Source organism: Prunus mume, linkage group LG6 (genome assembly GCF_029339155.1).
Source record: "Prunus mume cultivar Tortuosa linkage group LG6, ASM2933915v1, whole genome shotgun sequence".
NCBI lineage: Eukaryota > Viridiplantae > Streptophyta > Magnoliopsida > Rosales > Rosaceae > Prunus > Prunus mume.
The window spans coordinates 16,174,859-16,246,947 of NC_142703.1; the positions used below are offsets into that span (position 1 = coordinate 16,174,859).

The 72,089-nt window shown below is 37.0% G+C and overlaps 7 pseudogenes; 1 reads left to right on the top strand and 6 right to left on the bottom strand.

The window, feature by feature from the left end:
- Positions 1-19,177: 19,177 nt before the first annotated feature.
- On the bottom strand, positions 19,178-20,438 carry LOC103335400 (uncharacterized; annotated as a pseudogene).
- A 9-nt stretch (positions 20,439-20,447) lies between these two features.
- On the bottom strand, positions 20,448-25,819 carry LOC148916253 (pentatricopeptide repeat-containing protein At5g39710 pseudogene; annotated as a pseudogene).
- Positions 25,820-28,918: 3,099 nt separating this feature from the next.
- On the bottom strand, positions 28,919-29,891 carry LOC148916254 (uncharacterized; annotated as a pseudogene).
- A 6,771-nt stretch (positions 29,892-36,662) lies between these two features.
- LOC103343286 (calcineurin B-like protein 9) lies at positions 36,663-37,836 on the bottom strand (annotated as a pseudogene).
- Positions 37,837-39,263: 1,427 nt separating this feature from the next.
- Positions 39,264-41,514, bottom strand: LOC103343287 (uncharacterized; annotated as a pseudogene).
- A 14,263-nt stretch (positions 41,515-55,777) lies between these two features.
- On the top strand, positions 55,778-56,127 carry LOC103343282 (signaling peptide TAXIMIN 1 pseudogene; annotated as a pseudogene).
- A 4,867-nt stretch (positions 56,128-60,994) lies between these two features.
- On the bottom strand, positions 60,995-63,359 carry LOC103343283 (pentatricopeptide repeat-containing protein At5g39710-like; annotated as a pseudogene).
- Positions 63,360-72,089: the final 8,730 nt, after the last annotated feature.

The window sequence follows — 72,089 nt, forward strand, 5'->3', positions numbered from 1 at the left end:
CGGTATGGTACGGTGCGGTATTGTGGTTTGCCAAAATTGGTACCGTCACCGTACAAATCGGTATTGATACGGTATCGGTACCATTTCGGTACCAAAATGATACAACTAAAAAATGAACTAATTCAATATTCAACACCAAAATAAGTGATGCCTAAGTTACAAATTCAAAGATTCAACATATTCAATATCCATCAACATTTTCAATATTCAATATCCATTAACATATTTAATATTCAAATCCTAATCAACATATTCAATATCTAAATCAATATTTATCCATCAACATATTCATCAAATCCAAATGGTTAAAACTCATGCATTATGGCTTACAAACTAAAAGAGTTAAACTTATGCCTTATGGCTTACAAAAATACAAACACAATCCAAACATAAATGACAAAAGCGTTTGAGAAATTGAAAGGCAAGCGAGAGATAGAGAGCGAGAGAATGAAATATATATATATATTTCAAGTAGAGTATCTATTCGGCGTGCGGTATTGACCGGTATCAAAATCTTGTTACCGCTACCATACCATACTCGATTGGTACGATGCGGTACCCGAATATCTATCGATCCAAATAAAACGGTATGAAATCGTGCGGTACAGTGCGGTTAGGGTACGGTTTCGGTATTTCGGTTTAAGATGCCCACCCCTAATACATATGCTTCCAGCTACTTCATCACTTCCAATGACAGGACAGGTGGGTCCCATGTCACCCCAATACAAGGAGTTATATCCATGATGACATGCATCAAAGGAGTATCCAAATTGGCCGTACAGTAAGGTCCACCTGAAAGAAGTATCCAAATTGTCAAAGGTTCACGTTTGTAAGTAATACATCGAACGAAGTATTAATTGTCCGAATATTTTCATCTACAAGTGTCATTGTATTGATAATTAGAGGATGAGGACGAAAACGAATATTTTCCAAATTACCAGAACATCGATTTTCTATTGCCAAACTTCTGAACCCCACTCCCAAATTATCTTAGATTCGGATGATGTCTATGTTTGCTAGCTCGGGATCCATTCACTATGGTGTGCATATTAATTCACTAGTAAATAGTATATGTTGTAAAATATTAGGCTTATTTTAAACACCTCCTTCAGATCTTATTAATGCTATATTTCTCATGATAATAATATTTCTATATTTAAACTTATATCAAAATAATTAGTACTAGTTAAAATGACAAAAAACAAGGCATGAAAGGAAAGTGGTTTGAACAAAAGTAGAGATGGATTCCGCACTAAACGCCAGGCCGACACTAAAAGTCTATTCTGTAAAGCAAGATTTTGGTTTTCCTACTTTCCATTCATCACCTTCTCTCACTCTCTTGAGTGTATTACCTCTTATATATAGTGCAACGGACCAGAGCAGGGCATATAACGATCAAAGTTGAAAGCTTTTTGGTTATCATTTTGTCACAGAGAGAGAGAGAGAGAGAGAGAGAGAGAGAGAGAGTTCCATGGAGCTTGATCGTTTTGAGAAAGTGTTAAAGGCCTCAGATGTTAAAAGACTTGTAGTGACCAGCGCCATGCTTGCGATGCTACCCCGTGCCAATCCGGATCGCGATGTCCCGATCAGAGTTTTCGACAACCAGAAGCGCAGCGTTTACGAGTTCAAATTATCCAGCAGACACCGGGGCAGATACAAAAAGCCGGTCTTCCAATCTAGAGGATGGAGAGTGTTTGTCAATGACAGAGGGATTACAGCTGGGGACCTGCTCTATTTTTGGGAGGAGGATTACCAGAGTCATGGAACTCGATATCGCATTGCACTTTACAAGCCAGATCTTTTCCCTCATCTTTAATAATTCCAATCAGGTATTTTTCTCGTATGGTCCTGCTGGTATAGAAGGAGAAGCAAAGTTAATGGATTTGCAAGCTAAACTCTCATTTGCCTTATAATTTAAGATTTTTAATTAATGCACGTTTCTTTTCCAAAAGTGTTTATCTTGTATGGTCCCCTTGGAACTCCTCTCATGAGTGTTTTCTCTCTCTCTCTCTCTCTCTCTCTCTCTCTCTCTCTCTCTGCTCATATTATTTTTATGTCTCCGTCACTGCGGTTCCTCTCCTTCATCGAGCTATCTTGCAGCAACCCATGGCGCCTAGAAAACGACAATCAAGCCAAGAATCCCACTATCTCAAGTCAACCTCCCATCACAACGTGATTGGTACAATTTATGTACATATCCCTGTAATCATGTATTTTCCTCTTTTGTTATAGTTGACCACTACTTGTATATATCCTCGAGTCTTTCCCTCTCTTAACGTATAGTATAGGAATGTCTTCTTTGTTTTGAGTGCAAAGTCTACTTTTAGGAGAAGCAAAAGTTCTATTTTTACTGAAATTATCTGTTTGGTGAGTGATTTTTAACTGATACAAGTATATTTTTGGATGAATGGATGCGTGTTGCTTTGTTAAGGCTTTTTGGATGGATGATGCAGATGTATTTTTATCATGGGTTGTAACTTGTAACTAAAATTTTTATCATGGGTTGTAACTTGTAACTAAATTTTTTATCAGGGGTTGTAACCGTCGGCCCAATATGGGTGTTTTGATTAATTTTAAAAAGTCCAAAATGGATCATAACCACAAACATAAACAGATAGAACACGAAGAGTAGATGAAGTTTCATACCTCGATCGACGGAAATGGTAGCCGGAGTCGCCAAAAAATGCTCCGAAGCCCCCCACATTTCCAGTCGTTCCAGCCACCAATCCTTGGGTTTTCGAACTGGGAAATGGCCTGGTTTAGATAAAGGATGTCAATACGAAATTTTTGAGACCAATCTTGCTTGAAACGGTCTGCAGACGGCGAAAAAATCACCGGTCAAAGTTCGGCGTCGCGGAGAGAGAATAGAGAGAAGTCGGGGAGATAGAGAAGTGGCGCGGAAGAGAGAAAATGATGTGTAAAAAATCTGACCATGGATATTTAAATTTTAAATTCTCCAAAATTACTATTGGTCTAGGGCTAAAAGTAAAGCATTAACAACAGACGGTCAAATGAATAAAAAGAAAGGTAGGTGTGGCCTGAATGGAGTTGTTATATATTGGCTGCTCTGCTGATGTAAACTTCGCTTTACCAATCCCACCCCCTATTTGCAAATATCTAAACTCTCAGTTCACTTGAACGAACTGAATCAATGTTAAAAAAACTAAATATTAGCAAAAGTTGGATGCATGTATTTTCAAATATTAGCAAGAAGAAAGGGTGCATATACATTGAATGAAAGCAACTATGGGTGCCAAGAAATGAAGGTGGCTGAGACTTTGGGTTGAACTACATGCAACTTACATAAATAAATTTACGGAACTGGATCAGGAGATGGTGTGCATGCCAATTCAGCTTCCATTGAACTACGTTCCTTTTACAGCTACTTCTAAAGCAAGAAAAATAAACTTAACCGTTTGGCTTGTTCGCTATGTAGACGTGCGACGACATTGAATTGAATGAATAAAATCACTCGTTTTGATAGCTGAACCAGTTTGGAATTTCATGTCCTGGGCATACAATGGTAACTGAAGGTCTTCTAGTATAATAATTCTGTGCAAGGGATGGACGTCGTGATTATTAAACAAATTAACAAACAAAAGTTAACAGATACTCCAAACTTAATTACAGAGCACAGGAAACTAGTTATCAATTGAATAACAGAACTGAGAGAGAGAGAGAGAGAGAGAGACGTACATTTGATGCGACTTCAATTTCTCCTACATCTGATGCTACTTCAATTTCTTCGGAAAATTCTACATCTGATGCGTCTTCAAATTCTGCTTCAAGTTCTACATCTGCTGCTACTTCAATTTCTTTGGAAAGTTCTGCATATGAAGCTACTTCAAATTTGTCAAACTTTGATGAGGCAAATGCCAAACGCATAATTCTAAGTTGCGCATCCGCCATTATGTGGTTCCATGTGTTCTGATCCAATTTTAGGCAATTAGAGAAAATAAGTTCCTGGCTAAGCCCTGGAAACAAATTATATCCATCCAACCCATGTGTGAGTGCAGTCCTTGGGCTTGACACTGTGTTAAGCGATGTGCAGCCATGTGCTTTAAGAGAATATAGCTTTAATGGGAGCTCTGGTAAAGATTGAAGGCTCTTGCAATTGATCAGGGACAGGCAAAATAGCCAAGAAACTTGTTTGATGTTTGCAGGTATGCTCTCAATCATGGTTCCACTTAGCTTTAAATCTCATAATGAGGTTAAGCAAAGGAGGGATCTGTAATGTACTGCAGTAACTGAGGTTTAATACTTCAAAGAGTGCAAACCGACTGAGAAGGGAGGCAATTTCTTAAGTTTCAAACAATCATCAAACCTCAGAGTAATTAGACGGTTTAAATTGTAGATGCTCTTTGGGACAAACTCAAGGTTCTTGCAATGACGAAGATCTAACTTTTTAAGCTATGGCTTTTGGTAGTTTGTTTCATGTGTTCTGCTGGCTCTTTGTGGCTTTTGCCTTCTATCTGTATTTCTATTCCCTGTTTTGGGATCTTTTGGAATACAACATGAAAGAGGGTAGCTCTTTAACAGCTGTTCCTTTTAATGAAAGAAAATTCATATCTTTCATAGGCTCCAAAATTTCTGAGAAGTCTTCAAATTCAGAGCAACCAGTAAGATCAAGTTCTTGATGAGATTTCAACTTACAAATGCTCGTTGGGAAGCTCGCAAGCCTTTTGCAATTTTTCAGTTCAATTTTAATGAGACCGAAGAGACATTCAATTGATGAGAGTAGCTCTTTCACCGCTGTTCCTTTTAATGAAAGAAACTTCATGTCCTTCATAGGCTCCAAAATTTCTGGGACGTCTTCAAATTCAGAGCAACCAGTGAGATCAAGTTCGGGAAGAGATTTCAATTTACAAATGTTGGGAGGGAGATGCGCTAACTTTTTGCAATTTGTCAGTTCAATTGTCACGAGACCAAAAAGGCATTCGATTGATGAGGGTAGCTCTTTAACAGCTGTTCCTTTCAACGACAGAATGTTTAGATGTCCCATAGGCTCCAATATTTCTGGGAAGTCTTCAAAAACAGAGCAACCAGTGAGATCAAGTTCGTGAAGAGATTTTAACTTACAAATGCTCGTTGGGAGACAAACAAACCTCTTGCAATTTGTTTGTTTAATTCTGATGAGACCAAACCGACATTCGATTGGTGGAGGCAGCTCTTTAACAGAGGTTCCTTTTAAACTAAGATAATTCAAATCTTCCTTGGCTCCAAGATTTCTGGGAAGTATTCAAATTCAGAGCAACCCGAGAGATCAAGGTCATAAAGAGATTTCTACTTACAAATGCTCATTGGGGGACACACAAACCGTTTGCAATTGATCAAATGAAGTATGAAGAGATTAAAGAGAAATTCAATTGATGAGCGTAGCTCTTTAACATTTGTTCCTATCAAGGATAGAATATCCGGCACTCCCATAGGCTCCAAGATTTCTGGGAAGTACTTGAATTTTGAGCAACCACCGAGATCAAGATTTATAAGAATTTTAACTTACAAATGGTCGATGGAAGACTCACAAATCTTTTGCAATCAAGTAGTCCAATTGTATTGAGACCAAAGAGATTCTCGATTGATGAGGGCAATACTTCTATTTTTGCCCTTATCATTTCTAACACTGTTAGTTACCTTGGAAGCTCCGAAAACTTGCCAAGACATGAGCAGCCCTTCCCATACTGTGGGGCTCTTTCTTGTAGCAGCTTGTATGAGTTTATTGAGTTTATTTGCTTTGCATGCCCTTCTGTTCTGCCGCATGGCTCTGCTTCTCCTTTTCTTTGAGTTGTAATCTTTTTTGGATTGCTCTCCGGTTAATAAAAGTTCTTATTGACCAAAAAAATAAAATCAAAAGACATGAGCAGCCCTCTAGACTGAAACTGGAGGAGGGTAGTTTCAGCTTACAGCTGCTGCTTGGGAGATTCCTAAGGTCATTACAAAATCGAATATCCAAGTAAGAAATCTTTTCGTGAGACCAAACTGATGAAGGCAATTCCTTTATTGCAGTTCTAGACAAATTTAAGAATTCAATGTTGCTTGGCATCTGCGGAAGATATTTGAGATTCGAGCATTCTCCCAGGTCAAGATGAGTGAGCTTGTCAAGACACCGCTTACTCAAGACACTGAAAATACGAAGATATACAGCCAAAAAGATTTATATGCACCAATTTTCGACTTTGAGGGAGATCTGGGACTTTAATGAGTAGAGAAACTAAGATCCATCACTTTTAAGTTCTCAAGATTCTGTCATAAATAAAGAGAAATGACAGGACTTAATAACTTAGACAGAAGAAATAATCACACTCGAAGCTCAACAAGATTTTCTGGAAAAAAATTTGATGGCATAGATTTCAAAGGATATTCTTGCCAGGAAAGATAACAAAGAGAATTGGGAAGAGAAACTTTTAATTGGCAATAGTTGCCAAAGCTAGAATCGCCGAGATTGAGTAAACATAGATTAGACATCTTTTTGAAGTCTGCACAATCCAAGTGTGGTTCTCCAATCTTAGATCTGTTAAAGAATATGGCTCGAACGGTTTCAGTTCCCTGACCATAAGAGCAAAGTATAAATAATAATGCAATATACTACAAAATTTAATCAAAATTACATGTATGTATCCGAGACGAGTTTGTTCCTAGGTGTCTGTCTTATCATAGAAAATTCACAATTAATTTTCTTTTTAAAGAAGGTGAATGCATTTGGCTCTTACTGTATTATTTCTCAATACTTGACAGATATCCTCAGTAATGAACAACCTACTACGTTTTCTAAGCTCTTAAATACATTGTTCGTAAACTATTGCCCTACCATTTCCTGAACCAAATCTGCATCTCTGGGCTGTTCCATCTTGAAATTGATACGAGAGATTTATCAATGAGAACTTTAATTCCACCCGCAAATAAACCACTTATATCTATCATTTCCTTTGCAAAATCTATTGTCATCCCTTTATAGAAACATGCTATATCAAGAAATATCTCCTTTTCATTTTTGTCTAATCCATCATAAACTTAGTCTCAACATATTCTCAATATCTTGGTTGGGAAATTTTTTCAACTTATTCCATTCATCTTTCCAGTCTTCATTGTTGCGCAGTGAAGGAATATGGAACCCAAAATCTTAAGAGCTAATGGCATGCCTCTGGCATAATCGACCACCATTCTGAATACCTCTGTATAACATGTTTCAGTACAGTTATGTTTCAAAGCATGCAAATGAAAGAGCTCAAGAGCTTCAAAATAATAAAATCTTTCAACCTCTTAAATCTTATCAGCATCAACCAATTTCTAAAGTAGGCTCCTATCTCTTGTTGTTTCCAGGGCCAAACCGGACATAATCAACAACTAGAAGTTCTAATTGTTTTGAATCATTCACATCATCTAGAACAATATTGGTAGGTATCTAAGCAAAGAGCATGTGACAGATATGACAGATCAGTTGGAGTAAATGAGAGAAAGATATGAGGGAAAGATCAGTAGGTATCAACCAATTTCTAAAGTAGGCTCCTATCCACAGATCAGTTGGAGTAAATGAGGGAAAGATATGACAATGACCAACTTGGACCCAACACTAACACAACAGAACATCTTCCATGATTGTCCATGTCCCTCCGGCTTCGATAGAAGATGCAATAAGATGGTGAATAAAAATGAAAATTGAAAGTGAAGAAAATTTTGTGTAGAAAGTAAATAATATTATAAGGAGAAGAAAATGTATGAGGATTTGGTGTTGAAAGTAAACAATATTGGTAGGTATCTAAGCAAAGAGCATGTGACAATGTCAATGTTGATATACCACTAATAGCTAGAATAGAAGGCCGCCTAAACTAGACATATATATTATAAATGACAAGTACAATGCTATTACTGGTTCGAATGAATATATATGTGTGTGTGTTCTTATTAATTAGCCTAATTTAATTGTTATATATCAATGGTCGCGGGAGGCGCATGGTAACAGCTCGTTTCACCTTCGCGCTAGTCAGATTTCGTGGGACCCGCCTCTTACCCAGACAAGCTTAGCCCGCTGGAACGCGCAAAAGGGCCTTGGGCTCCAAGGATCTCATGCACGCGTTTTAGATATAATATAATAATTGAAAACCTGATCTACTTACCAATTCGGTTAAATATTAAATATCTTTAATTCCTCAAGTCATGGAATCCGAACGAAAAAACATTTATTTTAATGTAAAATTCAGCGTGAAATCAGGCTTAAGCAGAATTTTTTCCCATTGTTTATTTATTCAAACATAAATAAATTCTAACTACAAACTTTGAAGATTATAAGAAGATTGGAGTCATGTTATTTAATATGTAAATGTGACAATGAAATCTTCATACTCGAGTATTTTCCAATAAGAACAAAAAACTCACTACCATCGGCAATGTCAATGACAATGTTTATATTTTTTTTGGACCTTGCAAGTGTCCGTATTTATTTTTGTGCGTGCTTGTTTTGTGCTGTGAGGGACAAGACATCGCACACCAAATTTCCAAAGTAAATAAATGCTCGTCTAGTAACGTTTTCTAAAAATGTCTTTGCAACATTTTTAATGAATGAAAACGAGAAGACTACACTAACACCAGTTCTGAGGAAGAGTTGAAACCCTCTGGCTAGACTATCAGTGACATATGAAACACTTAAAGGAAGCAGCAATAATAACTTAGTTTAAAATATCTCCTAATCGCCCTTAATAATAATATGCTCCTAATGGGAAAGGAAAAATGGAAGTTATGACTTTTGACTACTTTTGAGGCTGACAGCTTATTTTCTGACGTAAAAAATATATCACCTTTGGATCATTGAGAGTCATATACCTTTCGAATGCTCTATCTGCAGACAAAAGTTTTTCTAACCCAAATTATTATTGGTGTTGTTTATCAGTACTCTTACTTTGCAAATTTATAGGATAAAATATGGAGAGCTCTTGTCCTGCATGGTTAGAGATGAGCTCTTGTCCTGCATGGTTAGGACAATATTATAGCAGTGGATAATAAGCGGGATCCCTTGGTAGCTGGGAGGGTCCCGCATGCATGTTGGCTTCTGGGAGGAGGAACCCCAATTTATCAAACTCATGGTTTATTACGTAGTTTTCAAAATCAAGGTAAATTATCTCACATGCTTTGCTTTGTCATTTATCACCAAACTAGCAAGTGAGTTTTAAACCAAAGATATATCAATGTCCCGTGACGTAAATGTGATGTTTACCAAAGATAATGAATGTCACTTGGAAATGTTATCGCCAGGCAAGGGCTCCACTGTAGGATCATGTAAACCAACTGGCGGATCTATATGCCAAGGGCTAGCGACCCAAAATTTTCCAAATAAACAAATAGCTACATATGTTAACCTACACTCAGGCACTGCCCACCCAAGTCCCAACTCAACTCGCCACTTCTGCTTTTCTACTTTAGGTTGGGCAGAATTTCTCCTAAGACAATAAAATAGTATAAAAATTGCTTCTTCTTTTTCTTTTTTTTAAATGCTGGGAAAGTTTAAAATCCAACCCTCATTAAATACTATAGTTATCACTCTTCTAGTTGTCATTTTTACCCTTCATCATGTATTGTTTTCCTTTCTTTTTCCCATAAACATGTGATTGTGTCGTCATTATTTTTGTCATTTGAGGTTATGTTCCTTTCCTCATGCTTGAAAAATCTTTATATGAAAACTTAAAAACAAAATACTATTGTTTGTGAAGATAAAATAAAATAGTCTTCTTATAGTTTCCCCTTCAATATGGTTACTCTTTGTGCATTACTATGACTTCTAATTGAATTTTTTTTTCTCTCTTCTTGAGATTTATTTTTTCAATACAAATGATTTGATGGTCATATAATTTTTTGAAAGAACAAATAAATACAAGAAAAAGAATACATAACAGCAAATGAGAACCAAAAGCACAAAAGAGGAAAAAATAAGAAGAAAGGAAAATATGATGTGTAAACGATAGATATGCATATGTCTTGATTAATTTACCATTTATACAACATGAATCTTTGGTATGATTCTCTCATCCATTTTTAGTTCTTCCCTATGTGTATTTTTATGTTTATTAATCAAATTAACTTGTACTGTCAAATTTAGTAAGTAAATTTTTCCTATCCAACTTTCAGATCTTGGAACCGCCAAGGATAAGCAGCAATAGCGAGCTAGTCAGGTTTAAATTCGTCATCAAGGATTCAAGGAAGCAAACAAGATTTGGATAGCGAGCATGACTTTGCCCTATATATAGCCCCTTCCCCACAAGTAGCCATAGCAAACAACAAATCATTTAGAGATGGTTAGGATTGAGAAAGTGTTGACAAAGACCGATGTTACTCAAAGACTTGGAGTGACTAGGGAAATGCTGAATATGATGCCTCTTCACAATCGAGAGCATGATTTGCCTGTCAAAGTTCTAGACGATATAGGTATGATTTACGAGTTCAATTTATCTGTCAGGGCTGAAGGAGCTTTAAAGCCTGTTTTCCAATACCAAGAATGGAGACTCTTCGTCAATCGCAGAAACATTAAAGCTGGGGACGTCATCTATTTCTGGGAGGAGGCAAGTGTGGCTCATCTAATTGAATATCGAATTGCACTGCTTAGAACTTTTGTGTAGAAGGCTAGATGGGAAAGACCTGGCGGTTCCAGGATTTGAAAGCCGACCGGGCAAAACTATGTACTAAACTCGATGGTATGAGTGAATTTTATTAATAAACAAAAAAAGATACACATAGTAAGAGGGGACGTAATGAGCCTTACTCTCAAATGCATCTATATCTACAAATACAAAACTAAAATAAATAAAAAAAGCAAATGCAATGCAATGTAATACAAAAAAACACTATTTAAATATAAAATTTAACCCTACGAGGCTTAGAACTCTTAAATTCCTCAATTATGGATGCATTGTCAATAGTATTGGCAAACTATCTTTCAATGTGAAGGATCATACAATCAGCAAGAAATTCATCACTTATGGTGCTTCAAAGTCGATTTTTAATAATTCTCATATATGAGAAAGCTCGTTCCGTTGTTGCTGTAGAAACATGAAAAGTCAACATCAACCAATCAACATGTCAATCAAATAGTAGTTTTCCCCCAAAGTTGGTCTTAGCAACTGAATACTCAAGCCAACAGAATTGGCCAAACCACTTTTTATTAAATCAACGTAAGATTGTCCCTTCTAAGTGGCTTGGATAATCTTCTAACTCGGGTTGATATGGCCCTAAAAGAATATATTCTCTTCGCACATTATCTTGTCTATTCACCAAAAATTTGCATATTAGACGACGTAATCCTGGATCACGTTCAAGATAATTGATATTAAATTCTTAATCATCATTGGCTCTTTGACTCTCAACTCTTTTAACTTGAGGCTCAACAATGGGAGACTTTGGAAGATTTTGCTCATCACAAATTAAAGTAGACAAAGAAGTGGTAGGCATCGTGTTAGATGATGACCCATAATTCTTTTTCTTAAAAAACGACAACAAGTTCTTTATTTTCTTAGGGTTCTGATTATGAGACAGAAAGAAGTTGAAGTTGTGTTGATATTTTGCAGAGGAGAATATTTCTATTTTGCTGAGCTGAGGCTGCACTGCGCGGGATCCCTTTGATTCTTGGCTGGCTGCATATGTTGTTTAAGTGGAGGTTTGAAATGGGCTAGGCTAGTTGCATTGTAAATTTTTTGCCAAAATTTTGGGCTGGGCATGATTGAGATAAACTAGGCTGGCTATACTATTGTTAATTTTTTTGCCAAAGTTTTAGGCCAGGCATGAGCCCAGCCAGCCCATAGCTAAAAATGCCCCTGGGAAAGACACAATGATTATCCATCACATAAACTGAGAATTCATTCTTTTCTTGTATTGTTTATTATACATTAATACTCCAATTACTGGCGGGACTTGCGAATGGCGTGCCTATCGATCCGGATGGCTGGATGGTCAGGCCGAGCCAACGGTGTAACTAAATCATTCAACCAAACCCACACCCTCCCACCCCGCCGTGATTGGTGAAGTTATATAGAATTCCAACTAGCTACCCATCATCCAAGTGAAATTGCACTTTTTGGTAGCTAGTGCGTTGCCGTGGTATCATGATTCATGAAGTTCTTGGTATATGGTGGGTTTATTGAGTTTATTTGCTTTGCATGCACTTCTGTTCTGTCGATGGCTCTGCACACTTTTGATATAACCCAACCGGCAGCATGCACAACGTAATGACATGCAATTTACATAATCAGCCTCCGGCCTTCAAATACTTCAAAACAAACTACGAGCAAAGTCCTTAAATCAGACTTATGCATTAAACATTGCATAATATAAACTCTAACTTATTTAGGAACGCCTACTGAAATTGACATAAAATAACTTCCCAGATAATCAACATACGAGGCTAAAGTTTAGCCCGCGGCTGCACCTAGGCGCCATCCTAGGTTGCCTACGTACCCTACTAAGGGATCAAGCCACACATAGTTTTTTCACAATGTGGTATAACAACCTTTAACTCATCTATTTAATCACCACATAATCTCCCTATATGCCAGAAATTCCAACGCTACGTATGGGGTCTGTCAACATGCCGGATAACCTACACCACGTGCGACCTCAACATACTATCACAATTTCTTCTCATACGCCGGTACTACCAACGCCACGTATGGGGTCTGTCACCATGCCGGATAACCTACGACACGTGGGACCTTAATATTATATCACGATATCTCCCCATACGCCGGTACTACCAACGCCACATATAGGGTCTGTCCGCACGCGGATAACCTACGACACATGGGACCTCAACATCATATCACAATCTCCCTATACGCTGGAACTACTAACGCCACATATGGGGTCTCAACACGCCGGTTACTCTTATGACACGTGCGACCTCACAAGCATAACACAATATCCTCCATATATGTGACTACCAACGCCACATATGGGGTCTCAACATGCCGAATATTCAAATGCGACACGTGCGACCTCACAAGCATAACACAATATCTCCCTATACGCCGGTACTACCAACGCCACGTGGGGTCTGTCATCACATGCTGGATAACCTACGATACGTGGGACCTCAAATCATATCACAAGATGGTACTTATACCGTGTAATCAAACATCTTTATAATATATATATATACATACAATTTTCACTATTGCATAAACCTCAACCACGATATAGCATCCGATAGTCTCTCACTGTAACACAATAAATTAATATCCTAATCCCACATAACCGACATATAATCAAGACTTGTCACTACGGTCATTTTAATCTTCCTAGAAAGGTAACACTACCTAAGAAGTCTCACGGTCAACCGAGGGTCAAACTACCCATCCTTGGTCAAACGGGCCCAGGGGTTCCACGACCTCCAAATTCCAATATGAAAGTTCCTATAGGTTCTACAAGGTCTAGGACACATGTCCTGAAAGTTTGGTCTAGATCGGACGGTCGGATCGCTCACGATCGCACGATCGGACAGTTACTATAACCCTAACCCTAGGGTTGACATTTTTGGAGAATCCGAGACTCCGTTTTACAATCCGTCGAATCCTACACGATTCTAAGGATGTCCAGGTTAACATATATTAAATGGGAGTCAATCCAATGGTCCGAACATATCGAACCCAGATAACGCATAATAGGTGATATTCGTTCGAGACTCAAACGGTAACCAAATAGAAATCTGAGTACACCTACGCACTTGTGAAAAATAGAAGATCACTTTAGAACCTAAAGCCGGTCCATTTTCCTAGCCCATGGGCCGCCACATGCATCGGCAGTGTGTGGTGCCTTGGGTGATTTCCGGTGGCGGAAAAACTCCAAACTGCAGGCCAAGCTCCCTATCCTAGGTGTAAAACCCATTTGGAGTCACTTTTGTTCTTGGGCCTACCCCGAAAAATAGCTGGAAGTGGCTGGAATCGCTATCTCGAAACCGGCCGAACCCTAAATCGAAAATCAGATAATCTAGGCTCAAAATTTATGAAATTCTACCCAACCATCAGCTAGAGCTCGAGGAATAGATGGATTTCCATGGATTGCCAAAATGGCGGCCGGATGACGGAGAACGAGCGGTGAAATTTCTGTCAAAACCGCGCGATTCCCTTCGTTAAATCACTTGTAACACCCGACTCCGTTTATTTTCCTAATTTAATTTAATTAAGGGAAAATATTAAATTACTCCTGGGTTAAGGGTGATTTTGGTCACTTTCTTATCCGGGAAGATTTTAGGACCGTGAGTGGGGTGGTTGCGTAGGTGGTAATCGAGACGAAACCATAGGCGAGAGGCTCAATCGGAGATTTAACGAAGTTTTGGCGATCAAAACTTGTTCGGTGGCAAACCGTCAGAATATCCCGAAGGGTTTAGTAAAAATCTGATTTTTACTATTTTCACCTCACTCTCTCTCTCTCCCTCCCGCGTATCTCTCTCTCTCCCGTTTCTCTCCCGATTCTCTCTTTCTCTCGAATCTCTGAACGGAAGCAGCACTCCCGCTTCGACTACACCGTGAAGCTCCGATCATAACCCACCCCATTTCCGCCCGAAAACCCGATTCCACGGGTTCATTTTTTTCACCCGATTTTCACCACGACGGCGCAGCGATTCCGGCAGTTTTTCCGTCGAGTGTGGTATGTTTTCTAATCCTTCTGATGCTCTAGCTGATTTTGGGGTAGGTTTGGATCGAATTTGAGTTTGAACCAATTTGAAACCCTAGGTTTTGGCCGGATTTCAATTTGAAATTCGCCACTTCCGTCCGAATTGGGCGCTGCCGTAGTTGAAAAAGTTGCTCCATTCTTCGAGTAGTATCTAGGATTGGAAGGGTGGCGTTGGTTTGGAGATTTTCGGTGCGAAAATCTCTCTACACCCACCGGCGCGTGGCGGCGCGTGGGCAAGGTGGGTGAAGTTGTTTTTCGTCCTGTTGAGATCTTTAGGTTGTCACGAGTGCGTAGGATTGCGGATCTCAATTTGGATATCGCTTGACTATCGAACGGATTTCGCATATTGTGCATTATCCGGTTCTATAAGTTCTGACCGTTGGATCGTTTCCAAATTGAAGTGTGTTGATCTAGGTACTCTTAGAAACCTGTAGGAATTCGCGGATCGTGAATTGGAGCCCCGGATGTTCCGATTCAATAATGTGAAGTTTAGGGAAATCGCGATCACCGTGCGATTGGGAAGCGAATTCCAATCATAACGGACCTTAGGATGTTCCTTTGGACGTGAGCGCACCGAACTTGGGATTTAAGTATTTCCTTCGTGAATTTCCGTTTTGGAAGTACGTGATGTTAATCAAGGATTTGTATCTTGAATAGGTACTTGGTTGATCACTGCGCAGAGGCGGGACCCTCACGGGGCCGGGCAGCTTAGGGATTACTTGTGAGTGGACTTTGTTTTAAGCATATGCATGGTTTTTAATTATGAAAGTTTTGTGCATATACTTTAAATGATGGTGACTTTGATTTAATAAGCCTTTGGTGATGGATTTGAATATGTTTATATCTTGGCTATATATTTTGAGTATGGACATATATATTTGAGTATGATGAATATGTTGATATGGATTTTGGGATGGCTATCTATATTGTCTATGTATAGAGTATGAGAGGTTGTTGTGGTGAGATTGTGGAAAGATAGGAGTTTGATGGATGGTTGTGAGATGTATGAGTATGGTAGGTGAGTACCATTCCCTAGTTACTAGGCTTCCCACACACGTCGTTGGCAGTGCCGTGGGGTGGGAAGGCCATGAGATTACGTCTCACACATGTCGTTGGCTTGATTGTGTGAGACACTTTCCACACGTGTCGTTGGCGTGCCGGCGTATGGGAGAGTATGTATATTGCTTGAGTATCATCACACCGCGTCGTTGGCGCAGTGGGGTGATGATCTTCTACTTGTAGGACTTGATATGAGATTTGTGAGCTACACGTGCGCTGGCGTCGGCGAGCTATGGAGTTCCGTCCCCGGTTGGACTACTCATTCTGGACGCGGTTAGTGTTCGGAAATCTGACTTAACAATCCCTTGGATTGTTTCCCGGTACATTAGTTTGGAGAGGAGTATATTTTATATTAGAGTCCTAGCTATATATATATATATATATATATATTTATATATGGGTATTTACAGGGTTGTTGAGAGTTGCATATATTTTGGGAAATGAGTTGTGGGCTTGAGATGGGAGACGTTTTGGACTTTGGGATTTTGTGTTTGAGTTTTTGGTTTCTGAATTGTGAAACTGCATGCTAGAGCATTATTTTTACATGGTGGGGTTACTATGTTGATTTAAAGTGAAACTTTATTTCATCCACTCACATCTTTCATGCTTGCGCCCATTAGTTGCTCCACGAAGGCATTCGAGCAAGTCACAGCTCCAAGCTTGTCGAGTTGTTAGGGTCTCAGTATAAATTCTTTCTACTCCTGCGTTGTAAACAAATTCAGGCGCTTTGTTACTGCCCATGTTAGGCTATTACTTGAGGCCGAGGCCATTTTGTGTTGGATTGTAGTATGTTAAAAGCTTGGGATTTTTTTGATGTAAATTATGCAGGTTGTTTATTGTTGGGTTTGAGCACTTTATAGGAGACTCACAAAATTTTGGTAGAGTGTCTTGGGTTTTAGTAAGTGGGCCCAGCATCGCAGGTGTGATGTCGGCACTAAGACGGATCCGCCTCGATTTGGGAAATTCGGTCATATGTGGTGGCTGGCGGACAGGGTTGGAAGAGGATGGCGGCTCGGTCATTTTGTATCCGCAGTGGCTTTGGTGGCGGATGACGGCTGTCAAAGCGGGCGGGCTATGGTGTCGCAAGAGAGAGAGAGAGAGAGAGAGAGAGAGAGAGAGAGAGAGAGAGAGAATCAGATTTTTATCAAACCCTTGCGTCAAAATTACGATTATGCCACTGAGGTTTTTTTTATCGTATCTCTCTCGTTATAGTTCCGATTCAAGCCCACTACGTGTCTATGGGACTCATCTTGCTCGCTCGCAGTTAGTTGTAAGAATTCCTAATTCCTTCCCGGTCAAAAAGTCAACTTTAAACCTAATAAAATATTTTAGGGGCAAAAATAGTCTTTTATCTAAATAAATTAATATTTACCTATTTATTTTGGACCGGGTCATTATAGGATGAGCTAAATTTAGAGTCTGTTTGGTAACATTTTTAGAGAATGTTTTCTTAGAATGTTTTTAAATAATGAAAATAAGAAAACGTTAATTTGCATTTTCGTCAGGAAATGAAAATGTGTCTGCACGTAGATTAATTAGAAAACAATTTTCAGAAAACCAAAAACCATGAAAATGTGTTTGGTGGTACAATTTGGAATAATAATATGTGAGTTATTTTTATGAAAATATTTCCCATGAGAATGAAACAACTTTTTTCTGTTTTCTACAAGTAAACATGAACTTGTTTTCATTTTATAAAAACATTCTCAGTGTTTTCTATTTTTGGACCACCGAACTTGTTTTTTTGCCTCATTTTTATTCTTTGAAAATGAAAACAACCCTTTAAAGAGTTACCGAACATACCCTTATATTTTTGGTAGATGGATGAGCTAAATTTTTGTGTCGTGAAATTTTAGCCCACATGTTATTTTGGGACGTACCAACTTTTTCTTTCCAAAGCATGCACTCGGCCACCTTATTGTCGTCTAGTTCGGAGGGGGTGTGCTGCGTACGTGTCGTTAAACACGAGACAACGACAAGGATATTCAACTTACCAAGAAAAAAAAGCAGCCAAACAAATAATTGCGCATGAATCTAAACAATTCGTGCATTAATTATTAGCCTATATATCTTTGCAATGTCCAAGAGGGAAACCAATGATGACCAGATTATACTCAAAAGCCTAGTTAGATTTTTATTTTATTTTTATAATACTCTTATTATACATATACATACATAGTTTTCAAAAATATTTTCATTTTCCATACACATAAAAGGATTCGATAAAACATATGCTTTTAAAATTAATTATACATGAACGTATGTATTTTTAACGTTTAATGCACATGTTTTTTATATAAAGTTTTTAATAATACATACAAAACTCACATATTGTACACATATTTATCACATATTATTGAATAAAAATAATATATATTATAAATTTTAAATAAATTATATTAAAATATTATATAGTAGCCAAACTTTTCATTTGTATATTCACACGCATATTTTATACCTTTTATGTTTGTATTTTACTAAGTATGTTCAAAAGCATGCATATATAAAGTTCTGATCTCTTGGACTATAAGGGTCCAAAGGATTTGTGGTCACTCATCGTTGGATGTAAATTTAACGATTCACTCATTCTTGTACTCCTTTTAAGAAATTTGTTTGAACCATAAAGGTGGGTGATCACAATCACTTGGACTTCTGTGATCCAAGAGATCGGGACTGTATATATATATATTTACTTCTAGACTAACTAGTCCCACCAAATGCTCAAAGGGCTTTGATTTCTAGCAATCCAAACACATGGCTGTACAATAGAAAGGTCCCTTTGCTGAGAGAAACCTCCTTGAAACGTCTTGGGATGACAAATTTTCCCAAGAATTAGGGTCTTCATGGGCTTCAACCCTAATGAATCGGGTATGGACAAAAAGAACAACCTTTACTTACAAATGAAGACGACAATAAAATATCAGGTTACAATTTTGTATACTGTGCTGTCAAAATACAACAGATCATCAGACATATATACATATGTAAAATCTGAAGATTTAATCACCATAAGTCAATATTTAGGACAGTATATTATTCTTCAAATCTCATCAGATGCAGCTTGAAATCCACATCCTCAGCTTCTCAAGATACATTTAAGGCAACACAAGTTGTCAACTTCCAGAAACACAAGCGAAGATGGCTGGGGCGTAGAAACATTATTTGCGCACAGTACAAGGAAGACAGGACCTAATGCTTTTCAGGCCATTGTTTGCTTGTGCTTTGGTATGAAACTTATTCTATCTTCTCAAGAACGACTCAGTTGCAGAGAATAGATTAAACTGCAACCATCTGAAAAGTCCAATAATGAGTCATGAGTACACATGGTATAAAAAAACAACAATCTGTACGGCCAATGTATTTCCATTTCTCTTCCATGATGAAAAAAACCTTATACACACACAAGCAATCAGCTTGAACTTTTGCCATCATTTTTTGCCCCCTTTAATAAGAGAATGCTTGCCATTAGTTATCCCCCTTCAGAAGCTCTTACTCCACTCTTTGGAAGGAGGCCGTCCTTGGCCATATCACTAAGCACATTAAAAACTTCATCCATATTCCTTCTTTATGGTTGATGTCAACGAGTAGTTTTAACGTTCAAAGAGATCGTAAGGCGACAGTCTCGCTGTGTGTTCCCTATGACTTGACTCATCATTGTTTCATCCTCTATGAAAAGTGCTTTAACCAGCCCAATAACCGTCCACAGTACGCGAAACAAAACCAGAATGAAACATTTCCTTGTACAGGTTGTATGCCTTGATAACATTTCCACCTTTACAATGACCATGAATAATAACATCATAAACTGCTCCGTTACTCTTGTGTTTCCTCTCAATCGTTGTCTCAAAAACTAGGTGTGCTTCTTTCATCAAACCCTTCATGCATTATCCCTTTACTAGAGCAACCACACTCTTAAATTCACCATTAGTGCAGCTTCTATTAGCGTATTATATGTGGCATCATTAGGCCGACTCCTCATAGAACAAGTTGAGCAGCGAAGCCTCTGCTTCCCTAGTTCGAGCTTGTTAGTTAAGTCCATAAATGAGCACGCTGTAGGTAACAACATCAGGTAGGAATCATTTTTGTATCATTTCATCATTCAAATGAAGAGCCTTATTTAAATCCCCTTCCACACAATAAGCACTTGATTAATGTTGTGTACGTACATTCATCAGGAGGCATACCCATACTCAACATTTCTTGGAATAGATCACAAGATTCACCATGTCTTCATTGCTGACAGACACCTTGAATGAGTGATGAATGGGTAACAGCATCAGGTGATACACCCTTATCCATCATCTCCAGCTTCATTCAAAATGTGCTCTCCAATTCTTGATGCCGACAAAACCCAGTTATAATAGTACTATAACTCGTACATCAGAGGACAACCCTTTCCCAGTCATAACTTGTCATAACTTGTAGGATTTGAATGGCATCTTCCATCCTCCCCAATAAGCAGTATCCATTGATAAGTGCATTGTAAGTCACAATTGAAGGTGATAATCCATCCCAATCATTTCCTTCAGACCATCATAAGCTTCATTTAAGAACCCTTGTTGGGAGAAACCATCAATCAACGTAGTATACATCCTCTCATTTGGACGAAGTCCTCTAACCCATATCTGATCGAAAAACTCCATTGCTCGATTTAAATTCTTTGCCTTACACTTAGCATTAGTGACATTGAAAACATTGGGAGACAAGCGATTCTTCCGCCTCTCCTCTTGCTAATCATCTCAGAAAACAGCCTCCTCAGAAAATTGAACAGACTCTTTTGACCTACTTATTGCATCTAAAATTGGCATAAATCCATGAACTTTGGCTAAATTAACAATATTCAGAGCCTCATCAATGAAATTCAAGAGACAGTAAGACTTCCCCACCAAGTCGAAAACCGCCGAGCTCGAATTGCGATATGCAGGAGTCACCGAGGCTGAAGACCAAATTACCCCTGTCGATGGTGTTGATGGCAACGTCCTCGGCGAGGGGTTGGGCGCTCTTGTAGAGCTTGAAGCGAATGAGGATGTGGAGGGCGAGTCACTTGCATTGGAAGGTTCGTCACCAAGGGTCTTTCTACTCCTCTATTTCAGCAGCATTGTTCCAATCTTATGCTTGGCTCCTCCAAGCATGCGATTCAGGGGGGATGTAAAGATATCAATGTTCCTAGTGCTGCCACGTGTAAGAAGATTGAAGAATAAAGCTGTTGAGATATTGTTAGACCTGTTAGGCAGTTTAGGAAAACTGTTAGTATTGATAAGAGAAGGTTAGAGATGTTAGAGAGGTTAGAAAACACAGTATAGAAAATAGAGAGAAGAACAGAATAATACTTGAGAGAAAACCAGAGGAGTAAACTCAGAAAAATGTTATTAAGAAGAAGATTACAGAGATATGTAGCCACTGGACTTTATATATAGCAGAGCTGTGCTTAATCTCTAAGTAAGCTCTAACTAACTCACATGTATATTACAATTTATTACAATTGTGAGCTAGATTGCCAAGACTTTGGATTTGAACCAATGAAAACTACAAAGCCTGTTGTAGATCTGCGAGTAGATGGATCTCGCCCATCTGCATCATCAGTAAGCATGAAGGTGCATATCACCAGGAGAGAAGGTAATACCATACACCATAGTACCTTATATATACCTCAAGATGCGTTTAACCAACAAGAAATGAGTCTCAGAAGATTTGTCATATATTGGCAAATGATTCACAGAATATGCTAAGTCCGGCCTTGTAAAAGTCCGATACAAGAGCGCCAACAATGCTACGATATAAAGATGGATCGTTCAATGGTTCACCTTCAGTCTGAAGAACTTGTGTATAAGGCTTACAAGGTGTGGAACAAGCTTTACAAGTTGTCATACCAGCCTTTGCGAGTAGCTCCTTTGCATACTTTTGCTGACTAACAAAAATTGAACCTGTACTCAGATAAGAGATTTGTAAGCCCAAGAAATATGTTAACTGCCCCATGTCTTTCATTTCAAATACAGAACTTAACTCCTCAATTGTAGTTTGAACAAGACTTGTACTGGAACCCGTAAGGATAATATCATCCACGTATAACAAAAGAATAACTATTTCAGAACCTTCTTTCTTAACAAACAGGTGGGATCAGGTGAAAGAAACCAATGGCAGGTAGGTATCCTGTGAATTTGGCATTCCATGCCCTAGGGGCTTGCTTTAAGCCATAAAGAGATTTGCGTAACTTGCAAACATATTGAGGATGAGTGGAATCCTCGAAACCTTGAGGTTGCTTCATATAGACTTCTTCCTCAAGATCTCCATGTAAAAATGCGTTCTTTACATCCAATTGTCTTAATTGCCAACCATGCATAACAATAAACTAAGAATAAGCCGTACAGTCGTGTGTCTAACAATGGGCTGAAGGTTTCTGAATAATCGAATCCCTGAGTTTGACTAAAGCCTTGAGCCACTAGCCGAGCTTTGTACCTAGACACATTTCCATCTGAATTTCTTTTCACCTTATAAATCCACTTGCTACCAACTATATTCACACCAGGAGGAGGAGGAACCAGTGTCCAAGTACCCTGGGTATTTAAAGCTGAGATTTCCTCTTGCATAGTGTGACCCACTCAGGAGAATACCGAGCAACTCTATAACTAGATGGTTCATCCAGTTCAGGCAGAGCAAGTAAACTAGTGTGATAACACTTATAATCTGTAAAATCTTTTCTTTTAGTGACACCAGACTTTGATCTGGTTTGCATAGAATGGTGATTAGTAGGAGAGATATATGAAGCACTAGAGGAATCAAGACTAGGAAACAACACATCCAATTGTTGATGAGTAAGGCGGGCAGAACAGTGGGAATTGGCTCTTGATCATGAACAACAGAGATGGAGAAGAGAAGTGTGATGTTCTTGAGCCTAAGGGAGAAGACACAGAGGCAATAGGAATAGGAGGAATGGCTGGAGGATCAGATAACGGAGGAGGAACATCTGCATGAGACAGTATAGGTAAAACAACAGAGATGGGTGCACTAGAGGTTGATGCAACCGAAGATGAAGATGAGCCTAAAACAGGGACGCCTTGTTTAAAAGGAAACATGCCTTCATCATGAACAACATCCCGAGACACAAGCAACTTGGCAGTAGACATATTGAAACAAAGAATGCCTTTATATCCCATGAGGTAGCCTAGGAAAACACATAATGTAGTTCGAGCCTGAAGCTTGTTTTGATTGATGGATCTGAAACAGGGATACACAGCAGTACCAAAAATCCGTAAATGTTGAACATCTGGGTGTTGATGAAATAACCGAAAATAAGGAGACTTGTGATCAAGAACTTTGCTAGGCATGTGATTGATAAGATATATAGAGTGAGATATAGCATGAAACCAAAAGTGTTGAGGAAGAGACGCCTCTGACAATAAGGTAATTGCAGTCTCAACCAGATGTCTGTTCTTCCTTTCGACTAAACCATTTTGTTGAGGTTTGTAAGGACAAGAAAACTGATGCACGATGCCTTTGGAACTGAGAAACTCATGAAATCGATTGCTAACATATTCACCACCCCCATCACTCTGAAAGTACTTAATAACTGCTGAGAATTGATTCACCACAAAAGCATAAAACTTCAGAAAGTGAGAGAACACCTCTGATTTTGCAAACATTGGATAGATCCAAGAGAAACCAGTGAACTCATCAATGAAAGTAACAATGTATCGATATCCTTGAAAAGATTTACAAGGGGATGGTCCCCATACATCGCTATGAATCCGATGAAAGGGAGTTACAGCTTTATTATGATGAGTAGGAAATGGTAAACTATGCATTTTGCCACTCAAACAATATTGGCAAATGTGAGGGTGAGAATCGACTATGTGAGGTAAGCTAGCAGACTTAAGCATACTATGAACCACTTCATTAGTAGGATGTCCTAACCTACTGTGCCACAAGGAGAACTTGACCTGTTGTCCAAGATAAGCCACTTCATGAGAAGCAGCTTTATTAGGAGGTAAGGAGAAAGCAGCCACACCAGGAATCAGATAGAGGCCACTATGACTCCTCCTGTGAGCAGCACCTGTTTGGTGACCTTGTCCTGTATAGAAAACTCAAACTGATCAAATATCATAGAGCAATTGTTCTCCTTACAAAGCTGATGCACAGACATCAAATTAGCAGTGAGTTTAGGGACATGGAACACATTAGACATGTGTAAAACAGAAGATGAACTAGAAACGGAGGCATGACCAATATGAGCAACAGGCAAACCTTCCCTATTGCCAATCTACTCTATTCTCGAAGCACAAGCAGACTCCAAAGTATTGACATTTGACACTAGCACCACTGTCGCAATCCACAGAGTCTCGGAGCATAGGAGACTTGGCAGTCATAGCATTGAGAGTAGGTGGTGGAGAGAGCCTTGATAGACATAATTTGAGCGATGATAACAATCAAGAGCACCATGGCCACGTTTGCCACAAATCTGCACTCCACCACGAAGAGGAAGGAGATGATGTAGAGGAAGGGTTGCGATAAAGCAATTCACAGCAGTATGACCACGCTTAGAGCAGATTTGACATTGTGTGATACTGCACCTAGGAAAACCACCGGATGGCCTCGGAGCAAAATAACCACCACGATTGGTAGGACGATGATTAGAAACCTCCTACGACCAAAATTCGAGAAGAAGGCCCATAGGCTGGAGAAGAGGTAGCCCAAAACCGGAGGGAGTAGAAATGGTGTAGGAAGAATACCAGCTGGAGTTGGAGACATCGATGAACTATGGCCAATCATTGCCGTCATAGGAGAAATAAGAGAGGAAGGACGTGACTCGAGCTGCTCAGCAGCAAGGAGCTGCAAAAAATCCTTGAGAGAAATAGGTGTCTCACGAGCAACAAGCACAGTTCGAATCATATCATAATCGGAAGGTAAACTGCTCAAGATTGAAATCATAAGGTCATCATCGAATGGACACACCAGAAGTGCAAGCCGATCACGCACATGCTTAAGACGAGCAGAAACTTTTCAATGGAATCGCCTTTCGCGCAAATCAAGCTCGCTTTGAGAAAATTGAGACGAGCTCGAGAGACGAGCATATCGACGGTAAGACCGAGCCAAGCATCACGAAGCGGTTTTGCTTCCGATAACGTGACTCGATCATCGCATGTAGTTGCAATTAGGAGATCGAGAAGCGCTTTGTCAAGCTTAAGCCGCTTGTAGGCAGTAACAGAATTGTGGCTACTTCTTCATCTACAAAGGCAAATTTGGGAGGAGGAACAACGGAGCCATCGAAGTGACCAAAGAGCTCATGTCCTTCAAGAACTGATTCAATTTGATACCGCCATTTCATGAAGTTATCATCATTGAGGCGAATCGTAATCAATCCAAGGAGACCATCAACCTTGAGAGAAGAAGCCATAGCTGAAAGTTTGAGGAAGAGACGAAAACGAAAGGTTTTGCAGATTTGCAATTGAAGAAAATTAGGGTTTGCAGAGGGTAGAATTGGGGAAAAAATGAAGAAGAAGATTAGAAATTAAGTTTGGCAGAGATTAGAAGTGGAGAAGAGGAAGAAGAAGACCAGAGCAAGAAGGCGGAAGACAGAGAACTCAGGAAGATCGAGAAGGCGTGAGCCACCAAGGGCGCTGATACCATGCTAACAGTATAGAAAATAGAGAGAAGAACAGAATAATACTTGAGAGAAAACCAGAGGAGTAAACTCAGAAAAATGTTATTAAGAAGAAGATTACAGAGATATGTAGCCACTGTACTTTTATATACAAAGCAGAGTCATGGCTTAATCTCTAAGTAAGCTCAGAATAACTCACATGTATACACATTTATATGAGCTACACGTGATAAACCCACGTGGCTTAGTTAATAACAGATAGCTAACCAATTCTAGAAGCTAAGCTAACTACTTCTTATTTTGGTAAATGTAAGAAACTATGGTTCCGAGCCCAACTGAGGAACTTCACAGTTAGGGCTGGTCGAATTGGGACTTGAGAGTAAATAGAAGGTGCCTCAAGGGTAAAACAGGAAGAGAGAGAAGTGAGGTTGTGGGGATGGCGCTGAGGTATGCGATTGCTCTTTCACTGAGGGAGCACAGGAAGGAAGATGGCTTGTGAATATGAGGTTTCATTCGGAATTGAATAAATTAGAGGTTTATCAGAAGCACAGCGAGAAGTAGAACGGACTACGGAGAAGACGAAAATTACAAGATTTTTCAATTTGGCAGGCCCCGCTAAGGTTCATTCCATGGGCTGAAACTACCAGGACTTTGCTCAATCCTCAGGTGGGCTTGGACATGGGTCCATTAGAGATGTTTTTTTTTTCCGCTCAAGCAAGAAAATGCTTGCCTCTTAGAAACTTATGTTTCATGCCAATCACAATTTAACATGTGTATATAATTTTTTCTTATATTTGTAATGAAAGATTTCTTTAAATTGTGATTTACATAAAGAAAGAACATCTTCATCAAAAGCAATCATGGTATACTGCTCCCTCTTTATACGGATTAATATATAAAATAGCCGTATGATCTTTAATATTATTGTGCATATTTTGATGATAACAAATTGTTCCTTATTTATCTAATGTATTTCAAGTGTGATAAGTTGTAAGGAGCATGTATTCTCAAATGGATCAAAAATATTGTACACATTGGATTACTTTTGGAGCATTGAAGCAAAAAATCGATACTCAAGCAAATATTTCTTCAATACAGAAGAGTTAGGTTATTTTTGTAAAACTCTTTGTGAATTGAACATCTAAGGCTCTTTACCTAGATTGACCTTAGGCTCCTTCATGCATTCATATCATAATATATAAAAAGATGTCTTCAGTGTAGAACTTATAATGTCATCCTCTTCTTCTTCCTTTCTATTTTTATTTCCACTTATTTTTCATGTTCTTCATGTCAACTGAACATAGACCTTCATTTTTTCCCCTTTTATTCCTGACTTTGGTGCCAAGGGAGGATCTATGTATGGGCACTCTAGCCCAGTGCCCTTTAACAAATAGTGAGTCAGTGTACCTTTTAAGTGCAAAAATCTACACCAATGAAACAGATGAGTGCAAAAATCTTAAAAGTTAAACAGTAACTTGTTCAGTTCACTTTCTTCTTTTCGGTCGAATTGTGTTCCCTTTCTACTCGACATCTTTGACAAAAAAATTTATGACATCTAAAGTACGTAGCACTCACTACCTTGGATGGATGCTTTTGCTAAATGATGTTACCTTTCGGTGCATGGAAACAGTCAATTCGCCCATATTTTTGTTGTAGGTGATTTAAAATGAATTTTACGAGTTTAAGTTCAATTTACTAAAATATTTAAGGAGTTTGTGTTAAAATATCCTTTTTTCACAATTTTTATTTTATAACAGCTCCTGCCTTATTTTGGTCGAAAAAGCCCATCCAAACTCCAAAGGGCTAATAAAAAGAGCTCGATTACCAAACCGAAAGGACAAACCTCTGGTCTGTCAAAATCTTTCTTTTTCGTTTTGGTTTTTTTTGCTCTCAGGAGACTTTTGTACGTGCAATGGATGCCACATATCTTTCTAGAGCATCTACTGTTTTTTTGTCAAGTATCTAGCGCACCTACTTGTACTGGATGCAAAAAAACAAAAACAAAAAAGGTTCTTAATTTGGAATTATTGAATATAAAAAGCATCTACTGTTTGGCAGGTTGTCTTCACTCTTTCCTGTCATTGTTTTTCACGTGTCGCTAAAATCTCTCTCTCTCTCTCTCTCTCTCTCTCTCTCACACAAATTAAAAATATCTTATTTAATAATTAAAGTCTAAATATGGTTATGGTCAGGTTTTCAAACTCATTGCCATATCATAGAGAAAGGTGAGAAACTTTCTTGATCAGGTTTTCAGGGCAACATAACAACATTCCCTTTGAAATCAAAAGAAGAATTTATTCGAGGGGAAATGAGAGGTATTTTGTTCCACCACACACAATTATTTGATTCTTGCATTCAAAAGAATCAGTGGAGTTATAGAAATTCTTAACTTTGCTGCTACTATTGACTATTGAGAAAGAAAATATAAAGGCCTATAATTTATAACATATTCGAATATAGTACTTCTTCCGAAAAACTAATCTTAAAAACATATTTTGATTCATTAATTGGAAATAGTAATACTAATATCAATGATGGGAACAAAGAATGATAAACAAATTATACAAGAACATGGAATCTCTATTTTTTGGGCTTTATAATTTAATCTAAATGTGGGATGATCTAATTAAATCTCTAATTTTTAGGCTTTATAATTTAATCACCTTCGTTTAATATCAGTAATAACTAATAATTGATCTCCGATGGCTCTCTTGCTCTTGTACTTGCTTCTCTAAGAAAGCTTCTTCTAGATTGCTTCCCACGTAGACATCCTTCACATAATTGATATGAAGAATTGATAGATGGCAAGCCCTTTACCATTTCTTTCTTGCATAGCAAAAATCAAATCACTAAAATTCACATGCCCAAATCTCAAGTGCCAGAGCCAAGAAGGATCTTTGAAACAAGCCTTCAAACACTTTGTAGCTTCACTTTGAATATTCAGCAAAAACATCCTATTCTTTGTCATTGGAACTTTAGCAATTAACCTATTTTGTTCATCTCTAAGTGAGAGACTACAATCAATCAACTGCATATTGTATCCTTTCTCCAGCAATTGGCCCAAACTCAAAATATTACTCTTCATAGTAGGCACATAATAAATATATGAAATAAATTCATGGCTGCCATCCTTCAAACGAATTAATATTTTACCTTTGCCTTAAACTGAAATCTTCAAATCATCTCCAAAAGTGATCTTGTCACCCAACTTTTCATCAAGGTCAACGAATAAATCTTTATTTCCGCACATATGGTTGCTTGCTCCAGTGTCCAAATACCATAACTCTCCATTCTGTCTAGTTTTTTCTTCACATTTGTAGGCCAACAACAAAGTGGCTTCTTTGTCTGCTTCTGCATAATTGGACTTCCCTCGGACATTTCCACTACCACCTCTACATTCAAATGCTTTATGCCCATAGCCTCCACAGGAATAACATTGGATTTGTGATTTATCATACTTAAAATTTCCTTGCTGATTTGTATTACTCCATCTTCCACGTCCTCTTGACTAATACGAATTTTGTTATTTTCCTTCATTGTGACTTACTTGAAATCGCCTCTACCACTTCTTCCTCCTTTTCCACCTCTTATTCCTCTGCCACCTCTTCCTCTTCAAAGACCACGACTTGTTCCACTTCTTAAGCTTTCTTCATCATTTAAAGTGAGCTTCGTTTGTAAGACTTTCTCCACAACTGGTTCTTGAGTTTTCTTCTTCAATCTTTCCTCATGAGCTTTCAATGATCCAGAAAGTTGATCAACCGTCATAATGTCCAAGTCTTCTTCAATAGTAACAACAATATACTCAAACTTTGAATATAATGAATGAAGAATCTTCTCAACTATATGGGTGTCACTAATTTCTTCTCCATCTCTTCTCAATTGGTTGACATTGGCTTGAACTCTTGACATATAGTCTGAAATTGATTCGGATTCCTTTTGATGTAGGCTTTCAAACTCCCCTCTAAGGGTTTGGATGTCACACCCTGAATCGGCCCGCCATATCACGATATTGTCCGCTTGGGCCCCCTCTCCGCCTTCACGGTTCTGTTTTTGGGAACTCTCAAGCAACTTCCCAGTGGATCACCCATCCTAGGATTGCTCTAACCCCAAATCGCTTAACTTCGAGTTCTCATAACTCCGAAACCAGTGAGCTCTCAAAAGGCCTTGTGCTAGATGGAGGTGGACATGTACATATAATGCACATCACCCCCTCTCCATTGGTCGATGTGAGATGTTACATTGGAGCCCCACCTTCTTTACTTTATCAACTCCTCTATAAAAATTCTGAAAAATCTCTCATGCATTTTTTTTATGTTGTCGCATTTGCGATCTTCTCAAATGTGCTGTCATCCAAGGCCTGATAGATGAGGGTGAGTGCCTTCTTGTCTTTCTTCCTTGTTTCCTTCAATGCCTCTCTCTGGGCATTAGTCAAATTTGCTTCATCTCCATGTTCGCCAATTCCTCTCTCTACGACCTCCCATGCATCATAGCAGCCAATCAAAGTCTTCATTCTAACACTCTAATTGTGATAATTATCTTTGGTCAGTAGAGGAACTTGAAATGGAGCCATCGAATTGTTCGCCATCTTCTAAACTTCTTCTTATGGCTCTGATGCCAATTTGTTGGAAGGTGATGGACCCTCACTCATAAAACTCACAATAAACAATATTTGGGAGAAGTTACTTTATTTTATATTGCTTGGGTACAACCAACCGATTACATGACTTTGGCATATATAGCAATTATAACCACTAAAGGTAATAAAGCCCCACTACTTCCTAGTCTTGAATACATGTGCACCCAATCAACTTTTAGAATCTTTCCAAATACTTATACATCAACTAAATACATATCGCATCAATCTAATTAATAAAGCATTTTTATTTTGAAGAGACAGAGATAAAGATGGAAACCCCACTTAAAGCCATGCACTCGAAGTTCCTTGGCCTACATGAGAGAGAGACAAAGATAGTGATGGAAACCTTACTTAAAGCCATGCAACGGAAGTTCCCTAGCCTACATTAGAGAGAGACATAGACAGAGATAGAGATGGAAACCCCACTTAAAGCCTTGCACTGGCAATTCCCTAGCCTACATCTTTCAAGTGGGCTACTCTAAAATCATTTCCTACCTATAGTGACCATGATATCAGATTTCTTTATATAGTAGCATCTGAGTGAGTTGAGCTCCTCTAAAGCAATGAAACATCAGAAGATAAGTAGCTAAGTGAACATTTTGTAGTTTGGTACTAAATTCATTTGTAAAGAGGGAGTGATGATATCGATGGATCTTGCACACGGTGGGCAGAAAGTGATCACGGCCACCGATGTTGGGAGACTTGTAGTGACCAGAGAAATTCTTGCTGTGCTGCCTCCTGTCAATCCAGGTAATGATATCTCAATCAACGTTTTCGATAGCCAAACAGATCGGGTTTACGTGTTCAAGTTAGCTGGTAGGCGCGGCAGATACCTGAAATCAGTTCTCCAGTCTCGAGGATGGAAACACTTTGTCAACGACAGGGGCATTGCTGTTGGGGACGTCGTCTGCTTCTGGGAGGAGGAAAACTCAATTTATCAAACACAATACCGAATTGCACTGTTCAAACCACATCTTTTTCCCTGCCACCCAGATCTTCATGGTGTCTAGATAGAAATTAATGAGTTAGCAGTAGCAACATGTTTGTTTTGTGTTTTGTCTAGTCGGTCATTCATAGAGTGTGTGCTTTTTCATCTTCATGTCAGTGTTGTTGTCGATCAATCACCATATGTGTATTTAGTGAGTTTTATTCCTTGGGTGTTTGTCTGTGTGTACCTGATGCAAGTACTGTTATAATGTACTAGCATTGTGGCCTATATATGTTGAATAAAAAAAATATAATATTACTGTTGTTATGAAGATGGCTGGATGATTTTCTGTACTTGTCATGATGTGATTCATTAACCCAGATGCAGGTACTCGACATGAACTGTGGATACTAACTATGAAATCTTGTATGTTGGGCTCAACTATGCAGCCACAATAATGAGAAATGGTAACAAAGTTTACAATTAATTTCTTCAAGGTATTTAAGATAGGGCTACCCGCGCTGCTCTAGAAGGAGAAAGAGAACAGAGGGAGAGGGAGAGGGGGAGACGGAAGGGGAGGGCTGGCTGTACAAAAATTGACAGGCTATATTTGAATGGAAGATGTATTAGGTTTAGGGTTACTACAGTAGTATTGTATAATGGGAGAAGAAAGGGTGCAGATACATTGAATTTAGACAACTCTGGGTGCCAAGAAATGAAGGTGGGTAGGACTTTGGGGTGTGATATGATGGGGTGGTTCGGGAAAGGGGCGTTTGGGTCGGTGAGAGAGAGAAGTGGCGATGGCTGGCGAGTGCTGGGATGGGGGTAATGGGTTTAGGGTTTCATATTATTATTTTTAATATTTTGTTTTTGTATTCCCCTGCGACTGGTGATGGAATCCGCACTAAAAGCGAAGGCATGAGACTAGGTTTCAGTTTCACTTTGATGCACTCATTGTCAGTTTGATGTACTAGTTCATTAAACCCAGTTTTCATTTGTATTTCCTGCATTTGGCATCTAGTGCATGCCACACAAATCCTCAAAATGAAACATGATAGCATATGTTGACCCAACAGATGTCAAGTAAATAGCATATGTTGTAAAAAAGGAGATGATTAAATTTACTTTGTAAAATATATCTGATATTAGGTTCATTTTAAACATCTCCTTCAGATCTTATTAATGCTATATTTCTCATGATAATAATATTTCTACATTTAAACTTACATCAAAATGATTAGTACTAGTTAAAATTAAAAGAAAGAAGGCATGATTGAACAAAAGTAGACTAAGTTTCAGTTTCACTTTGATGCACTAAAGTCCAAGAAGAGAGAGAGAGAGAGAGAGAGAGAGAGAGTGAAGCCGACATGCAACCACTAATGCTCAGGGACTTTGATGCACTTATGTCCAAGAAGAGAGAGAGAGAGAGAGAGCCCGTTGTTTCCGCGCATGTATATATGGATGGATAACAGTTTTAGGGACAAGTAAAAGGAGGTGGATTCTATCAGCAAAAGGGAAAATAATCATTACGGGAAAGGCCAATGAGAAAATCAAATGTATGGAAACAGCAAAAAGGAAAGGGGATGAAATGATTGCCGATACTGAAAGTGAGACAGCAAAAATCAAACGCCACTCTTGGCCTCTCCCTTTATTGCGAACTTGGACACTTCGAGATGATATGTTTGAATCATTACGGATCTTGGAATCTTCAATTGTCATCATAAATTTGCTCTTTTTGAAGCAGATTAATTAACTAGTTAACGCATTCATTCAAATGAAGGATTGAGGCAGTTTTTGCAACAAATATTTTGGACCTCCAACCAATTAGAAAGAGGGAAAGGAGTCCAGGAAAATCTTGTTTTATCAAATCCTTATGAAAGATTTAAAAACTGTTTACTTTGTTTAAGAAGATTCTGATCAATTTAGTTTTTCTAAGAAAGCGGCCACAAAGTGAGATCCAAAAGAATCAATCATTTCCTTAAAAATCTCTAATTCATGTGATGGGCATAGATGAAAGCTTAAGGGTAGTTCTTCCTAAAACTCACGACTATGTCCAGGGCAAGGGCATCCATGGAGGATGCAAGATAGTTTTTTTATTAAATAAGAGTAAAGTCTTAGTCTCACATGAACTTCATTGTTAAGGCTATGAACTTTGTTAATTTAGCCAAAGTTTGATGGATTTATGCCTAGTGTGCTGTCATATAATGCAATTTTAGATGCAATAAAGGCAGTGACCTTCCCTCCCACTCCCTTAGGATAGGAACGGCGGCTAGGGTTTGAGAGGGAGAGGTGTGGAGAGCGTTTGAGAGAAAAAGGAAAATAATCTAATATTAGAGGGACCAAAAAAGGGAATTAATGGCATGTTTTGTGAGTGAATTATAACACAAAATATGAAGTATAAAAACATTAATATGAAGCTAGGTGGGCAAGGATAAAAATAAAACAAAACAAGAAGGAAATTTTGCATATGAGAAGGGAAATAGGACATCACGTAAACATAGCCCCTTGAACTGTTTCTGTTTGGACGAAATTTGGGGGAGGTGTGAAAACCCAAAAGCAAAAGCAAAAGCAAATGTTATAATCAGAGAGAGAGAGAGAGAGAGAGAGAGAGAGATGGAAACCCCACGAGAGACGGCACGACAAAGAGATGCAAAGGCCACTTAAAGCCAGGCACTGGCAGTTCCCTGGCCTACATCTTTCAAGAGGGCCACTCCAAAATCATTTCCTAACTGGTCACCCTGATATCAGATTTCTCTTTATATAGTAGTATCTGAGTGAGCTGAGGTCCTCTAAAGCAATGAAACATCAGAAGATAAGTAGCTAAGTGAACATTTTGTAGTTTGGTACTGAATTCATTTGTAAAGAGGGAGTGATGATATCGATGGAGCTTGCACAGGGTGTGCAGAAAGTGATCACGGCCACGGATGTTGGGAGACTTGTAGTGACTAGAAAAATTCTTGTTGTGCTGCCTCCTGTCAATCCAGGTAATGCTATCTCAATCAACGTTTTCGATAGACAAACAGATCGGGTTTACCTGTTCAAGTTAGCTGGTAGGCGCGGCAGATACCTGAAGCCAGTTCTCCAGTCTCGAGGATGGAAAAGCTTTGTCAACGACAGAGGCATTGCTGTTGGGGACGTCGTCTACTTCTGGGCCAACTTATCAAACACACTACCGAATTGCACTGTTCAAACCGCATATTTTTCCCGGCCACCCAGATCTTCATGGTGTCTAGAAATTAATGAGTTAGCAGCAGCAACATGTTTGTTTTGTGTTATAATAATCCATAAGCCCTACCAATCTCTATGGTCTAGCTGGTCATTCATAGAGTGTGTGCTTCTTCGTCTTCATGTCAGTGTCACTGTGAATAATCACCATCTGTGCATGCATTTAGTGATTTTTATTCCTTGGGTGTTTGTCTGTGTGTACTTGTTGCAAGTACTGTTATAATGTACTAGCATTGTGGCTTAATATGTTGAATAAAAAAACATAAACTTTGCTGTTGTTATGAAGATGGCTGGATGATTTTCTGTACTTGTCATGATGTGATTCATTAACCCAGATGCAGGTACTCGACCTGAACTGTGGATACTAACTATGAAATCTTGTATGTTGGGCTCAACTATGCAGCCACATTAATGAGAAATGGTAACAAAGTTACAATTAATTTCTTCAAGGTATTTAAGATAGGGCCGCCCGCGCTGCTCTAGAAGTAGAGAGAGAACAGAGGGGAGGGAGGAGGGGGAGAGAGAACAGAGGGAGAAGATGGCAGAGGAGGAGACGGAAGGGGAGGGCTGGCTGTACTAAAATTGACACGTGGCTATATTTGAATGGAAGATGTATTTAGGGTTACTACAGTAGTATTGTATAATGGGAGAAGAAAGGGTGCAAATACATTGAATTTAGACAACTTTGGGTGCCAAGGAATGAAGGTGGGTAGGATTTTGAGTTGTGGGTAAGAGAGAGGGGTGTGATATGATGGTGTGGTTCAGGGAAGGGGCGTTTGGGTCGGTGAGAGAGTGAAGTGGCGATGGCTGGCGAGTGATGGGATGGGGGTAATGGGGTTTAGGTTTCAGTTTCACTTTGATGCACTCAGTTTCAGTTTGATGTACTAGTTCATTAAGCTCTTAGAGTCAAAACCAGCAAAATGAACAAACAAGCACTTTGAACATTCAAGATTTCTTTCACATGTAATAGTGAATGAAGATGTTAATAGTAACAATAATACCAAAATAGTGAATGGTAAGTAGCTTGAGATCCATTAAACATGTCCAATCCAACTCTGTTAGTCAAATAGTGAATGGCATCTAGTGCATGCTACACAAATCCTCAAAATGATAGTAAATGCCTTGAATTGTCATTTTTTCTCTTCCTGTCTCGCTTGGTTTTTCAACTTCTGAACCCAACAGATCTCAACTACATAGCATATGTTGTAAAAAAGGAGCATGATTAGATTTACTTTGGTGTGCATATTAATTCACTTGTAAATAGTATATGTTGTAGAATATGTCTGATATTAGGCTCATTTTAAACATCTCCTTCAGATCTTATTAATGCTATATTTCTCATGATAAGTATTTCTACATTTAAACTTATATCAAAATAATTAGTACTAGTTAAAATTAAAAGAAAGAAGGCATGATTGAACAAAATAATTTCTACATGTGTTATCTAAATTTTTAAAAGACTAAAACACACTCACACACACTCTATCTAAATTTTTAAAAGACTAAATTTATTTTTTATTATAAGAATTAATTTTGTAATACGTACGCATTCAAACAAAAATTTACAAAAATATCTTACATTCTAAGATAATCATACGAAGAAAAATACTTCTTGTGAATTAAATTTCAAACCAATGTTTTGGTTCCTAACTCTTTCTTTAATTTTTGGGTTTCTACTCGAACCAAAACATAAGCAATGAAGCAATATCAAAGAAAAGACTTCTAATCATTATAACAAGGTCACGTGAGTGAGCATGCATGCATGTGCGTAGAAGAAGTTTCCAATCATTACATGATTATAATTACTTTAGTGTTGCCACATAATTAACTAGTAAAATATATACATATATGTCCTAATTACAATATGTTTGATATTAGGCTCATTTAAAAGATCTTATTAATGCTACATTTCTCATAATAATAAGATTTCTTTGTGATTTCTCAATTTCTCTCTCTCTCTCTCTCTCTCTCTCTATTGTATTAAAAAAAAAAAGGGAGCTTTAGTAATATACCCAAACTAAGGGCTGAAATTAAAAAAAAAAAACCCCACATAGAATGCACTTTAGAAACATATCCAAAAACTATTTACTACATAAGAAATGAGTGTTAAAGTTCTTTATAAATTACATATCTATCATTGATTAACTTAAAACAAGCCCAACACAAAAAACTCAAAAAAAAAACCCAAACAAGCCCAGCCCAATTTTTTGTAAACAAAACCCAAACTACAAAAAAAATCATGAAAATCAAGGAGTTGCCCTTACTCTTCACCGAATCTCCGTACACTCAATACTGTATGTCATAGAAGTACACTGTTAATACTGTGTCATAGAAATATATTGTTAATATCATTTCATAGAAGTACATTGTTAATACCATTTCATACAAATAAAAAATAAAAACCTAAAAAAGCCCAGCAAGACATTCGATATCTTTTGCAGAAACCACCTCTAATTGTCCATAGTTTTACCACATACAATCGCAAAGGCAAAAGGAAATACCTCTACAAGAAAGAAAAAAAGTACAATATTAATACTATGTCATAGAAGTACAATGTTAATACTATGTCATAGAAGATGTCGTGAGTACTAAATTCTCCACAAACTTTGATTACCACCCAGTAAAACAACATCCAAACTTACACAACTACGTAGTGCTTACATTATCAATGATAGACTCAAGAAGATCATCTGACGATTTCAAGTCAGATTCCATCATTATGGCAATCATCATTTGCTTAACCTGAAACCAAACAGAGGCTGCTTAATTTAAATATCATGTCCGTGTTCATATAAGGTATCAAACGTAAAAATACCCATAAAAACATAAATTTCCTTGGAGACTTAGATAGTAAAAAAGTAGTACAAGACTCACTTCTTCTCACTCAATGAACCCGGTTTGTCTCAAATCATAAAGCCTAAATGCAACTACAAGTAATAATTAACAAACAACATAAGATAACAAGAAAGACACACACACAACATTTAGCTTTGCCTCTTATAGCAGTAAGACTTACAATCAATTTTATCATATGCAGGGGCATATGGATGGAAGACATTGAGTGCATGAACAAACTCATCAAATTCAAAGACACCATTTTTCTTTTCATCAAAGAGATCAAAAACCTAGAAAAGCAAAATCCAATTTGCGTAAGTAGGTGCAGGGAATTATATATATCCAAGTCAATTAGTTCAAGATGTTGGTATGAAGCATATACCCTGTACAAGAAAAGATTTTCACCATAGGGAGTTTTGAATAGTGCTAGTTGAAACTCTTCCTGCAACATAATCATCATCCAAATAATTACTACAATATGCATGAAACTAGAAAGAAACAACACATTTCATCATAATGGAATTTGAATGATTCAAAGAAATTTGGTTGACCTTATGAATCGATCTGTCGTGGATAATTGAACTACTCAACTTTTTAAACAGCTCATACAATGCCTCCAGCTCATTAACAGTAATGGCATCATGATTTCATGCAAGTAAACAGCACAAACTAAATTCTAAATTCTCATTAACTAATCATTTATTTCTTCTTCTTCTTTTTTCCAAAATTCCTAAAGCAAAAGAAAATAATTCACAATTCGAATATTTAAAAAAATATTTTGAATTATCATTAACAGTAATTGCATCGTTTTGCATATATATAGTTTTCTTAATCTTCTGAATATTTAAAACAAAAAATTCATACATCTAGTTTCATCGGCGAGACAGACATATCGCTGAAAGCGAAACAACATTTGGTTGGGCGGGGACGGTTGCTGAAGCAATCGGTCACAGCAAAAATCAACACCCCTATGATCGCTTCAAATGATATAAATGGCTCGCAGATCCACTCACAACTCCATCTTTGCTCAACCCCAAAAAATTACAAAAATAAAATACGATTAATGCTACTTAATTATCAGAAAATAAAAAAATTAAGCATAAACAATGGGAAATGAAAATTCGCCCATTTTAATTTTTACCAATAAATCCATTGTCGTCTACAACAAATCATTAGATTGAGGCTGCTACTTCTGGCGCTGTGTTGCTTTGTGCTTTTCAATGAAATATGTCTGCATCTGCACTAGAGAGCTTCGTGAGGCTTCTTCTCTCTCTCGCTGCATTGGTGTGGATTATACATTTGGTTTCAGAGACTCCGGCGCGGGGGCCATGGAGAGAGGGTGTCTTTATAAAGTCTGTTTAATGTAAGGTAGGGTGTGTTTATGAAGTCAATTTCATGTAGGGTATTTCTATGATTCTATAGCTAGAAATGGGTTTCTTTATAGTTAACTGTTATTTGTGCAGCTTTGGTCAATAGCTTAATATGTTGCAATGCATGATGTTTATGAAGTCAATTTCATGTAGGGTATTTCTATTGAGTTCGTCTTCATTTGCTATGCATGATGTTTCTTTCAAACCTTATTCATAAAACGAACTCAATAGCTGCACAAATAATTTTGCTCACTTAAAACTTACAAATGAAGACGACAATAAAATATCAGGTTACAATTTTGTATACTGTGCTGTCAAAATACAGCAGATCATCAGACATATATACATCTGTAAAATCTGAAGATTAATCGCCATAAATCAATATTTAGGACAGTATATTATTCTTCAAATCTCATCAGATGCAGCTTGAGATCAACATCTTTGGCTTCTCAAGATACATTTAAGGCAACACAAGATGTCAACTTCCAGAAACACCGGCAAGCGAAGATGGCAGTGGAGAGAACCATTATTTGCAGTAGGAGCTAATGCTTCTTCAGGTCCTTGTTTGCTTGTGCTTTGGTATGAAACTTATTTTATCTTCTCAAGAACGACTAAGTAGCAGAGAATAGATTAAACTGCAATTATCTGTTAACTGAAACTGAAAAGTCCAATAATGAGTCATGAGTACACATAGTATACAAAAACAACAATCTGTACGGCCAATGTATTTCCATTTCTCTTCCATGATGAAAAAAATTACCTTATTCATACACACACACACACACATTACCTGAACTTGTAAGAAAGTAACTGCATGATAAATGAAGAATCTTCATAAAAAGGTTGGCTGGATTGTAAGAAAACATGGGCATGGAGTAATAAGGCTTATCTGCACAAGCCACCATAGCACTGAAGTATTTTATCGGGCAATAATCACAATCAAGGTGAATATGTCGGCTTCATCAGTTACTCTGTCAACCAAAAAGATTGCAATCAGCTCGAACTTTTGCCATCATTTTTTGCCCCCTTTAATAAGAGAATGCTTGCCATTAGTTATCCCCCTGCAGAAGCTCTTACTCCAATATTTGGAAGGAGGCCGTCCTTGGCCATATCACTAAGCACATTAAAAACTTCATCCATATTCCTTCTTTATGGTTGATGTCAACGAGCAGTTTTGCACGTTCAGCATCAGAAAGCTGAAAGTTTCTCAGTGTGTTCCCTATGACTTGACTCAATTCATTGTTCATCCCCTATGTGAAAAGTGCTTTAACCAGCCACAGTATGCAGAACAAAACCAGAATGCAACATTTCCTTGTACAGATTGTATGCCTTGATAACATTTCCACCCTTACAATGACCATGAATAATAACATCATAAACTGCCTCGTTAGGCTTGTCTTTCCTCTCAATCATTGTCTCAAAAACTAGGTGTGCTTCTTTCATCAAACCCTTCATACATTATCCCTTTACTAGAGCAACTACACTCTTAAATTCACCATTAGTGCAGTTCTCTATTAGAGTATTATATGTGACACACTGTAGGTAACAACATCAGGTAGGAATCATTTTTGTATAATTTCATCATTCAAATGAAGAGCCTTATTTAAATCCCCTTCCACACAGTAAGCATTGATCAATGTTGTGTATGTAAATTCATCAGGAGGCACACCCATACTCAACATTTCTTGGAATAGATCACAAGATTCACCTAGTCTTCTTTGCTGACAGACACCTTGAATGAGTGATGAATAGGTAACAGCATCAGGTGATACACCCTTGTCCATCATCTCCAGCTTCATTTGAAATGCGCACTTCAATTCTTGATGCCGACAAAACCCAGTTATAATAATACTATAACTTAGTACATGAGGGGACAACCCTTTCCCTGTCATATCTTGCTGGGATTCGAATGGCATCTTCCATCCTCCCCAATAAGCAGTATCCATTGATAAGTGCATTGTAAGTCACAATCGAATTCGAAGGTGATAATCCATTCCCAATCATTTCCTTCAGACCATCATAAGCTTCATTTAAGAACCCCTGTTGGGAGAAATCATCAATCAACGTAGTATACGTCCTCTCATTTGGACGAAGTCCTCTAACACGCATCTGATCGAAAAACTCCATTCCTCGATTTCAATTCTTAGCCTTACACACAGCATTAATGACATTGAAAACATTGGGAGACAAGTGATTCCTCCGCATCTCCTCTTGCAGAACAAGGTGCTTTGTGAAAATTACCTTCCTTGCAATACCCACTAATAAGTGTATTACAATTTACAAGTCACCTCATCATGAACAAAACCTTTTCTTTTCATCTCCTAGAGAACCTGACTTGTCTCATTCATCCTCCCTTCTCGACACAACCCATTGATTACCACATTATACGAAATCAAATTCAGCTCCAACCCCTTCAACGCCATCAATCTCAACAGTTCAAATGCCTGATCAATCCTATTCAATTTGCAATATGCATCAATCAACGTATTATAAGTAATCACATTCGGCAAACATCCATTTCTTTCCATTGCACCAAAAAACTACAGCCCCATTTTCAAATTCCCCGCCCCGCTAAAACCCCTAATCAAAATATTGTAAGTAATGCACATTCGGGGATACCCCATTGCTAATCATCTCAGAAAACGCCTCCTCAGAGAATTGAACGGACTCTTTTGACCCACTTATTGCATCTAAAATTGCATTATATGACAGTACACCAGGCATAAATCCATGAACTTTGGCTAAATTAACAATATTCAGAGCCTCATCAATTAAATGCAAGAGAGAGTAAGACTTCCCCACCGAGTCGAAAACCGCCGAGCTCGAATTGCAGATATGCAGGAGTCACCGAGGCACTCAAAGACCAAATTACCTCTCGTCTGCCGATGGTGTTGACGGCAACGTCCTCGGCGAGGGGTTGGGCGCTCTTGTAGAGCTTGAAGGGAGTGAGGATGTGGAGGGCGAGTCACTTGCATTGGAAGGTGAAGAAACCATGGTTCGGAGCCCAGCTGAGGAACTTTAGGGTTAGGGGCTGATCGAATTGGGACTTGAGGAGTAAATAGGAGGCTGCCTCAGGGGTAAAACAGGAAGAGAGAGAAGTGAGGTTGTGGGGATGGCGTTTGAGTTATGTGATTGCTCTTTCTGCAAGCAGGGTGTCGGAGGGAGCACAGGGGAAGGAAGATGGCTTGTGAATATGAGGTTTCAGTAGGGGCATTTTAATTGATGAAGTTAGAGGTTTATCAGAAGCACGGCGGGAAGTAGAACGGAGAAGACGAAAATTACAAGAGAGTCAAAGTAGGACGTTTTATTTATGAATAAAAATATATGTTGTTCTTGTGGATCTTTCAATTTCAGGCCTGTCTTTGGTTCGGTTCCATGGGCTGAAACCACTGTGGACTTCGCTCAATCCCAGCAGCTGGGCTTGGACATTTAGAACCCTTGGATCCATGTTTTTTTACAAACTTAGTGAAACACCCAATCCTAGACATGAAATTATAAATATACCAAATACTATTTAAAACTTAGAAACACACCCAAAATAAAACCAAAAATCAACAATTGTATATTTTTTGGGTGTATTTATAAATGGATTTTGAGTGTGTTTAATAAATGGATTTTGGGTGTGTTTATAAAGTGTTTTTCATGTGGGGTTTTTTTTTATAATTTTAGCCCATATTTTGGGTGTATTAGTGAAACTCCCATGTTTTTTTTGCTCAAGTTGAAACGAAAAGGGAGAAAATGCCCGCCTCCTAGAAACTTCATGCCAATCATAATTTAATATGTATGCATAAATTTTTCTTATATTTATAATGAAAGATTTCTGTAAATTGTGATTTACATAAAGAAAGAACGTCTTTTTCAAAAGCAATCGTGGTATATTGCTCTCTCTCTCTCTCTCTCTGTGCGACTATTTTAGATGTAAAAATACATGCTTGCTAGTCTTTCATTTAGGTAAGTTTCTCAAATATTCTAATTAAGATGCTCTAAGGTTTTAATAAGAATAAAAGTGATGGTGATGGGCTTAGCTCGATCAATATGGAATTTTTTAGTGAAGCGATAAAAATCGAAAACAAGTAGATAAGCAAGTAGTCTTTGTAGTTTTGGCTAATCATGTAGTGATCCAAATTTTTATGGGAGATTCACTATTATACCCAATATAGGAGCCCAAATTATAAAATAAAAAACTCATATGAAATGGACTTTAAAAACACACCCAAAGTCCATTTACAACATAATAAAAAGATTTTTAACTTCTTTTAAATTACAAAATTGCCATTAATTTCTTAAAATAAACCCAATCCCAAAACCTCATAAAAATGTCCAAAATAATCAATAGGGTATCAAAGTAATTTAATAATCCAAATTAAATTCAATAGGGTCAGCTGTCATTTTTGAGTTTTTTTTGGGTTTGTTTATAGAAATTAAATAGTGTAGGTTTATTTATAGTTTAAGTGCTAATAATGGGTATATGACTAAATATCTCTACTTACCTGGTTTATTTTGCTTTGATTTACTTCTTGTATGATGAGTTTCTCGGTTACCTATCAAACAGTCAAGACAATCTATTAGAAAGGTTGAAGGGCAAAAGGTCTTTTAAAAGTGAACATATATGCTTGATATCTATCAAATTTGTTGGGATTCACAAAATGTCTCGATCATAAGTTTCACCAAGGAACAAAAAAGCATTCCTTAGACTACATGTCAGTTTGCCTTTTTTCTTAGAAAAAGAGGCCGCCGCCGCCGCAGGGGTGCGGGGGGGTAGTAAGAAGAAAATAAAAAACTAGTTGGTGAAGTAACATTCTTTTAATTCTTGACATCCGTGTAGTGTGTGTGAGTTTAATGTGCTATCGCCCTCTCAATAGGAAAGGTCTTTAAAAAAAAAAAAAAGGGAAAATATTTTGGGTTTTGAACAAACAATACATATTAAGAAGAAATCACACACACGTATGCATATACTAAGCAAGAAAATATAAATTAATGATAATAAAATGCATCATGAAACTTAGGAAAAACTCATTCATCTTGTTCTTATTTTGTTCTTATTTTGTGTAATCATCTTTTGTTCTTCATGGGCTAATCATCTTTTGTTCTTATTTTGTGTAACTACATTCGTTTTGTACATATTTGTGGCCAATGGATGCATGCTTTGTTTGTTTGATTTTAACATCTATTTGTCCATGGTAAAACTCATGGAAAAAAAATATACTAAGGTACTATTTTGGTTTATAAAATTATACTCAAATCTTCATCTTCAAAAACAATAACTACACATGAACCAAAAAAAAAACATTAAATTTTTAAGAGAGCCACCCCAGTCTTGGACCATTGAAGCATTTTTTATTTTCAAATTGGTCAAGAAGGAGAATTCGAACATAAAACTTTCATTTAATATCAGTAATAACTAATTGTATGGGTATTTTTGTTCCAGCAGTCTGACAAATGGGCTTGGGCTGCCGTAAGAAGAAAAAGAAACAAAATTCCCCAAGTGTCTGAGTTCGAAACCAAGCTCCTAAAAGAGTTTTTGAAAAATCTGATGAAACTTTAGAAAAACACTCTTAGGTTCTTTTCACCAATAGCCAAATAAACATGATGAATCGATTAATGGCTTAGCTTGAGAAGCTTGTGGCATGGGAGCTAAGCTTTCACAAGTTTAGCAATTTGAGAGAGAGAGAGAGAGAGAGAGAGAGAGAGAGAGAAGCATGAATTTCTTACAGAAAACAAGGGTTTGAAGTGGGCAGAGGAAAATTAGAACGATTTCTTCCTCAATGGAAGAAGAAAACGAACAAAGAAGAAGGTTGGGTGGCTTGAGTAAATTTTCAGTTGCTTGATAATGCTTGGTCAAGCCCTGAATGGGTTGGTTTTCTGGGTAGCAAAAGCCCTCTTTTATAGCCACAAAGAACCCTAATTTCATCTACCATTTTCCTTCATTTTTCGTTGCTTCTTTCCACTTTGTCTTCTTTGGTGAAATTCTCCCATCCAAGGTGCATGGGTAAAGAACCCTTTGTGGTTCCAAGGGTTTGACGTAGCTAGACCTCCCCATGAGGGTGAGGCGCCACCCGCTTTCCTTATGGGTTTTCAAGATGGAGCTTACAGAGGAAAAAAGAGATGGATGGAGTTCTTTGTCTGATGGGTATTCGTTCTTCACACATGGATTTCTGTTGGTTCCTGCCATGACTCCTTGTTTGACCGTCTTGGAGTCCTAACAAGGATGAAGCACGATGCCAGATTTTTCATAAGGCTTTGGGTTGGGCTTGTGTGTACATTGTTGGGTCATTAGCGTGTTATCTCCAGCATTTAATGGGTTTTCGTCAAGCTGCTGGAAGTGTTTTTGACAAAGTGTTTGGATACTCTAATTAACATAAGGTTTCCTAAACAAGCCATGGTACTCCTTCTAAGGCATTGGGTTATGTTCTCTCTCTCATGCTAACCCATGTATTTAGGGCCAAGAAATGAGCTTGAGTTTTGGTGCTCCCAAGTAGCCCAAAATTCTCATTCCTTGATCATTTAAATGGGCCTTGTGAATGCTTGTATTCATCCACACCACAACCTTCTCAGCAAGCCTCGGGTAATTTTGTGGCTTGGGCCCACTTAAACTTGTGGCATAGCTTGGTGTTAGAATAATGGCTCTTCTTGCATGACACCTACGCTTGTGCTTGAGTTTTATTATTCCGTGATAGGCTATAATTGGGCCAAGTAACACCTAATGAGTATGTGAGCGTGATTTTTGTAAAGTTGGCATGTTCTTGGCCCTTTTTGCACATGCTTGCTTGGCATGATGCATGGCCAGTAGCTTGTATTGGTGCCTCATACAAATTCTCTTTTGTCCTGATTGCACCTCTTTTGCGTTTAATTATCTGTGTTGGGCCAATAGTTAATTTGGGCTTAGCCCCTTGGATTTTTGGGCCTCAACACTAATAATACTACAAGATCAAGTTGATCCATAAAAACATCTTTTGGCATCACAAAACAGATGTAATGCCATCGGCTGCACCATCTTTCTTTCTTTTCTTTTAGTTTTTTATTTGTTTATCTTTGATCTTATTTATATATATATATCTTGTTAATTCTTGGATGCATTGTTGTACTATCCAAAAGGAGTATCCAAATTGGCCGTATTGCAGGATCCTTCCTGAAAGCGTATTGTATTTCTGTCTTATTGTCGAAGGTTCACATTTCTAAGTAATAATTAGGGCAATTGAAGGAAGCATTAACTGTCCTTGTGATTGGGAATTGAGATTGTGTTTTGTGTGGATTAAAATCATCCCGTAAATCAAACTTACCTTAACATTGTTATACCATTGGGAAAAGTATATATGCATGCTTGTGTATACGTATATATGTCTCTCTCTCCCTCTCTCCCTCTCTCCCTCTGTATACGTATATATTATTCGCATTAAAAAAATCATGTGTATATAGTATTTAGTCTCTCCCTAACGTATTCTGGGTGGGGAACTGCTGAGTTGATGTTTATACGGGTGGGCCATAATTTTTATATACATAAATTAAATAAAAGTTATTTCTAGACATAGAAATAATCTTGAAAAATATACTTGGGATATAATAATATGTCAACATCACCTAGTCAAAATTTAATTGAAAATATATTTCGTTTTCAATTAAATTTTAAAAGAAAAATAAATGTCTCTGACTGATGCTTGCCAAACTGATCCATCAAATTCAACCAAATTGCAATCAGACAACATAATAAACCCGGGACTTCCAACCCACATATTTTTGCACTGACTCCCATTAATTCCGGAGCATAACTAATAAGAATAAAGAAAGCAAGTCCCATGAGATGCTTCAATTCCAGACCAAAAACCCAGTTTTCATTTGTATTTCCTGCATTTGGCATCTAGTGCATGCCACACAAATCCTCAAAATGAAACATGATAGCATATGCTGACCCAACAGATCTCAAGTAAATAGCATATGTTGTAAAAAAGGAGATGATTTAATTTACTTTGGTGTGCATATTAATTCACTAGTAAACAGTATATTTTGTAAAACATATCTGATATTAGGTTCATTTTAAACATCTCCTTCAGATCTTATTAATGCTATATTTCTCATGATAATAATATTTCTACATTTAAACTTACATCAAAATAATTAGTACTAGTTAAAACCCAAAAAATAACGAAATGGCTTAATTGGTGACAACAAAATGGCTTCATGTCTCTTAACCAATTCGTACGTGTGTAGAAGCTTCAAATCATTACATGATTATATGTTCCGCATAATTAACTAGTAAATAATATATGTTCTAATTAAAATATGTTTGATATTAGGCTCATTTTAAAGATCTCATTGAGATCTTATTAATGCTACATTTCTCACATAATAATAAGCTTCCAATCTCATTGAGATCTTATTAATGGTACATTGAGATCTTTTCCCTTGCCTTTAATTCAATCAAGTGTTGCAATCAGTTCTTGAGATACTTTTTGTTGGGGGGAGGAGAGACGTAGAGAGAGAGAGAGAAGGATTCCAATACAGGAAAAAAAAAGTTTAAAAGAGGATGGATTACTTTTTGTTGGGGGGAGGAGAGACGTAGAGACAAACAGAAGCCAGCTCGTGTTGGAGGCAGTGCCCGATTCGGGATCCGTAACCCAATAGTGTAAATATTCCGAAAAAAAGAAGAGAGTTTTTCCTTTTTCTTATATATTTGTTCTGTTTCTAATTTTATTCTTTATTGGACAAATACATTTGAATGATTTCAATTTATCATCAACTCTGGAAGCCCAAGTTCAACTCATCTGGCGGAAGGGGATGGTCTGTAATTTTGAAGAAGCTGGGTAGGAAGATAGGGTGCAGACGTTGAATTTAGGCAACTTTGGGTGCCAAGAAATGAAGGTGAGTAGGATTTTGGGTTTGTGGGTAAGGGAGGGGATGTGATATGATGATGTGGTTCAGGAAGGGGCATTTGGGTCGGTGAGAGAGAGAAGTGGCGATGACTGGCGAGTGATGGGATGAGGGTAATGGGGTTTAGGGTTTTATATTATTATTTTCAATCTTTTGTTTTTATATTCCCATGCAACTGCTGATTATATATTTTTAATTGATTAACTTTTTTTTTCACTTGGCGAGCATTTTCAAGAGAAGAGGCAAATGACTAAAGGTCATCATTACCAAACCGAAAGGACAAACCTCTGGTCTGACAAAATCTTTCTATTTCCTGCATTTGGCATCTAGTCCATGTAAGTTTTTTCCCTGGTGGTGGCCAATATTCTTGGCACCTATATAACCTGCAACCTAGCAGAGCAGGGCATATAGCAATCAAAGTTGCAAGCTTTTTGGTTAGAACTTGATATAAGTTTCAGTTTCACTTTGATGCACTCAAATCCAAGAAGAGAGAGAGAGAGAGAGAGAGAGAGAGAGAGAGATTTTTAGTTAGACATGAAAAACAATGCACCACAACACTTATAAGAGTAAAAGCTCTATCAAAGTGAAACAACGTTATTGGTCATGTACGGAACAAAGGGCCCCACATGTACCCAGAACGACGACTCAGTATCTCTCTCTCTCTCTCTCTCTTAAATTAAAAATATCTTATTTAATCATTAAAGTCTAAATATGGTTATGGTATGAGATTATGATTAAATAACCAAATTGTCAGGTTCTCAATGTACCCCACAACAAAAAAGTAAACTAGAGATTAGAGGTGGGCACGGTTCAGATTGGACTAATTTTTGTCTCAAATTAAAACCGATTTGGTACTATTCATTCGATTTGATTTGGTTCGATTTTAATTAAAAAAATTCCAAAATGGTTCGGTTTGGGTTGAATAGGTTCTGGTTCGATTTCGGTCCGGTCCGATTTTGAACTAGATTATAAAAATTAATTTTTAATACAATTCTCAACTGAAATATTATTATTTTTACTTGAAAATTAACATATTATTCAATTTCATATAAAAATAAATATTAAAGTTAGAAAAGAGAGATATTTTGAAATTGAACTTGGATAAATATTAGTTTTTTTTTTTTTTGAAATTAAAAATATAGCATTAAAAATAAATATATATTGAAATTATATATTTTTTAATTTGGCCAATTCGGTTTGGTTCAGCCTGATCCAGTTTTTGAAGATATGGAATTGGATCCAAAACCGGTCCAAACTAGTCTAGTTCAGTGCGGTTCAATTCGGATTTTCAGTTCGTTGGTTTGAGTGCCCACCCCTACTTGAGATCCATTAAACATGTCCAGTCCAACTCTGTTGGTCAAAGAGCACAACTTAAAAAAATTAAAAAATAAAGTGTTAAGGAAGATCAAAATTTTAATTAGATCAAAATTAAATAAAACTTAGTAAGAAGATTAGAACGCCAAATGTGTATACTTGTACATTTAATATCAATGCATAAAACTTTCATTTAATATCAGTAATAACTAACAAGATCAAGTTGGTGCATCACAAAATAGATGTAATACCATCGGCTGCACACTCTTTCCTTCCTTTTTTTTTTTTTTTTTTTTCCAGCTTTGATCTTATTTAAAAGAAAAAGGAGTATATATATCTTCTTAATTCTTCGATGCATTGGTTTATTTATTGGCTGATGATGTAAACATTGGTCTCCATCTTTTGGAAAAAGAAAAAGAAAAAAGCACAACCTGAATGAGAATGAGAAGGAGAAGAGAAAGGTGACATTAAATTGAGATTTTGTCAATTAAATTAAAAGCGCATTTGCATTAGGGCATAATTTGATGGATTGATTCCTTTCCTAATCATTCCAATCAGTCTTGTCATTGTAACGAGATGGAAAATGAATATTTTGAACTTATTCTTGCCAGATCACTGACAACGCTAGAGGAATTTCCAGATTACATTCTTATCCATATTTTTTGTAACAAACTTATTCTAGAGAGATCCAAGGCCTTGTATAAATATATAAACTCTGTTCATAAATTAATATAAAACAGTGAAATGTGAATTTTCTCTCTCAATCTTATTTTCTTCAAAAATAGATTGTGAGGTGAATGAAAAGTTATCAAGAAGAAAGGGTGCAGATACATTGAATTTAGGCAACTTTGGGATATATCATCACATCAAAATCTAAAGGAGGCAAGGCAAAACCCAGTAGGAGAATAAGCTGTGAGATAATACGTACAGTAAATCTCTTTCTCTGATCACACATGCACCAATTAAGCAGTACAACACCAAGCAGAACCAGCAAAGGATCGGATCACACCACACAACAGAAGGAATACTTACATTACATGTACAGAATCAAGGATTGCCAGTCAAAGCCCAAGTAGGCTTGTCTGACTGCTTGCTTGTCTACCATGTTTGTGTGTGCCAGTCAAGGCCCTGCGCTGAATCCAAAACGCATATGATGTTGAATTTTATTTTAGGCTTGTCTGACTCGTTTGTTTTGCACATCCAGAGGACTACCTTGTCAGCCTTTTATTGCTTTATTGGCAATTAGGTGATAATATACACACAATTAAGCATTACAATACAAAGCAGAACCAGCAAAGGATCGGATCACAAAACAAAACCACAGCAAAATATATCCTCTGTGCCAGCTTCACTGACAAAACGCATGATTAAGGAAGTGATTTTTAGTAAGTTTTCAAACTAAGACTGGAATTTGGAAAAGATGACCCCACCCCACTTTGGAAAACAGAGAGAGAGAGAGAGAGAGAGAGAGAGAGAGAGAGAGAATGGCGTTTGAGAAAGTGTTGAACGCCACCGCCTTGTTCCTGGGATTCCCAGTCAGAAACTTGGAGGAGGGGTATCTGGCAAACATTTATGCTCTTAAGGAGAAATTGAACAAAGTTCTTCAAAAAAATATATTAATTATTATTGATGACAAAGAATTTTAACTTTTTTCGTGCCCTGTTAAAGTAATGTTTGCAATAGGAACTTTTCTATTTTGCTTTTAAACCTGAATTTAATATAGGATCAAGAAAAACTCTACAGTGGACCTGCGCCAGTAGAGATTGACAGTTATATTTAGACAAAATAATAAGGACAGATCTACACCATTGAATGAGATAACTTGAAAATCTGCTCAGCAGGTTGAGAGAGAGGAGAGAGAAAGAGAGATCGAGATGGAGCCCTTTTATATTAGTAAATTGAGCTTAGACCCATAAAATTTATTTTAAACCACCTACAACCCTTTCCATTAGTTTTCTATTTAAAATACCCAATTTTTTCAAATAATACCCGATGACTAGGATCCAACTAAGTAAGTTATCTAATATAACTTAAAATTTGATTTATGGTATTTTTCGGATTCCAAAACTACCCTTATTTATAAGTTAATGTGTTATAGGAGGGTGTAACTAATGACACAAGTTGAATTTGGAAAGATCTCCAAATAGTTGTAATGGATGTAAGAATTAATTTAGAAACTTATTTGAAATTAAATATTAAATTCCACATTAAAGTATTAGTAATCTATTTTACGGCCAGTTATCTATTTTTGAATTAATGTTATTTTCCTTTTACATATTAGTAATTTAAATTCAATATTAAATTTAAGAATTAATGTTGTTTTATACAACTAGTATTCTTTTTTATTATAGTTTTATGAATAATAGTGTACATTCTAATTATGTTGAAAAATAATTTGATAATCTATTTTTTGTTTTTTTTAAAAACATTTTTTTAATGAAACTATTTTTTTCTCTAAATAAAGCACTTAGTACTTGTGTTATGAAAAATAATTTGATAATCTTTTTATTGTTTGTTTTATTAATTTTTTTTTAATGAAGCTATTTTTTCTCTGCAAATAATGTACCTTTTTTTTTTCCTCTATTAATGTACCTAGTAAAACAATTTACCTAGTATAATGAACCTATTTTTTCACTAAATTTTGTATCTATTTTTTTCTCTAAATAATGTACCTATTTTTTTTCCTCTAATAATGTATACCTAGTAAAACAATTACCTAGTATAATGAACTAATTTTTTTCTTCTAAATAATGTGCCTATTTTTAATTTATAAAACAATGTGCATAAATTTCAATTATACAACGTACCTATTTTCTATAAATTATTGTGTACCTATTTTTAATAAAATGTACGGAAATTTCAATTACAAAGTAACTGACCTATTTTTGTTAATTTGTATAGTAAATAATATACCTATATTTTTATACATATATATTTATATTTATATTTTTCATATGTACATTTTTTTATTTGCAATTTTAGGGGGCGATATTTTAAAGGGAATGACAACCAAAAGAAATGGGGTGATTGATATGATTAATAGGGGGTTTTAATTACAATTGTGACAATTAATGAAATGCTTGGAATAAATTATAAATAAAATATGAAGTCTGATGACAAGGATGTAAAAACATAGGAATACTATGACCTCTTATATCCCATTGGTCATTTAAATTTGAAATTGGGTTTAAAACATAGATTTATAGAATGATGGGTATATGTCTAGGAAATAAAAATTGTAGGGACCTATATTGAACAAGCCCTTTTGTGCCTCTTCGGTAGCAGACATTTGATGCTAAATATTGCATAAAAAATTGTATTATATGAAGCACACCATCCACAAATCCATCAACTTTGGCTAAATTCATAACCTTATCAATGAAATTCAAGTGAGACTAAGACTTCACCACCAATTCGAAAACCTCCGAGCTCGAATTGCAGCGAGGACAACCAAAATAAAACGATGGGTTGTAGCTTGTAGGTAAGAAAATATTAGTTTGAAAAAAGCCAAATTTACTATAAAATTAAAAACAAAGTGCGAAAACCTGATGTAGCCCACTTTGGATCATAAAAGACACCAGTGACTCGGATAGAGATTTGCAAATCATCACTTGGATTTGGGTGGCAACAAAGTGCGAAGTGCAGTTCCTGGCCTATTTATAGGCAGATTATGAAGCACACACACACACACACACACACACACACACACAGATAGTAGATATGGAGAATGGTAGGTTTGAGAAAGTGTTGAACGCAAGCGATCTAGAAAGACTTGTGGTGGTGGCCACCGCCATACTTGAAATACGGCCTCCGCTAGATCCTGATCGCGATACCCCGATCAAAGTTTTTGACAACCAAAAACTCAAGACGTCATGATATCCATCCTGAAAAATGGAAGATATCGAAGAGCCGTTTTATTTTTATTTGTAATATAGTATATCCATAAGTGTTGTTACATTTAATTTTAGGGTTTTTGTTTTTGGATTTTGAAGTTATGTGAAATCATTTTGACATTTGAGAGGTTGTTTGTGTAATTTCTAGGACATTAGGGGTTAAGTGAAAACACAAAAAAACTCAAGGAGGTGTTAGTGTAAATAACTTTTTATTTTATTAATATTTTATTTTTATATTCCCATACATCTAATGATTCTGTATGTTAATTGATTACGCTTTCTATTAATGGCGTATATTTAAAGAAAGCATAATAATTAAACAAAGCATAAATTGCGAAATTTGTCTTGAGATTCACCAAAGAATGTTTGAAATAGGAACCTTTCTATTTTTCTTTTAAACCTGAGTTTTTTTTTTTTTTGGGGGTGATAATACGGGTCTTTGTAACCCCTATTGAGTCATCCAACAACTAAAAAGAATTAATAATACGGGTCTTTGTAACTCCTATTGAGTCATCCAACAACAGAGGCCCAAACCAAGTCGGATTTTCCTCAAGAAACCAGCATCCCAGATCAATGTCGTGGCTCCAAGCAGTCAATCTGTCAGTTACAGCGTTCTTCTCTCTGTATTATTTTAAACCTGAGTTTGAAATACGATCAAATGGCATTTTTTCTTGCGCGGGAAGGTGACAACCAAATGGATTTGTGAGCTCATATATTATTTTTAATTGATCAAATGTCGTTTCTTTTTCATTCTGCTATATCCACTATTTCTACTTTTAATGTTTCACATTATTTATATTGGCCTTTGGGATCATTAGCGCTGAAGTCAAAACTCGTTTGTTGTAGGCTTGTCGGACCTACGTTTTCTTTGTCTACCAGTTTGTGCATGCATATGGTGTTTTTACATATCCATTTTCTTTGTAGTGAGGACTACCTCATATGCTTTATTGACTGGGGTCAGTCAGCCTTTGCTTTATTGCCTTCAAGGCTCATCTCTCTCTCTCTCTCTCAAGGCAACTTTTATTGAGATTGAGATATCAATGTTTGGATCTATATTCTAAAGTCCCACCTGGGGTTTTCTGTTTCAAACAAATAGAATCACTATGGAATATTGGAAATTGTAAATTAACCAGTTGATCTCTACAAGTCTGAATTCAATCATAACCTAATTAAGAAGAAGTGGGCACTTGTATTTGGTAATGAATGTGAATGACATGAGACTTCAGACTTCATTGGTGTTGGACAAGACATTTGTAGTATGTCTTAACTCTTTAAATTCATGTCTTACCTCTTGACAGATTGACATAGAGGCTTAAAACTACAAAGACAAGTGCTAGCTTCTAAGTTAGAGTTACAAGTTTTACTGTACTAAATAGCTTGGTTTATTTCAGCATGCATTGTTTTCAATGTAATTTTTTTTAAATATCATTTAGTTAGATAGTTAACAAAGTTATTACAAGTTTTTGAATCTTCGTATCTAATGATAAATTTTATATTCTTTTGTTTTAAATATTATTTTATGTCAGTCGCCATCTGTTTGATTGGTTTGTATACCTTAGGTTTATCTTTAATTACGGTTTGCGTGCGTGCTTACAAAAAATAATAGTCCCTATTGGGACTGTGCTTTGGAATCAGATATATGCGGTCAAATTATTGTTGTATAATTTAGTGCTAGTGTGACCCCTCGTCATGCAGCGATAAAAAGGTCATCATTAATAGGAAATTTTTAATAAGAAAAGTTTTATTTTTTTATTTTTTTATAAAAAAGGTCTTCATTATAAGAAAAACACGTGATTGCATGGACGTACGTGCACTTCTAATCATTACATGGTTATAATTATTTTAGTGTTGCTACATAATTTACTAGTAAATAATATATGTTCCATATTAGGCTCATTTTAAAGATCGTATTAATGCTACATTTCTCATAATAATAATAATAATAAGAGAGTGTTATTATTTCCACTCCTTATCCTATTTCCCCACCAACCTTATCTTTAAAATTTTAAAAATAATTTACCCATTTGTAAAATGACTTTTAAGGACTTAAAGGGAAAACACTCTACTAACATATCCCATCTATTCTAGGGTTTGACAAAAAGAAGAAGAAAAAAATTAAAGAAGAAAGCGTACATTTTTTCGCCTTTGCAAAACCGGCCAACAGAAAATTGTCACATTTCAATAATTAATAACATTAAAGAAAATTGAACCAAACAAATTAAGAAAATCTCATAGGAAACCTTTTTTCTTTTCTTCTTTGATTGAATACTTAAGTGTTTTATCTATTCGTATTTTCTACTTCAACCCCCTTAATTTTACAATTCTAGCTCGCTCCTGGCCCACAAAACGAAGAGTGATGTCTCTCTATATATGCTGCATCTCACCTTCATCTTAACATAAGCAGCTAGCTACGTCCGTACGGATCTCGACAGCTCCAGTTTTGTGTTCGAACTTTGTAGAGGCCCCAGAAAAAAATGAATCGATTTGAAAAAGAGTTGACGCCGTCTGACGTCAATCAAAGACTTACAGTGACAAGAGGAATGCTTGAATTCCTGCCCCAAATAGATCCAGCACACGATCTCCCACTGAGAGTCTTAGACGAAATGGGTAAGGTCTATGTGTTCTATTTATCTGGTAGAGAAGGGAGGGAAAAAAAACCAGTTTTCCAGGCAAAACACTGGAAAGTATTTGTGAAGGAGAGAGGCATCGCTGCTGGCGATGTCATGTATTTCTGGCGGGAGGAGAATGCTTTTTATCAGACAGAGTACAGAATTGCACTGCTCAAACCACTTTTTCGGTAGCCACATACCCAGGGCTTCAAGAATATTACAGCTAACCTATTTTCAATGAATTATGGTTAGTTATTCTTGCAATTTACTCTGGCTTTGTCCAGTTTGCTCTTTAGAGAGTGCCTAACTATGTTAGATAAATAGATGGGTACTGCTCTACCCCATCTTGGCCTTTGTTTGTGTTGGTTTTGTTGTTTTTGTATCCTTGTTGTGTATTTTTTGTTCCCTGATGGGTGCATATATGGAAAGTTTTTGCATATTGCTCCTGTAGAGATTGTATCTTTTCTACTTATGGTGATGACAATTTGCAAATAGTAATGTTGTATTTTAATTACATCGTTCTACTTCATTTAAAAAGTTTGTGATAAAAAATATTTATTTCTTAATCTCAAATGATCAAGAATATTTTCCTCTGAATATCAAGTGATAATAATGTTTATCCCAGACAATGAAATTGTCTTAATAGAGTCAAAGTCATGGACTGGTATCCCTAGTCCAAGTAACTATAACTATTTCCAGAAAAGCACAAGAACCTTCCAACAATACAACACACAGCGTGTGCCGTCTCCCATTACTAAACAAGTCTCTCTCCATTCTCTTCTCTCTCAAGCAGTTGCTGCTGAAGAACCAAAATCAAAGAAAAAAAGAAGAAGAAAGAGAGTGAGAGAAAATGTGCTCTTCAGAAGGTGATTGCAGGCCTCTGGGCTTTCTGCTCGGCCTTCCTTTTGCTCTCCTCTCCCTCGTCCTCTCCATCGCCGGCATCGTTATCTGGATTGTCGGATTGTTGCTGACTTGCATATGCCCGTGCTGTTTGTGCGTGACGGTGGTCGTGGAGTTGGTCAAAGCCCCAATTCATGTGATGGAGTGGTTCACTTCTCAAATCCCCTGCTAATCTCATCTCATTCAGATTGTTTAAATTTTATTCTTTTTATTTTTAGTTTAGTTTTATCACTGAGTTTGGTGTTTTATATTTTTTTTTTTTAAAAAAAAAAACTATAACTATCTCCAAGAATGTTTTTTTTCCCTCTTACCTTTAATATTGAATTGAAATCTACCTGCAAACAACTGGAATTTTTTTTTTTTTTTTGGGGCATATGCCTAGAGATTTGGGCTGCCTAGCAAAGAATAGGAGATAACTTCTTCAAAGCCAGAATGTTCCTTGAAAAGACTACATATATATCATGCACGTCTGCCCCTCTAGTAAAAGAATAAAGATAAGGACAATGCTATCAGGAGCCATTCCTCCTCCACGGCTGACGTGGCTTCCTTAAAAAACAACACGTGTTTCTCCTTCTTCTTTTGGTTTTTTAACTGCTTTTCTTTCAACTCTATTAACTCAAGCCTTCGTCCAGAGAAAAAATAATCTAGATCCCATGTGGCCAAGCCACACCGTCGTCACCCCAAGCCACCCCTAGCCAAACCCAACCCCATTACTCTAGTCAAGATGAAGTTGGTAGGTCCGGACGTACTACCAACCTTTTCTTTCCAAAGCATGCACTTGGCGACCTTCATGTGATGTATTGGCTCTCACTTTGCATTTGAACAGTCAAAACTTAAAGTTAAACATGGCGCTCTTGTCGTTTGGTTCGGATGGGGGTATCTGCGTGCCGGCGCTCAAGACAAAGATATTCAACCTACCAAAAAATATTTGCGCAAAAATCTAAACACTTCGTGCATTAATTATTAGCCCATATATCTTTGTAGTGTCCAGGGGAAACCAATGGCAATGATGATCAGATTATACTGAAAAGCCTAGTTAGCATTTTCAAGTATAATATTCGTATTATATATACGTAATTATTTCTATACATGTATTTTTTTCTATACAATATACATATTATATATGTATATATGTATTTTTCACGTTTAATATATGTATTGTTTAAAAAAAATTAATAATATATACAAACAAAATTCACATGTTATACATATTTTTCACATAATATTGAATAAAAATAATACATATTACAAATTTTAAATAAATTATATTAAAATATTATATAATGACCAAACTTTTCATTTGTATTTTTACATACATATTTTATACATACTTTTTCTCTTCTGTATTTTATTAACCATGCTCAAAAGCATATACTTTTTTTTTTTTTTTAAATTTAAAAAAACGTCTAGAGTAACCACTCTCACCAAATGCTTAAAGGGCTTTGATTACAACTAGCAATCCAAACACACAGCTGTACAATAGAAAGGTCCCCTTTGCTGAGAGAAACGTCCTTCAAACGTCTTGGGATGACAAATTTTCCCCAGGATTAGGGTCTTCATGGGCTTCTATCCTAATGAATCGGGTATGGCCAAAAAGAACAACCTTTACTTTTCATAAATAAATAAAAAAGGAACAACATTTACTCACACACATCACCATAAATTCTTTGAACAAGAAAAAATATAATTTCTTTTGACCATAATTACAAGAACAAGATTACGCTCAAAAGTATAGGTGGACGTACGTTGGGACAAGAGGGGTTGAACGACTCCTTGGATAGCTGCGGAGCGACCCCTTGTGTGCACTCGACGAAAATCCTAGCATGTATGTCTAAGGTTGTTTTATTTATTTTTAAAACGAGCCTGGCCAAACAATGTCGTTTGTTCCAAGGCTCAGTCAATTATCTTTTAATTGACCTGACCTCAAAATGACGTTGTTTTAAGCCAGATTTAAAAAGAAAAAAGAAAAACTCAGCCCTTACCCGATTTCAGCACAACAGACTCCAAACCCTTTTCATTCCCAATTTCATATCTCCCCCTTACAATCCCTAAGAGCTCCAAACCTCCAACCTCCACCACACCTCTTTGCCGTCACTGCTGACCACCACCACCTTGTGCCGCCGTTCATTGCCATTTTTTTCAACTACAAGTGAGAAACAATGTTATTTATAAATTTATAATGATAATATTAATACATACATATATATTGTTGACATTGATTTTTTTTTTTTTACGGAATGAAATTTATGGAAATGATAATGTGGATTGATTTATTATATATGAAATATTGATTGATATGATAATTTGGTATATTGAAGAATATTGAATATTAATTGACATGATAATTTGGTATATTGAATATTGGTAGTGGGTTATTGACATTTTCATATTCATATGATAATTTGGATAAAATTTAATGATTAATTGAATTAATTAATGTGTAGATTTATGAAACGATTCTTTAAAAGAAAATTATCTACGGACAGTCCTCTGTTTAATTTGGGTAGTTCAAGTGCAAGACCAATAGAAGTAGATGAGATATTGTTTACATTGAGAGGGATGTTTTTGCTTGTATTGATAACGAAACTATAATGCAATGTTTTCAAAAGATAAAAACTCATCGCGGACAATTGTAACTTATATTATTGATTTTGTTATGAAATATGAATAGAAGTACTATCTTTATATTTTTTTTAGTATTATTTTCTTCGTATAAAATTTTTGGAACTTTTACACTGTGACCATAGAATCCTAGATCTGCCACTGCTCAGAAGCCTTAAAAAAAAAAAAAAAAAAAAAAAAACCTTGTAGAGCAACTAATCTTATCCCACCAAAGTGCTTAAAGGCTAAATACATAAAAATAAGCCTTAGTTATCTCAGTACTACTAAGGCTTTTATTTGATTTTATTCCTAAGCAACTCTAAAATAGAATTATAGGGACAAGAGCAAGTTACATCGAAAAAATGAAACTTAGCAACTAAGCAACTCTAAAATTAAATTATCGGGACAAGAGCAAGCTTGAGGGTTAGAGTTTACATCGAAAAAATGAAATTTATCACTACAGTAGAAATCAGCCCTCGGATTAGCTAGACTAGGCTAGCTTGGATTATAGCTAAATATCCATCCAAGAGAAAGTAAGGATGTTGTCTCTTAGGTTGAAGGATGAGTGGGTGGGGATAACTTTAAGACATCAATTTTTTATGAATAATTCGTCCATCCAAGTGCGAAGACAATATCCATGTTCTTCTTTGATTTCACACGAAATCTAGTCATTTCTAAGCTAACCTAGTCTAGTCCTCCACACGTGGCCTAGCCTATACTTTTTCAATCAAGTTCTCAACCCAATAGATCTCAAGATAGAAAGCCACCAAAAACAGCCCAATCGAGATGATTTAGATAAATGTTTTTTCAGTTACATTGAGAGGAAAGAAACCCCTTATTGAACCTGAGTGTCAAGCAGGGGAGAAGGGGGAGGTACCTGCTCATTTCCAATTTGAAAGGGGTAGCAATTTGATCTCCCATCTCCTCACTAATCAAAACATTAAAAAATTAAAAAATAAATAAATAAATAAAAGCCTCATCGATGAAGCAACTACGAATAAATAGGCTATGAAGAAGAAGATTTTGTAAATGGGCAGAAACAGTAACCTGAATCGTATATATTTGTTAGTTATTAGAGTTATTGAGTTTTGGGATTGATGGACAATTGTATGTTTGGTTACTGAGAAAATTGAAGAAAGTGAACAGAAATCCCACAAATAATAGCTTTATGTTGATTTAATCTCACTTTTTCTCTTTCATACCCAAAGTTTATTACCAAACAAATCTCATGAGTCATTACATTTACAATTGTCCTTATACTTACCTTCCTCTGTCAACTACCTTATGGCATAGGTCAGTATATTACAACTATTCTTTATCTGTCATCTACCATTTTAAAGTGGTTTGCTTGTAAATGTGATTGAGATCATAAACCTATTATTAGTTGAGAGAAGAAGCAAAATGACCATGCTGGTTAGAGACAATATGAGTAGCATAGCACTTATGATGCCGACGGAAAATACGCTTAAGCAAGAAGGAAACTATTCTCCATCAGTGAGGTGCCTTAGATCCTAAGTAAATGTTAATACTTGGTCGTGAAACACAGCTACAGAGGGCAGATGACTGTATGGCGCTGGATTGATTGAAAATTGAATAGATTTCAGGTTACTGGAAGTTCTGGTGAGGATACACAAGTTCTGCAAGGTAACGAATCCAGCGTCGATCCAGAGGTCTATTCAATCAAATTGGGATATGGGAAATTCTATAATTCACAAGATTGATCACATAACTGGCATGTTATGTAGCTGCCGATCCGATTTTCAGAGAGGGATAGTACCATATCAAATGCTATGCATGATGTTGCTTTCAAACCTTATTCATAAAACAAACTCAATAGCTGCACAAATAATTTTGCCCAATTAAACTTACAAATGAAGACGACAATAAAATATCAGGTTACAATTTTGTATACTGTGTTGTCAAAATACAGCAGATCATCAGACATATATACATCTGTAAAATCTGAAGATTTAATCGCCATAAATCAACATTTAGGACAGTATATTATTCTTCAAATCTCATCAGATGCAGCTTGAAATCCACATCCTTGGCTTCTCAGGATACATTTAAGTCAACACAAGATTTCAACTTCCAGAAACACCGGCAAGCGAAGATAGCAGTGCAGAGAAACATTATTTGCTAATGCTTCTTCAGGTCCTTGATTGCTTGTGCTTTGGTATGAAACTAATTTTATCTTCTCAAGAACGACTCGGTAGCAGAGAATAGATTAAACTGCAACTATCTGTTAACTGAAACTGAAAAGTCCAATAATGAGTCATGAGTACACATAGTATACAAAAACAACAATCTGTACGGCCAATGTATTTCCATTTCTCTTCCATGATGAAAAAAACGTTATACATACACCCACACACATTACCTGAACTTGTAAGAAAGTAACTGCATGATAAACGAAGAATCTTCATAAAAAGGTTGGCTGGATTCTAAGAAAACATGGGCATGGAGTAATAAGGCTTATTTGCACAAGCCACCATAGCACTGAAGCATTTTATCGGACAATAATCACAATCAAGGTGATTATGCACTTCGGCTTCATCAGTTACTCTGTCAACCAAAAAGATTGCAATCAGCTTGAACTTTTGCCTTCATTTTTTGCTCCGTTTAATAAGAGAATGCTTGCCATTAGTTATCCCCTGCAGAAGCACTTACTCCACTATTTGGAAGGAGGCCATCCTTGGCCATATCACCAAGAACATTAAAAACTTCATCCATATTCCTTCTTTATGGTTGATGTCAACGAGTAGTTTTGCACGTTCAGCATCAGAAAGCTGACAGTTTCTCAGTGTGTTCCCTATGACTTGACTCAATTCATTGTTCATCCCCTCTGTGAAAAGTGCTTTAACAAGCCCAATAACTGTCACAGTATGCGGAACAAAACCAGAATGCAACATTTCCTTGTACAGATTGTATGCCTTGATAACATTTCCACCCTTACAATGACCATGAATAATAACATCATAAACTGCTTCCGTTACGCTTGTGTTTCCTCTCAATCATTGTCTCAAAAACTAGGTGTGCTTCTTTCATCAAACCCTTCATACATTATCCCTTTACTAGAGCAACCACACTCTTAAATTCACCATTAGTGCAGTTCTCTATTAGCGTATTATATGTGACATCATCAGGGACAGACTCCTCATAGAACAAGTTGAGCAGAAGCCTCTTTGCTTCCCTCTTTCGAGCTTGTTAGTTAAGTCCATAAATGAGCACACTGTAGGTAACAACATCAGGTAGGAATTATTTTTGTATCATTTCATCATTCAAATGAAGAGCCTTATTTAAATCCCCTTCCACACAATAAGCATTGATCAATGTTGTGTATGTAAATTCATCAGGAGGCATACCCATACTCAACATTTCTTGGAATAGATCACAAGATTCACCTAGTCTTCTTTGCTGACAGACACCTTGAATGAGTGATGAATAGGTAACAGCATCAGGCGATACACCCTTATCTGTCATCTCCAGCTTCATTCGAAATGCGCTCTCCAATTCTTGATGCCAACAAAACCCAGTTATAATAGTACTATAACTTAGTACATCAGGGGACAACCCTTTCCCTGTCATATCTTGTAGGATTCGAATGGCATCTTCCATCCTCCCCAAAAAGCAGTATCCATTGATAAGTGCATTGTAAGTCACAATCAAAGGTGATAATCCATTCCCAATCATTTTCTTCAGACCATCATAAGCTTCATTTGAGAACCTCTGTTGGGAGAAACCATCAATCAACGTAGTACACGTCCTCTCATTTGGACGAAGTCCTCTAACACGCATCTAATGGAAAAACTCCATTGCTCGATTTAAATTCTTAGCCTTACACATAGCATTAATGACATTGAAAACATTGGGAGACAAGTGATTCCTCCGCATCTCCTCTTGCAGAACAAGTACTTGGTGAAAATTACCTTCCTTGCAATACCCACTAATAAATGTATTACAATTTACAAGTCACCTCATCAGGAACAAAACCTTTTCTTTTCATCTCCTAGAGAACCTGACTTGTCTCATTCATCCTCCCTTCTCGACACAACCCATTGATTACCACATTATACGAAATCAAATTCAGCTCCAACCCCTTCAACGCCATCAATCTCAACAGTTCAAATGCCTGATCAATCCTATTCAATTTGCAATGTGCAACAATCAACGTATTATAAGTAACCACATTCGACAAACATCCATTTCTTTCCATTCCACCAAAAAACTACAGCCCCATTTTCAAATTCCCCGGCCCGCTAAAACCCCTAATCAAAATATTGTAAGTAATGCACATTCGGGGATACCCCATTGCTAATCATCTCAGAAAACAGCTCCTCGAAAATTGAGCAGACTCTTTTGACCCACTTATTGCATCTAAAATTGCATTATATGACAGTACACCAGGCATAAATCCATGAACTTTGGCCAAATTAACAATATTCAGAGCCTCATCAATTAAATTCCAGAGAGAGTAAGACTTCCCCACCAAGTCGAAAACCGCGAGCTCGGTGCAGATATGCAGGAGTCACGAGGCCTTTGAAGACCAAATTACCTCACATCGATGGTGTTGTGACAGCGTCCTCGGCGAGGTTGGGCTCTCTTGTATGCTTGAAGGGAGTGAGAATGTGGAGGGCGAGTCACTTGCATTGGAAGGTGAAGAAACCATGGTTAGAGCCCAGTGAGGAACTTTAGGGTTAGTGGTCGAATTGGGACTTGAGGAGTAAATAGAAGGCTGCCTCTGGGGTAAAGCAGGCGAGAGAAGTGAAGTTGTGGGGATGGTGTTTGAGTTATGTGATTGCTCTTTCTGCGAGCAGGGTGTCGGAGGGAGCACAGGGGAAGGAAGATGGCTTGTGAATATGAGGTTTCATGGGGCATTTCGGGTTGACGTTAGAGGTTTATCGAGAGCTGCGTAAGTAGAACGGAGAAGACGAAAATTACAAGAGAGTCAAAGTAGGACGTTTTATTTATGAATAAAAATATATTTTTTTCTTGTGGATCTTTCAATTTCAGGCCTCGCTTTGGTTCGGTTCCATGGGCTGAAACCAGTTGTGGACTTCGCTCAATCCCATCAGCTGGGCTTGGACATTTAGAACCCTTGGATCCATTAGAGATGTTTTTCTGCTCAAGTTGAAACAAAAAGGGAGAAAATGCCCGCCTCCTAGAAACTTCAAGCCAATCATAATTTAATATGTATGCATAAATTTTTCTTATATTTATAATGAAAGATTTCTGTAAATTGTAATTTACATAAAGAAAAAAAGTCTTCTTCAAAAGCAATCGTGGTTTATTGCTCCTTCTTTATGTAGATTAATATGTAAAATATGGTGCTCTCTCTCTCTCTCTCTCTCTCTCTCTCTCTCTCTCTCTTTCTCTGAGCATTACGGGGGTGACTATTTTAGATGTAAAAATACAGCGTGCTATTCTTTCATTTACGTAGGTTTCTCAAATATTCTAATTAAGATGCTCTAAGGTTTTAATGAGAATAAAAGTGATGATGATGGGCTTAGCTTGATCAATATGGAATTTTTTAGTGAAGTGATAAAAATCAAAAACAAGTAGGTAAGCAAGTAGTCTTTGTAGTTTTGGCTAATCATGTAGTGATCCAAACTTTTATTACCTTGTTTATTTGGGTTTGATTTACTTCTTGCATGATGAATTTCTCGGTTACCTATCAAACAGTCAAGACAGTCTATTAGAAAGGTTGAAGGGCAAAAGGTTTTTTAAAAGTGAACATATATGCTTGATATCTATCAGATTTGTTGGGATTCACAAAATGTCTCGATCATAAGTTTCATTAAGGAACAAAAAAACAGTCCTTAGACTACATGTCATTTTGCCTTTTTCTTAGAAAAAGAAGGGGGGGTAGGGAAGCAAATTTGTAGAAAGAAGAAACTAAAAGAGTTGATTCACGTCTGGCGAGCAACTAGCTGGTCAAGCAACATTCTTTTCATTCCTAGCATTCGTGTAGTGTTTGTGAGTTTAATATGCTATCGCCCCTTTCAATAGGAAAGATGGGAAATATTTTGAGTTTTGAACAAACAATACATATTAAGAAGAAATCACACACACATATGCATATACTAATTGTAGGGGTATTTTTATTCCAGCAGCTTGACGAATGGACTTGGGCTGTGAAAAGAGAAACATGTGAAATTACCCCCTGAGTCTGAGTTCAAAGATCATACCCCAAGAATGCATCGAAAGGGTAGTGAAACCTTAGGAAACACCTTGGTTACGTTCACCAACAAAAATAACAACAGCTTACATGTAGATTCTTAGCTTGGCATGAGAAGCTTGTGGTATGGGAGCAAAACCATCATGAGTTTAGCATAAACTGAGAGAGAGTTGTGAGTTTTTATGAAAGATGGGGGTTCTAAGAAAAGGGAGAATGGATTCTAAGAGGGTTTGTTGAAGAGGGAGAGAGATGGGGGTATAATGGGTGTGTTGAGTAGTTTCCAGCAACTTGACGAAAAATCTATCAAACTCTGGAGTATTTTAATAGAAGAGAAAAGGGGAGAGATGGAGGAATAGGGCTTGAAATTGCAGAGGTTTCAGGGAGGAGAGATGTAACATGCTCTTTGAATGTGTGTAGCTAGTGGTGAAGTAATGTGTGTGGTTTGAGTGAATTTCCAATTGCTTGACAAAGCTTGGTCGCACTATGGATGATGATTTTGCTGGGTAGAAGAAGCCTATTTTTTATAGGCACTTAGAACTCTAATTCTATCAATCATTCATTCCCACTTTTCCTTTGCCTCTTTCCCTTCACTCCTTTTTGGTGAAATTTCTTTTAACCAGAGCGGAGGGTCATAGACTCTTTAGGGTCCGAGGATTTTGTGAGGCTGGACCTTCCCATGGGGATGAGGCGCCACTTGCTTTTCTTATTGGTTTCCCTATTAGAGCTTGCAAGGGAAATGAGAATGGATAGAGCTTTTGCCTAATGAGTATTCCTCCTATACGTACTAATTCCCTTTGGTTTTGCGATGGCTTCATGTTGACTCTGCTATGAAGCTTTGGCAAGGGTTGAACACAACGCTACATATTTTATTAAGTACTGGGCTGAGCTTTTCCTGAGGTATTGGGTCATCTCTTTTAGAGTATTGGGCTTTTTTCTCTCCTTTATGCTTATCCACATATTTGGGCTCAAGAAATGGGCTTGAGTTTTAGGGCTCCCAAGCAGCCCAAAACTTCCATTTCTCGGCTCATCAATGGGCCTTATGAAAGCTCGTTACCATCCATACCACAACCCACTCAAGCAAGCCCCGAACATTTTGCGTGGCTTGAACCCACTTAAGCTTGTAGCGTGGCTAGATGTAATAATAATGATTTTTCGCTTAGCATTGCATGTTGCTTGGCGTGCTTGAATTATGTCGCTTTGAAGAGAGATATGACGCTTGATGAGAAAATTAGCTTGGGCTCATGAAGCCAGTGCTTATTTCAACTCTTAGCATGATAGATTGCATATTTATTTGGCATGACACGAGAATCATGACTCGTGCAAACGTGAATGATGAACTTTCACGTGCTCCAAATCGGGTCTTTTCTTAATAAGGCATTACATTGGGGCAGGAATTTATTTGGGCCCAACCCTGAATTTTTGGGCCTCAACACTAATCAAGAAAATATAAATTAATGATAATAAAATGCATCATCAAACTTAGGAAATGCATATGGCAGAGCCATAAAGAAGGTAACCATAAGCTGCATAGATTTGGGGGGAAAAGCAATTTACTATATTATTATATATTTCCAAATATAGCCCACTATGTCTTCTTTTTTCTTTTTTTTTTTAAAATAAGTGATAGTATATTATTGATAAATGAACAAAAGTACAAAGCAACTATATGCCGAATAATATGGATAAAAATTCTCTAGTGACCAAACACAACAACATATTGAATTGATCTAGAGAGAATTCTGCACAACCTAAACAATGACTAAATCCCTGATTCAGCAACTAGAAGCACATGTACTCAGACTTATGATACATATTCGCCGCCGGTTGCGGACCCACAGAGGTGCAAGGAGGTGCAGCCTCGCCAAAAAATGCGTTAGAGATGCATGAATTTGCCCCTTTACTTGTGCCCACTAAGTGTTCGATTAAAAGCCTTAAAGAGGCTGTTTTATTGCTTCTGGGCAATCCGTCCACTAATCTTAATCTGTTGAGATTAATTATGTTAAATTATATATTAGAAATTGAAAATAAACAACTTCATCTCTTGTTCTTACTTATTTTGTGTAACTACATTCATTTTGTACATATTTGTGGGCGATGGATGCATGCTTTGTTTGTTTGATTTTAACATGTATTTGTCCTTGGTAAAACTCATGGAAAAAATATATATATTAACGTACCATTTTGGTTTACAAAATTATACTCAAATTTTCATCTTCAAAAACAATAACTACACATGAACGAAAAAAAAAACATTAAATTTTTAAGAGAGCCACTCTAGTCTTGGACCATTGAAGCATTTTTCTTTTTAAGAAGGAGAATTCGAATATAAAACTTTTGTTTAATATCAGTAATAATTAATAATACTACAAGATCAAGTTGATCCATAAAAACATCTTTTGGCATCACAAAACAGATGTAATGCCATCTGCACCCTCTTTCTTTCTTTTCTTTTAGTTTTATTTATTTATCTTTGATCTTATTTAAAAGAAAAAGGAGTATATATATATATATATATCTTGTTAATTCTTGGATGCATTGTTGTACTATCCAAAAGGAGTATCCAAATTGGCCGTACTTACCTTAACATTGTTATACCATTGGGAATTGAGATTGTGTTTTGTGTGGATTAAAATCATCTAGTAAATCAAACTTACCTGAACATTGTTATACCATTGGGAAAAGTATATATGCATGCTTATTAAGTATAGTTGGACATGCATATGCACACTCTCTCACTCACTCCTCTCTAACGCCACTAGGTCGCTACCTGACTGATGTGCGTATGATACTACTTACAGGTTCCTATTTCAAACATAGCCATATATTCTCGTGAAAATGGAGGCTGAATGAGAATGGACAAAGCTAGATGAGAATGTGGGCAGGAAACATGTCTGTATGTATATGTCTCTCTCTCTCTCCCTCTCTCCCTCTCTCCTTCTCTATACATAGATATTATTCGCATTAAAAAAATTATGTATATATAGTATTTAGTCTCTCCCTAACGTATTCTGGGTGGGAACTGCTGAGTTGATGTTTATACGAGTGGGCCATAATTTTTATATACACAAATTAAATAAATACAAGAAAATAAATTAGTTATATAAGACATTTTAAGTTATTTCTAGACATAGAAATAAGCTTGAAAAATACAATTGGGATATAATAATATGTCAACATCACCTAGTCAAAGACATTCTAAGTTTTTTCTTCTAAAATTTAATTGAAAATATATTTCGTTTTCAATTGAATTTGAAAAGAAAAAGAAGTGTCTTTGACTGATGCTTGACAAACTAATCCATCAAATTCAACCAAATTGCAATCAGACAACATAATAAACTTGGGACTTCCAACCCAAATATTTTTGCACTGACTCCCATTAATTCCGGAGCATAACTAATAAGAATAAAGAAAGCAAGTCCCTTGAGATGCTTCAATTTCAGACCAAAAACCCAGTTTTCATTTGTATTTCCTGCATTTGGCATCTAGTGCATGCCACACAAATCCTCAAAATGAAACATGATAGCATATGTTGACCCAACAGATGTCAAGTAAATAGCATATGTTGTAAAAAAGGAGATGATTAAATTTACTTTGTAAAATATATCTGATATTAGGTTCATTTTAAACATCTCCTTCAGATCTTATTAATGCTATATTTCTCATGATAATAATATTTCTACCTTTAAACTTACATCAAAATGATTAGTACTAGTTAAAATTAAAAGAAAGAAGGCATGATTGAACAAAAGTAGACTAAGTTTCAGTTTCACTTTGATGCACTAAAGTCCAAGAAGAGAGAGAGAGAGAGAGAGAGAGAGAGAGAGAGAGAGAGAGAGAGAGAGAGAGAGAGTGAAGCCGACATGCAACCACTAATGCTCAGGGACTTTGATGCACTTAAGTCCAAGAAGAGAGAGAGAGAGAGAGAGCCCGTTGTTTCCGCGCATGTATATATGGATGGATAACAGTTTTAGGGACAAGTAAAAGGAGGTGGATTCTATCAGCAAAAGGGAAAATAATCATTACGGGAAAGGCCAATGAGAAAATCAAATGTATGGAAACAGCAAAAAGGTAAGGGGATGAAATGATTGCCGATACTGAAAGTGAGACAGCAAAAATCAAACGCCACTCTTGGCCTCTCCCTTTATTGCGAACTTGGACACTTCGAGATGATATGTTTGAATCATTACGGATCTTGGAATCTTCAATTGTCATCATAAATTTGCTCTTTTTGAAGCAGATTAATTAACTAGTTAGCGCATTCATTCAAATGAAGGATTGAGGCAGTTTTTGCAACAAATATTTTGGACCTCCAACCAATTAGAAAGAGGGAAAGGAGTCCAGGAAAATCTTGTTTTATCAAATCCTTATGAAAGATTTAAAAACTGTTTACTTTGTTTAAGAAGATTCTGATCAATTTAGTTTTTCTAAGAAAGCGGCCACAAAGTGAGATCCAAAAGAATCAATCATTTCCTTAAAAATCTCTAATTCATGTGATGGGCATAGATGAAAGCTTAAGGGTAGTTCTTCCTAAAACTCACGACTATGTCCAGGGCAAGGGCATCCATGGAGGATGCAAGATAGTTTTTTTATTAAATAAGAGTAAAGTCTTAGTCTCACATGAACTTCATTGTTAAGGCTATGAACTTTGTTAATTTAGCCAAAGTTTGATGGATTTATGCCTAGTGTGCTGTCATATAATGCAATTTTAGATGCAATAAAGGCAGTGACCTTCCCTCCCACTCCCTTAGGATAGGAACGGCGGCTAGGGTTTGAGAGGGAGAGGTGTGGAGAGCGTTTGAGAGAAAAAGGAAAATAATCTAATATTAGAGGGACCAAAAAAGGGAATTAATGGCATGTTTTGTGAGTGAATTATAACACAAAATATGAAGTATAAAAACATTAATATGAAGCTGGGTGGGCAAGGATAAAAATAAAACAAAACAAGAAGGAAATTTTGCATATGAGAAGGGAAATAGGACATCACGTAAACATAGCCCCTTGAACTGTTTCTGTTTGGACGAAATTTTGGGGGGGGGGGGGGGAGGGGAGGTGTGAAAACCCCAAAAAGCAAAAGCAAAAGCAAATGTTATAATCAGAGAGAGAGAGAGACCCCACGAGAGAGAGAGAGAGAGAGAGAGATGGAAACCCCATGAGAGACGACACGACAAAGAGATGCAAAGGCCACTTAAAGCCAGGCACTGGCAGTTCCCTGGCCTACATCTTTCAAGAGGGCCACTCCAAAATCATTTCCTAACTGGTCACCCTGATATCAGATTTCTCTTTATATAGTAGTATCTGAGTGAGCTGAGGTCCTCTAAAGCAATGAAACATCAGAAGATAAGTAGCTAAGTGAACATTTTGTAGTTTGGTACTGAATTCATTTGTAAAGAGGGAGTGATGATATCGATGGAGCTTGCACAGGGTGTGCAGAAAGTGATCACGGCCACGGATGTTGGGAGACTTGTAGTGACCAGAAAAATTCTTGCTGTGCTGCCTCCTGTCAATCCAGGTAATGCTATCTCAATCAACGTTTTCGATAGACAAACATATCGGGTTTACCTGTTCAAGTTACCTGGTAGGCGCGGCAGATACCTGAAGCCAGTTCTCCAGTCTCGAGGATGGAAAAGCTTTGTCAACGACAGAGGCATTGCTGTTGGGGACGTCGTCTACTTCTGGGCCAACTTATCAAACACACTACCGAATTGCACTGTTCAAACCACATCTTTTTCCCGGCCACCCAGATCTTCATGGTGTCTAGAAATTAATGAGTTAGCAGCAGCAACATGTTTGTTTTGTGTTATAATAATCCATAAGCCCTACCAATCTCTATAGTCTAGCTGGTCATTCATAGAGTGTGTGCTTCTTCGTCTTCATGTCAGTGTCACTGTGAATAATCACCATCTGTGCATGCATTTAGTGATTTTTATTCCTTGGGTGTTTGTCTGTGTGTACTTGTTGCAAGTACTGTTATAATGTACTAGCATTGTGGCTTAATATGTTGAATAAAAAAACATAAACTTTGCTGCTTGTTATGAAGATGGCTGGATGATTTTCTGTACTTGTCATGATGTGATTCATTAACCCAGATGCAGGTACTCGACCTGAACTGTGGATACTAACTATGAAATCTTGTATGTTGGGCTCAACTATGCAGCCACATTAATGAGAAATGGTAACAAAGTTACAATTAATTTCTTCAAGGTATTTAAGATAGGGCCGCCCGCGCTGCTCTAGAAGTAGAGAGAGAACAGAGGGGAGGGAGGAGGGGGAGAGAGAACAGAGGGAGAAGATGGCAGAGGAGGAGACGGAAGGGGAGGGCTGGCTGTACAAAAATTGACACGTGGCTATATTTGAATGGAAGATGTATTTAGGGTTACTACAGTAGTATTGTATAATGGGAGAAGAAAGGGTGCAGATACATTGAATTTAGACAACTTTGGGTGCCAAGGAATGAAGGTGGGTAGGATTTTGAGTTGCGGGTAAGAGAGAGGGGTGTGATATGATGGTGTGGTTCAGGGTCTGTGAGAGAGTGAAGTGGCGATGGCTGGCGAGTGATGGGATGGGGGTAATGGGGTTTAGGGTTTCATATTATTATTTTTAATATTTTGTTTTGTACTCCCCTAAAACTGGTGATGGAATCGCACTAAAAGCGAAGGCATGAGACTAGGTTTCAGTTTCACTTTGATGCACTCAGTTTCAGTTTGATGTACTAGTTCATTAAGCTCTTAGAGTCAAAACCAGCAAAATGAACAAACAAGCACTTTGAACATTCAAGATTTCTTTCACATGTAATAGTGAATGAAGATGTTAATAGTAACAATAATACCAAAATAGTGAATGGTAATTAGCTTGAAATCCATTTTCAGGTGTGGCCTTTTTATTTATTGGCTGCTGATGTAAACATTGGTTTCCATCTTTTGGAAAAAGAAAAAAGCACAACCTGAATGAGAATGAGAAGGAGAAGAGAAAGGTGAATCATTAAATTAAGTTCCTGCTGCACCGAAAGGACAAACCTCCAAAGGGCTGAAAGATTGGTAATAAAAAGAGTTCGATTACCAAACCGAAAGGACAAACCTCTGGTCTGGCAAAATCTTTCTATTTCCTGCATTTGGCATCTAGTGCATGCTACACAAATCCTCAAAATGAAGACAATCGCATAAAATTTGATAGTGAATGCCTTCAATTGTCATTTTCTCTTCCTGTCTCGCTTGGTTTTTCACCATACATATGCTTCCAGCTACTTCATCACTTCCAATGACAGGACAAGTGGGTCGCATGTCACCCCAATATAAGGAGTTATATCCATGATGACATGCATCAAAGTTCCAAAATCACCAAAATTATGGTTCAAATGAATATTATCCACTTTTATTCATTTTTAAAATCCTTCTTTCTTCCTTCTTGGGCTGTTGCAGACTTCTTTTTCAAT